General features: G+C 36.5%; 3 protein-coding genes and 3 long non-coding RNA genes across 7 annotated transcripts; 3 read left to right on the top strand and 3 right to left on the bottom strand.

The window, feature by feature from the left end:
• The first annotated feature begins 13,565 nt into the window (after positions 1-13,565).
• On the top strand, positions 13,566-16,042 carry LOC111025336 (uncharacterized). Its single transcript, XR_002603508.2, has 2 exons — positions 13,566-14,327; positions 15,635-16,042. It is a non-coding gene; the product is annotated as an uncharacterized LOC111025336 (long non-coding RNA).
• A 2,621-nt stretch (positions 16,043-18,663) lies between these two features.
• On the top strand, positions 18,664-23,874 carry CNX5 (co-factor for nitrate, reductase and xanthine dehydrogenase 5). The gene is made up of 12 exons (XM_022303182.2): positions 18,664-18,823; positions 18,944-19,267; positions 19,648-19,740; positions 19,912-19,967; positions 20,167-20,231; positions 20,337-20,411; positions 20,542-20,620; positions 20,814-20,852; positions 20,991-21,099; positions 21,311-21,429; positions 23,120-23,236; positions 23,345-23,874. Exons 2-12 carry the CDS (start codon positions 19,009-19,011, stop codon positions 23,729-23,731), a joined length of 1,398 nt encoding a protein of 465 aa, XP_022158874.1. The 5' UTR covers positions 18,664-18,823; positions 18,944-19,008; the 3' UTR covers positions 23,732-23,874.
• A 2,366-nt stretch (positions 23,875-26,240) lies between these two features.
• PYRB (PYRIMIDINE B) lies at positions 26,241-29,105 on the bottom strand. 2 transcript variants are annotated; one of them, XM_022303180.2, is made up of 5 exons: positions 28,170-29,105; positions 27,941-28,080; positions 27,158-27,331; positions 26,713-26,841; positions 26,241-26,626 (listed from the first exon to the last, which is right to left on the bottom strand). In XM_022303180.2, exons 1-5 carry the CDS (start codon positions 28,699-28,701, stop codon positions 26,519-26,521), a joined length of 1,083 nt encoding a protein of 360 aa, XP_022158872.1. In that variant the 5' UTR covers positions 28,702-29,105; the 3' UTR covers positions 26,241-26,518. The 2 variants fall into 2 exon arrangements, with proteins under 2 accessions (XP_022158872.1, XP_022158871.1); XM_022303179.2 differs by having other exon boundaries at positions 26,713-26,949; positions 28,170-29,099.
• Positions 29,106-44,912: 15,807 nt separating this feature from the next.
• Positions 44,913-46,882, bottom strand: LOC111025342 (uncharacterized). Its single transcript, XR_002603510.2, has 2 exons — positions 46,147-46,882; positions 44,913-45,161 (listed from the first exon to the last, which is right to left on the bottom strand). It is a non-coding gene; the product is annotated as an uncharacterized LOC111025342 (long non-coding RNA).
• A 2,228-nt stretch (positions 46,883-49,110) lies between these two features.
• Positions 49,111-58,621, top strand: LOC111025341 (uncharacterized). Its single transcript, XM_022303184.2, has 5 exons — positions 49,111-49,322; positions 55,104-55,260; positions 57,425-57,475; positions 57,730-57,822; positions 58,326-58,621. The coding sequence occupies exons 1-5, from the start codon at positions 49,198-49,200 to the stop codon at positions 58,383-58,385; spliced, it is 486 nt and encodes a 161-aa protein (XP_022158876.1). The 5' UTR covers positions 49,111-49,197; the 3' UTR covers positions 58,386-58,621.
• Positions 58,622-59,367: 746 nt separating this feature from the next.
• Positions 59,368-61,950, bottom strand: LOC111025339 (uncharacterized). Its single transcript, XR_002603509.2, has 4 exons — positions 61,810-61,950; positions 61,620-61,744; positions 61,431-61,533; positions 59,368-59,796 (listed from the first exon to the last, which is right to left on the bottom strand). It is a non-coding gene; the product is annotated as an uncharacterized LOC111025339 (long non-coding RNA).
• Between the last annotated feature and the right edge of the window lie 9,910 nt (positions 61,951-71,860).

A 71,860-nucleotide genomic window follows, 5' to 3' on the forward strand; every position in this document is an offset into this window, starting at 1 on the left:
GAAAATAAGGTGGACGGTTTTTCATCCATGCCTAAGGAGTGGAAGTATGCTTCATCCCATCCAAAGGATTTAATTCTTGGTGATCCCAAACAAGGTGTGAAAACTCGTTCTTCCCTTAATATGTTAATAACATGCTTTTATTTGCTCAAATTGAACCAAAAGGTTTTAAAGATGCCGAAAGTGATGAATTTTGGATTTTAGCTATGCAAGAAGAATTAAATCAATTTGAAAGAAACAAAGTTTGGGAATTAGTCCCTAGGCCTTCTAATGCTTCTATAATTGGGACTAAATGGGTCTTTAGAAATAAAATAGATGAAAATGGAAATATCATTAGAAATAAAGCTAGACTTGTAGCTCAAGGTTATTGTCAAGAAGAAGGAATAGATTATGAGGAAACTTTTGCACCCGTTGCTAGATTAGAAGTCATTAGAATGTTACTTGCTGTTGCTTCTTATAAGAATTTTATTTTGTACCAAATGGATGTGAAAAATGCTTTTTTAAATGGTTATATTATGGAAGAAGTTTATGTGGAACAACCTCCGGGATTTGAAAGTTTTGATTTTCCAAATCATGTTTTTAAGTTGAAAAAGGCTCTTTATGGTTTAAAACAAGCTCCAAGAGCTTGGTATGATAGACTTAGTAATTTTCTTATTGAGAATGGTTTTAAAATGGGTAAAATTGACACTACTCTCTTTATTAAGTCTAAAGAACATGATATGCTTCTAGTGCAAATATATGTGGATGATATTATTTTTGGTTCTACTAATCCTTCTATGTGTGAAGAATTTTCTAAATGCATGCATAATGAGTTTGAAATGAGTATGATGGGAGAACTTAGCTTCTTCCTTGGACTCCAAATCAAACAACTCAAGGATGGTATCTTCATAAGTCAAAAGAAATATACAAGGGATTTGCTCAAAAGGTTCAAATTCAATGAAGGTAAAATTGTCAAAACTCCTATGAGCACATCCACTAAGCTTGACAAGGATGAGAAAGGTAAATGTGTGGATGTAAAGACTTATTGAGGTATGATTGGCTCTTTACTTTATTTAACCGCTAGTAGACCCGATATTATGTTTAGTGTATGTGTTTGTGCTAGATTTCAATCTTGTCCTAAAGAATCTCATATGCATGCCGTTAAAAGAATTTTTAAATATTTGCTTGGAACTATTGATTTAGGCTTGTGGTATCCTAGAAATGTTGAATTTAATTTGGTAGGATATTCCGATGTGGATTTTGCGGGTAGTTTACTTGACCGAAAGAGTACTAATGGGACTTGTCAATTTCTTGGTAGTTCCTTAGTTTCTTGGTTTAGTAAAAAGCAAAATTCGGTTGCTTTATCAACTACCGAAGCGGAATATATTGCGGTTGCTAGTTGTTGTGCTCAAATTCTTTGGATGAAAAACAAACTCTTTGTGATTTTGGATTAAAGTTTGAAAATGTGCCTATATTTTGTGATAATACAAGTGTTATAAATTTGACTAAAAATCCTATAAATCATTCTAGGACTAAGCATATTGATATTAGGCATCACTTTATAAGAGAACATGTGCAAAACGGTCATATTACTCTTGAATTTGTAAGCTCAAATAATCAATTAACGGATATTTTTACCAAGTCTTTAAATGAAGAATGCTTTTGCAAAATTAGGCTTGAGCTTGGTATTATTCGTTGTGATGCATCTTGATTTTGTATTTGTTATTTTTTTTTAAATGCATATTGATAGGGAAAGCATTTATGCAAAATTGTGTTCATATTTGTAGGGGGAGTTTTTTATGTTATTAATTAATTATTTTTTTTTTGTTCTTTTTGATGATTCCAAAGGGGGAGAAGTTTAAGAAAAATTTGTACTAAAAATGTTTCATGATTTATTGGTTTATTAATCCATGGATGTATAAATTGAGGGGGAGAAATTAATCTTTGAATGGTTTTTAAGTATGATATTTTGGATTTACTATGATGTCTATGTATTTTTCTTTTGAAGTTTGTCATCATCAAAAAGGGGGAGATTGTTGGCTTTTTGGTCTTAATCTCAAATTAATTAATTTTAATTAATTAATTAATTAACGTTTTGATGATAACAAACGTAATTTTATTTATTGACATTTTTTTTTGTATTTTAAAGTGTCCACAGTATAGAGCTCGTTACAACGATTCCAACGAGAGCTCAAACGGAGAAGTTACGATCGAAACAAATTGGAAGGAAAAATACCCGAGAAGATGACGTGGACAGTTCGTAAGCTGACAAGTGACAAGCTTCTTTTTAAAATATATATATTGAAAAAGAAAAGAAAAAGATTAAAATAAAATAATAAAAAAACAAAGGTACCAACGTGACTTTGGGAAAAAAAAGAAAAAAAAAGGCACGGGCACACGAAAGCGGGGGCAGGGGGGGAAAAAAAAAAAGGGGAAACGGACCGGCGGAGCACAGAGAGAGAGAGAGGAGAGAGAGAGAGAGAGAGAGAGAGAGAGGAGGAGAAGAGAGAGAGGAGAGAGAGAGAGAGAGACAATAAAAAAAAATATATATCACATATCGCAATATATTTATTATATATTATTATAACTTCGTCATTTATATAGATAGATATATATTTATTTATCATTATTATAATGTATTAATTTTTTTTCTTAAATTATCTCAACCCTTCATTTTTAATGATTAAGATCTAATGGTTCAAAATTAAACTTGATTTTTTTACCATTTTCTTCCCTCTTTTTAAACTTAACTTCTCGTTCAAAATTAAACAACAATTCTCTTATTCTCAATCCTCCATAACTTCAAAATTCTTATTTTGCTAATCTCTCCAAGTTCTCAATTTTTCTTTCCGTTTTATTTGTGAGAGAAATTTTATTATTGTGAGGATTGAAATTTTTGTGAGCTCAAATTTGTATATTTACTCTATTTGAGAGCTTGTAAGTGTGTGTTTCAAAATCTTCAACTCATTGTAACGGTGTGATCCTCACCGTGGAGAGGATCGTTTTTGCTCTTGTGAAGAGCAGTGTACCAGTTTGACTCCTACCGTGGAAAGAGTCAGAATTTCAATTTACAACCCAAGAGAGGTGCTTGAGAAGTGGAGTAGGACAGTTGTGCCGAACCACTATAAAAATTCTCGGTGTCAAATTTCTCTAACCCTCTCTCTTATTTATTTTTGCAATTAATCTTAGAATTTTATTGTTTGCTTTAAATTTCTCTTGTTTGCCTTAGAATTTATTTTATCTTACTTTGTTAAAATTGCATATCTCAAAAAGTGTATTATTTTTTTTTAAATTGGGCCTATTTATGAAAAGTTTATATTCTGTTAATTAAACCCTATTCACCCCCCTCTAGATATGCTTGAATGTTCAGATCGTCGTGGTTCTCTCCCGAGATACCCAAACATGCTTTAACCCAACTCCTGTTGTAATAAAAGCAGGCAATAAAATCAGTCTATAAGCACAATAAGGTGAGCCTTATCCCTGAGTACTCACTATCCTACTTCAAAGAGAGGAATTTAAAGCAAATAGAAGCAAACACGCAACACAAAGACTTTCCCAAGCCTCAAGTGAGCATAGCAAACTAATAATGTTGGTCAAACAAAATCAGTAAATTGCAAGAATAAAAACACCTCTATTAAATCATCATAAATATGAGTTACTAAAACATAAATAGATGAGAGAGCTACAACGAGTTCATCTCCCCCCCCCCCCGCCCCGAAGGTGGGGTTTAGTTCATGCTAGAAGAAAATAAAAGAGTGGTTAGAGAAGAAATGTAGCCCATCGGAGAAGAAGAGAGCAGAGAATGGAAGCTTTCTCAGCAGCAAAACCGTGACGCCAAGGAGAATCCATCAACATCCTTCAACTCCTTCTTCGATGAGAAAAGATAGGGAATGTTCCCCAAATTCGATGACCAAATGTTTTTTCTATTTTGGGGCTCCTTTTGGCGGCTGGGCCTCATTCTGCTATTTTATATCGGGTCCTTAAAATTAGGGCAACATGGGGAGGCTGTACGGACGCGGTAAAACTGGTGCAATTAAGTTACTACATAGTCACCCGCTCTAAAGCATCCGAAACGGCTTCAAGCTGCAGCATAAATGCATCTTCCTACCATGCTCTAGCAACACTTTCACAGCTTTAGAAGCACTTGGCTTGCCCTCAACAAATTCTCCAATTCCTAAACAAAACATCCATAATTAAGCATAATTCATTCAAAATGAGGGAATTGAGAATTCTAAAAGCTCAGCGACCTAACTAAGTGATTTCTTCTAATTTCCATGGTCTTTTGATAAGGACTCTCACATTTACACACCAAAATTGCCCAAATTATACCACAAAACACTCTCTTATGGAGAGTTATCATGGATGAATCTCAAAATCGAACAAAAAGTGCTCGTAGTAGGGAGCAATGACATGCTCTGTACTCGGGTGACGAGCAAGACATGTGCCCAATCAAGTCGGGGTAGATTGATAGGAAGCCTATCACAGTCGGAAGACTGATAAGAAGAGTGGGATATCTTTGTTCGAGGGGAGGAGATTGAGGGTGTTTCCACGAGGTCGTTCGTGTAGCAAGTGCTCTATTTGGATGCTAGATAGAAGGGGGCTCTCGTTGCAAGTCGGGAGTAGATGAGTGCATGACTATTCGAGGCAAGATATGAGTGGCACTTTGTTCGAGGTGAGGATTGTTGGGTTTGTAAAGAGTGCAAACAAAGTTTTGCATTGGCTAGGAAAGATAATGATCATGGGTATATAAGAGAGGACAATTATCTCCATTGGTATGAGGCATTTTGGTTGAAACCAAAAGCATAGTCGTGAGAGTTATGCCCAAAGCGGACAATATCATATCATTGTGTTGATACGTGGGGTACTCGGGGTACCGTTATCCTTAACAAAGTGGTATCAGAGCCTAGTTAAAAATTAATTAGGCCTTGTGTTGAACAATGGAAACTAGCACAAGTAGAATGGTGACCTTGAATGCTCAAATTATCAAGTTTGGAAACGGAAGATGGAAGATGTTTTATATGTGCAGGATTTGTATCTTCCTGTTTTTTTCACTTGAGAAGCCTGAAGATAAAACGGATTTAGAATGGGAAATATGTCATAGAAAAGTGTGTGGCTTTACTAGACATTGGGTAGAAGAAAATATTCTAAATCATATTGGAGAAGAAACACATGCGCGAACTATGTGGAACAAGCTTGAGTCGTTATATGCCCCGAAAACTAGTAATAATAAAATGTTTCTGATAAAGCAAATGATGGCTTTGAAGTATCAAGATGGAACATCTATGTCAGATCACTTGAATACATTCCAAGGTATCATTAATCAGCTTGCTGGAATGAAAATCAAGTTTGAGGATGAGATACAAGGGTTATGGCTGCTTGGTACATTGCCAGACTCATGGGAGGCTTTCAGAACTTCGTTATCGAACTCAGCCCCAAATGAAGTAAGAAGTATGGACATGGTGAAAAACAGTGTTTTAAATGAAGAGATGAGAGGAAAATCACAAGGCTCTACATCACAGTCGAAGGTTCTTGTTACTTAAAGACGGGGAGGAGTAAGAGTAAAGGCTTGAGGGATAGAGATAGAAGCAAAAGTAAGAGTAGCCGGTTTTTCAATATTGAGTGTTATCATTGTGGCATGAAAGGGCATATAAAGAAATATTGTCGACAACTGAAGAGAGAAAATAAAAATGATAAAGGTAAGGAAAAGAAGAACGATAATAATGACGCAGATAGAGTTGCTGCAGCTACCGAGGATTTCCTTATCTTATTTGATAGTGATGTTATCAATCTAGCTACACAGTAGAGCAATTGGGTGATTGATAGTGGCGCGTCAATTCATGCTACATCTAGGAGGGATTTCTTTGCATCCTACACATCTGGTGATTTCGGCAGTGTTAGGATGGATAATGATGGATCAGCAAAAGCCGTTGGTATTGGTGATGTGCACTTGGAGACCAAGAATGGTACTAGTTGGTTTTGAAGAATATGAAACATATCCCTGATATTCGCATGAATTTAATTTCCACAGGTAAGCTTGACGACGAAGGTTTCTGCCATACCTTCTACAATGGCAATTAGAAGCTTACTAGAGGCTCAATGATTGTAGCTAAGAGGGAGAAGTGTTCCTCATTCTATTTGATGCAAGCAATGGTTATTGATTCTGCAATAAATACAATGGATGATGAAAAGAGTGTTGAATTATGGCATAAGAGACTCGGTCATATTAGTGAGAAGGGATTGATGATTTTGGCCAAGAGGAATCATTTTTCTGGTATAAAAAATGCGCCTTTGAAGAGATGTGCTCATTGCTTAGCTGGGAAACAAACTAGAGTTTCCATTAAAGCAACTCAACACTCAAAGAAACCAAATATACTTGACTTAGTATATTCTGATGTATGTGGTCTTGTGAAGACAAAAACACTTGGAGGTTCCTTATATTTTGTGACATTTATACACGATCATTCGAGGAAAACTTGGGTCTATATGTTGAAGATTAAAAATCAAGTATTGCAAGTGTTTAAATAGTTTCATGCTCTTGTTGAGAGGGAAACTGGCAAGAAGTTGAAGTGCATGAGGACCGACAATGGAGGTGAGTATTGTAGACCTTTTGATGAGTATTGTAGAAGTCATGGTATTCGACATCACAAGACACCTTCGAAGACTCATCAGTTGAATGGGCTAGTGAGAGAATGAACAGAACACTAGTTGAGCGGGTGAGATGTTTGCTTTCACAGTCACAGTTGCCAAGACCGTTTTGGGGTGAAGCACTAAGCACAGTTGTGCATGTTTTGAATCTCACGCCATGTGTTCCTTTGAATTTTAAAGTCCTGGATAGAATTTGGTCAGATAAAGAGATATCCTCTAATCACCTGCGTGTCTTTGAGTATAAATCTTTCGTACATGTTCTTAAAGATGAGAGATCGAAGCTTGATGCAAAGACAAGACCATGTGTGTTCCTTGGCTATGGCCAAGTGTTTAGGATTTTGGATTCAAAATAAATGAGAGCGCAAGTGTACACCCGTCACAAGTAGTAAAAACGGAACGAGTATTCCGAGTATCGATCCTCAGGGATAAATGAAGTCTTTTTATAGGAAATATTAATGATCGGAGACTTTGTAATTGAATTTGGGGTGACAAGTAATAAGGATAATGTTGGTTTTGACATTTAAAAACTCAATGCAATAAACCCAGCCCAGTTACTTCAAATTAGCTAAGATTATGCAAACTTTTTCCAACTAGGTGCCAGACGCCTCTCATAAATTTTCTTCGGTTTTACTTCGCCATCTTCTTATGTCTAAGTGATTTTAAAGGTTTAAGTCCATTCCTAATATGTCTATTAGAAAAAAGAACTTAATTTAGTAAAAACCAACCGTAACCTTAGGTCGAGGTCCTATGTCTAGGCTACCCGAGTGAAATCTTTATGTCTAAAGTATTTCTCTCTAAAGTTAAATCAGTAAAGTTGTGAAAACGTATCAACCCTTTCAGTATTGATGCTTGGTTAAAACATTAATTGGCCAAATCAAGTTTCAACTTATGGAAACAACTTTAAGTGATAAAAGAGGAGAAAAATGCCTTTTGCCTTGTTGAATTTTAAAAACTTTAACTAACTATCTATAACCGGGCTTTGGAAAAATAAATTTAGCTCATGATGATAAAGGAAAAACAGAATTTAATGTTGATGGAAGTAGACAACATGATTAAAAGATGAGTAGAATTAAAACAAGCTGAAATTTATGGAGTTGTAACCTGAATGACCCTAACCCGTTCTCTTTCAAGATTGGGGAGCAATACTCGGTCGATTCCTCAAGGTTGAGTGATTATAACTTCGTAATGAGAAAGAGAGAGAGATAAGAGTAACAAAGAACTTGCTGGAATTTTAATTAAACAAGATTAAACTTACAATTCAAGACTAACAAGCTAAAAATAAAAGGTGAACTAGAAATAAACAAGGTTTAAAACAATAACAACTCAAAGACTAAAAGAGAAAACGTAAATAAGCTGAGAAGGAACGTCTAAAGCTAAAATGATCACTCCGGGATGATGAATGAAGAGAATGAGCTGCTGAATTTATAGGGACTTCAAGGTGATTAGGAGGTTGAGAGCTTTGTGGAGAGCCATCCATTTCAAACACCTTTAAATTAGTTTGTTGTTGAATTTGTAATCTTCAATGCATGGAAGACACGTGGCAGAGCTTGGGGAGGCTTCAAATCACACCAAAACGTGTGTTTTACATTAAGGGCAATCTCGGGATTGGGGAAGGCACCAGGCACCTAGCTCGGAATTTTTCTACACAAAAGTGTAATTTTTGTTAGAAATCAACTCTAAATGATGTAAAAACATCCTATGTGCATGTATAACCTAAGATAACTTAAAATAAAAGGTTCTGGACACTAAACCAAGCTTAAATCACGATTTTCGAGTTTAAAAAGTTAGAAAACAGCACCCATTTAGCTTCTTTTTACCCTTATGAACAAAGGAAATCACCAAGATGAGTTCGGTTATAAACTGTATGATCCAGTACAGAAGAAGCTCATAAGAAGTCGGGATGTTGTATTTGTTGAAGATCATACCATAGAAGATATTAAGAAGACAGATAAAACAGAGTTTTAGCACAGTGATGGTTTGATTGACTTGGATTCAGTTCCTTTAACACAACCTTCTATGCAAACTGAGAATGAGGTTGAGAATGATCAGTTTGATGGTACAGTAGAGAGTCCAGAACAGGTTGAGGTAGAAGATGATGTTCATGAACAGTTGTCGGAAATAGAAGTTCCTGCAGAGGTTTCACTTAAAATATCTACCACAAATCGACATTCCTCCACATGGTATCCAGTTGATGAGTATATGTTACTAACTGATGGGGGAGAGCCTTAGAGTTATGAGGAGGTCATGGAAGATGAACACAAAATAGAGTGGATTGATGCAATGAAAGATGAAATGAAGTCATTGTATGAAAACCACACTTTTAACCTTGTCAAGTTGCCTAAAGGAAAAACTACACTGAAAAATAAGTAGGTTTATCGAGTGAAACAAGAAGAACATACATCACGGTCGCGTTACAAAGCAAGACTAGTTGTCAAATGGTTCAGTCAAAAGAAAGGTGTTGACTTTGATGAAATTTTTGCTGCTTCTGTTGTGAAGATGTCTTCTATACGTGTAGTTATGGGTTTGACAGCGAGTCTTGACTTGGAGGTTGAGCAAATGGATGTCAAGACTGCATTTTTGCATGGTGATTTAGATAAAGAAATTTATATGGAACAGCTAGAGGGATTTGAGGAGAAAGGCAAGGAGAAACTTGTGTGCAGATTGAATAAAAGTCTTTATGGGTTGAAACAGGCACCGAGGCAGTGGTACAAGAAGTTTGAGTCAGTTATGGGGGAGCAAGGCTTCAAAAAGACTACTTTCGATCATTGCGTATTTGTGAAGAAATTTTCTAATAATGACTTTATTATACTGTTGCTTTATGTTGATGATATCTTGATTATTGGCAGGAATATTTCAAGAATTGACACGTTGAAGAAACAGTTGGGCAAATCCTTTGCCATGAAGGATTTGGGGCCAGCAAAGAAGATTCTTGGAATTCGTATAGCACGAGACAGAGCATCCAAGAAACTGTATATGTCTCAAGAACATTACATAAGAAGCTGCTTGAGAGATTCAACATGAGCAAGGCTAAAGCTGTAAGTTCTCCTCTATCCAATCATTTTAACTGAGTAGCAAGCAGAGTCCTTGTAACGCCCCGCGTTACTTAGGTTAGTTTACCTCGAGTCTCTGGGCCTCTTTTTCTTAGAAATTTTTTTATTTAATTTCATTGTTCATTTCATTTTATTTCGAGCTGCTGTGGTAATTGTTATGAGTGTTGAAGTGTACTTACGTATCTAATTATTGTGTAACGAGGAAATTGTTTTCTCTATAATTGTTCTGGTCCGTTGGGCCCAAATTAAGTATCTAAGTAAGTGGGCTTTTCTTGTTTTAAAACAAGAGGGAAAAAGAAAAGAACCTAGCCCAAGTGGGTCCCTTCTTGTAAAAACAAAAGGAAGGCAAGGAGAAAACCCTAGCCCCCAAAAACCCCTCCCATTCGTGAACCTCTTCTTTTCCCCCCCGTTTTAGTTTTCGTTTTCTTTCTTCTACTGGTGCCTCAACCCTCCCCGAAACACTCGACGGACGGCGACCACCGGCGGTTTTGACAGCAACAGCAACAGGCGACGGCGCGGCAGGCAACGGCGGCGGGCGAATCCGGGTAGCGGCGGTGTGCGGCGTCGGGCAGCAGCGAGTGCACGATCTTCCGGTAGCAGCAGGTGTGTGCGGGTGACGGGCAGCAGCAGTTCGCGGGCGTCGGCAGCAGCGGTGGTGCGCGGATTCCAGTAGCAGCGAGTCGCGGGTCCTCGCTGCACACGGCATCGTGGGCATCGTTTTGATGAGTTTTTACTACTAAAATAGTCCGGACAGCAGCAGTTTCCGATCCCGGCACCTACCCATAAACATTAGAGGCTCAATTTATGCAACCCACATTTATTCGAGTTAGGCCTGAGTTACTCGCACCTAGACGAAGTCGATTTTTTCGGTAATCGACATTGCAATATCTCTTAGAATGAATTTAGACGGCTGGAAATTTTGTATTAATTATTTCGTTGTCTATTGTTGTTTAGGTGGTGAGTTGACGCAAGATATAGGAGCATAGCAGTGAGTAAGTAGCACCAGGGGGCGAGTGCGTGCGTTATTTAGTGTTAACGGAATGGTTTTGGTGCTGATTTTTAATTAGAATAATTTATTTCGTGCATTAGAAAGTTGTTAGCCTTGGTTTGTGAACTCTTAGTGATTATCGTTGTATTGCGTGTTACTGTTTTCATTGCTAGACATTATGAGAATGCATGATTTCTTGTTGTTGGATGTGATTGGTCAGTTCTGATTATTGTAGTTGGAAGTAGTTAATCCATGACGTTTGTAAATCTGTCGGAGACGAAATGCATGTGTTGATAGCCTGTTATATAGTTTTATATTGTTTTGTTGGAAACTGCTGAGTTAGTGTATTGTTTCGTACGAAGAAAAGCATGCTGGTAAAATTGAGCTGTGAATTGAAATGTGGAAGACTTACTTATAGGTTGTCTTTGGAGGATTAGTGGGAATTGTCACGAGTGACGGGTCGGGTTAGTGGTTCGTTCACCTGTGGGGTGTCTGAATTGAAAATGCATACTAGTCGCATGGTTATTCAAAGCTTTGAGTGGGTGTCTTGGGAATAAATGGCAAGGCCGAACATCAGATTTCTATGGAGAAGTATTGGGGTCTTGGGAATAAATGTCAAGAACCAATACGTCGGGTAGTCATCGGTACCTTGGGGATAAATGTCAAGGGCTGGTGCACAGTTCAAGGCCTTGGGGATAAATGGCAAGGTCGAACTTCAAGCTTCTGTAGAGAGGTATTGGGGCCTTGTGAATAAATGTCAAGGGCCAATACGACTCGAAGAGTTGGACTCGGAGGACTAACGTGAAGTGGTGCTTATGAGCAACAATTCAAGACCTTGGGGATAAATGGCAAGGTCGAACACCAAGCGTTGTAGAGGGAGGTCGGTATCTTGGGAATAAATGTCAAGGGCCGTTACGCTTCAAAAAGTTAGACTTGGAATACTAACATAGGGTGTGAGTAAGCGTTAGTTCAAGTAGGGACAAAGGCTAGTGGGTCGTGTGGTTGGAGTCCCGGAAGTCTAGGCGTTGGGTTGCTTGTATGGAAATGTTAATCTATTATTATTATCCCGTGCTGCCTATCTGTTTGTTCTGTTATTGTTCTCATTTGATGTGGTTGTGATTCGAGCGTGTTGTGTTGTTTAGTTAGGGTGGGCTACTTACGGAGTATTTTATGTACTCACCCCCTCTACCTTAATTGTTTCAGGTGCGAACCGGGCCGACCGTGGTGATGACGTGGAGGAGGTCTGACTGAGGAGGGATCACTAGCTGTGTTAGTTAGGCTAGGGAATAATGTTGTGCAATGCAGACACCGTTAAAATCTTATTGCTATGAAATAAAATGGGAATTAGACATTGGGTTAACTCAAAGGACACTTTCTCTTATTGCTTTATGGGTATTTTTACTATTCGAATTACTGATGTATTTGGGATTACGAGACAAAACGATTATTTTCTTTTTATTGGATTCCTGACCACTGAGGCGGGTGTTATCTCATGAATATTCCATTATTGTGTACCTCCATTTTGTATGTTGCATTAGGAGAACATTACATTTTTGATACCTTAAATAGGAGGGTCCAGTAAGCGTTATAGGACCGTTACTTCGTTAATCGTATCAGAAATTTGGGTTTTTACAGTCCTTCTACAGATAAAGAGAAGGAAGAGATGAGCATTGTACACCATGGTGTGTACTAGACCGGATATTGCCTATGCTGTTGGTGTTGTTAGTCGGTTTATGTCCGATCCGGAAAAACAGCATTGGGAGGTAGTAAAATGGATTATGAGATATTTGCGGGGTACTTCTAGTTTGAAGCTCACTTTTGGAAGTGGAAAGTTAGTGCTTGCCGGTTACACTGATTCAGATATGGCAGGAGATTTAGATAACCGAAAGTCTACTTCCAGCTATTTGATGATATTTATAGGTGGTGCAGTGTCATGGCAGTCAAGATTATAGAAGTGTGTTGCACTTTCTACGACTAAGGCCGAATATATTGCAGCAGCAAAGGCATGCAAGGAGATGTTGTGGATGAAGCGATTTATACAGGAGCTCGACTTCAAGCAAGAACAGTATGTGATATTCTGCGATAATCAAAGTGCTATTCATCTTTGTAAGAATTCAACGTTTCATTCGAGAACGAAACATATTGATGTGAGGTATCACTGGATGAGAGATGCTCTCAATGATGGACTATTTAAACTTGAGAAGATACATACTGATTGTAATGGATCCGATATGTTGACAAAGAATCTATCAAGAGAAAAGCTTGAGTTTTGTCGTTCCGTTACCGGGATGACAATGTCCTTCACACAGTGAAAAAGGGGGAGATTGGTTGGGTATTTTTCACTTGTTGTGAAGCCCAACTAGAAGAATGCCCATTTGGCCTTTTAGGGTTTTTTTTTAATTAATATTTTGTTTATTTGTCTGTTTGTTTCCTATATAAAAACAAACATGTGCAACCATTTATGTCATCAAGAGAGAGGGAAAAGTTTTTGCGATCGAGGAGAGAAAACAAAAAAGAAATGATAAAACAAACTCATTCCGTACAGTAGTTGTAACACCCCGCGTTCTCGAGTTAGTTTTATTTTAAGATTTAATTTGTGCATTTGGATTCCTCCAGTTTTCTTTAAGTGAAATTCTTGGAACTTCTTATTTTGGAGTTTTAAGTTTTGGTAAATAAGAATCAAGTTTATTTTCGTTGGATTTAGGTAAATTAAGTTTTATAAATTTTGGAAAGATATTTTTATTTAGATCTTAATTCAAAGTTTTGGAAATTTAATTTTCCCTTTTTATTTTATTTTTGGATCTCAAGTATAAATTAATTTCCTAAATCCTTTAAAAAGAAAAAAAAAAAAGAAAGGAAGTCGTAGGTTTCCATCATCTCTCCTTCCCCCCCCCCCCCCCCCCCCCCCCCCAAGATTTCTCCTTCAGCCGCCACACCTCTTGTCCTCCTTCGATGATAACAGACAGCAGCAGCGTCCCATGGTGGCACGACTTGTTCCAGTGGCGGCAAAGCACGAATCTCCGGTGCGAGGCAATCAATGCAGCGGCGTCCTCGTGCGATTTCTGCACAATACAACAACATCCCATGATGGCGTATTGTTGACTAATAGCTCAGATCCGACGATGCCATAGACGCCGGCACCTCCATCAGTAGCAGCGACGTGAGTCGTGTCGTGCGATGTCAACCAAGTATTCTGGCGTCTCCCACGATGTAGACTTGCACGCGGCACCCTCTGCTGATTTTCCCCTTTAACGAACAGAACCGACAGTGGCATTGCGGGCTGTTTAAGACGCAGACCTCGGCGAGCCTTTAAGCACCCGAATGGCCGGCGACAAAACCCGACACCCCGTGCAGTGCCTCTACCTGCAGCACCCCTCCCCGACACCGACAGAAGTGACCAGCTCGTGTTTGGCCCAGATTTACGATGTTTTCTTCCTCCGGGCAAGTTTCGGTGTTGACCCACACCTAAATAAAGTCCGATTCGTGATACCCACTCTTATTTGAAGCTCAGTTCGTGACATCCACCCTTGTACGAAGCCGATTTGCGATACTCATCCTCTTCGACATCTGTTCGGCACTTACCCACACCTTGTCTGCATTAGATTTACAAGTCCCAACGCGTTCACCATCGTTCAACGAGGTTCTGTGGGTTTCGAATTGACGCAAAGGTTAGGAGCTTGTAGGCCGGTGTAAGTAGTACTAGGGGCGGGTGTGTGAGTGATTATGTGTTGATGTTATCGAATAAGTCTTTGCGTTGTTGTTTTTCGTTACTCTAAACTTGTATGTCTACTTTTATTAATCGTTGCAGGCTTTGTATCTTGTTGTTCTTGACTTTAAAAATGATTCTATTATATTTGTCAATGTTGGACTTGGTGTTCTTAATTGTTGACTGTTGTTCCTGAGCTAGATTAGTTATGGTTAGCTAGAATGTTGTGAGGTATCCGTTGGATCTTATGTTTTCTGTGTGTGACTGTTGTCGATTTTCTTGGATATGTTGGATGATCCTTTATGACTATTCCTAGTTTGATAATATGTACTGGCTTGTTGTGAGTTAATGTTATGGAATGATCTCTGGACATTATGCATGTATTATACTTGTCGGTTAAAATATGTTGGGTTTGCTTCATCTTTTAGCATGATGGAAAGTGGTGTGTTGTTGCTAAACATGTGAATGGAATGCCTAATATTATGGAAAGACTGATTGTGGTTACGTTTGACTTGATATAAACATGTTAGATTTCCTTGCTGTGACTAGCATGATGTGATGACTTATGCTAGGATCATTATTGACAACTATGAATGGGATGTAAGTGTTGGTTTGCTACGAAAAGGATATTGGATGAGTGTTAGGGCCCCAAGTGAAAAAGGTCGGGGGCAGATACGTCATTATTGGGTGTCGAGGCTCCGGGTGCAAAAGGTTAGGGGTCGATACACCAGTCTTGGTAGAGATGAGTGTCGAGTCTCTGGATACAAAAGGTCGGGGGTCGGCATGATGAGTCTATTTGATGATGAGTATTGGGTCTTGACGTGGTGGCGGTTAAGGACCAATACGCTGAGTAGTCGTCGAGGCTTTGGGTACAAAAGGTCAAGGGTTGATGCACAGTTCGAGACCTCGAGTATAAAGGTCAAAGTCGAACACCAAGCTTCTGTAGAGGAGTGTCGGGGCCTTGGGTACAAAAGGTCAAGGGCCAATACGATTCAAAGAGTTAGACTTGGAGGACTAACATAGTGTGATGGGTTAGAAGTAGCTTGGAGGAGCTAGAGATCAGCGGACCGTGTGGTCGAAGTTACTGAGTCTTGATACCTTGTATGCTTGCGTGTGTGTATTGATAACCGTTATGACCTATTGTTGCATGATTACTAGCTATTGTATTTTGATCATAGTTGCTATTACGAGCACGTTATTTGTGTGTAGTTAGAGAGGGCTACTTACGGAGTATTTTATATACTTACCCCCCTACAATTATTGTTTCAGGTGAGGATACGAGTTACGATCATGGTGATGGTGCGGAGGAGACTCAAGGAGAAATACCATGGCTAGTTCCTGTTTAGCTTTATTAGGTTTATGATAGGTCATTATGAGTTTATTTGTTTCAGTTATGTACTCTGTTAGGACCCTGACTGTGCAAAGTTCATGCGGTCAGCAAAAGCTTTAGCTTGTCTTGTTATTGAGTTTGGTTTCTCTTTAGAAGTTGGGTCATTAGACCCTTTAAAAGTATGTTAAGTTTATCTATTTTAAAATTTTTTAACTTTAGAAGTTGGAGCTTGGATACACTCTTTAGTTGTTAAGTTGTTGTGAATGTTGTTATTTAGAGTAGCGCAGCAGAAGCGTGATGGATTAGACGTTTAGTTGGTTGCTATAACATTTTTTTTGCTTGGTTAAGTTACTGTCGTATAGGTTGTTGGATTGTTGCCATTTACTCAAGTTTATTTAGCTTTAACTCAAGTAGATGAGAATTGTGTCACTTGTCTACGGAGGACAGGTTGTTTTGTTTGTCTGTCAGGTGTGATATTCACAAGTTTAAGCCGAGCAATTAAAATGGTTGAATTGTGCTTAGTCTGAGTGGTTAGTAGTTTTACCCTCTTGTATAAGTAGAACTTTTTAGGTTGTTTTCGTAACTGTCCCTGATCTTGGATAATGGAAATCCTAGGGCGTTACTAGCGTTTGTTGCACAATCAGAGGTCGATCCGTGGTCCGATCGAGGTGAAATTTTGACAATGTGTTCACAACACGAGGGTCTTCAATTTGGACAGTGAGATATCTTTTAGAGCTGCCTACAGTCAGATACAGAGATCTTTCTATTTTTCTTCCCCGATGTATTCCCTTGTTTGCCGAAATTTATTGTCTCGAGATATTATTATTGTATGCCTCTAGTTGTTGCTAGGGAGAACTTGGTGAGAACTTGGTGTAGCCCATTATTGATTATAGTGGAGATTTTGACTTCGGTCTGTGGTATTTTACTCCTCACATTGAGGGGGTTTTTCCACGTTAAATTTGCTTGTGTCATGTGCTTGTTTGAATTATTTTTACTTGCTATTTTCTATTAGGTTCATACAAGAGGGGATAATTGGTCCATAAAATTAAGTGTTTATCCCAACAAGATTATGCGTGCATATGTATTTTCAATATGAATAATGTAGTTTTTTCTTTCTTTTTTTGTCCTTCCTTATTTTCCAAATTAGGAGAAAATATTTCATGATGGGGTCTGTGAGTAACTTGGGTATAGGTAAGAATCATGCTATTTTTTATGTAACAATAATGTATCGATACTACTTTTTAGCCAATTGTGCTATTTTCTTATGGGTTTTCTTCTTATACCAAACTTTTTTTTGTTAGGGATTGTATAATCGTGTTGTTTATGATGAGTGTTGGCGCTTATAAAGATGTTTGGATAATCGTGCTATTTCGATGGGTAATCATTTGGAAATGTTATGTTGCTTTTTTGTAAATGCTCAGCAGTAATCGACATATATCTCAAACCAAAAGGTTTTTAGTACAAAATGTTGGAGGGAGGATTGAATTCACAACCTCTTGGTTGGAGATATATGTCAATTACCATTGAGCTATGCTCGCTTTGATAGATTTTAGTGTAAATTATTCCAATCTTGATGACAGTAGTTACTCAAAAGATTATATATATATATATATATATATATATATATATATATTAGATTTCAAAATAAAATTTGGTACTAACATACCGACTTAAATGATGTGATGTAGAAAGTTTTAGTTTGGATGAAATGATGTGGGCAGAATGTGTCAAAGAACTCTACCAGCATCCAAGACTTGCCCAAGTCTTACCTGCACAAGAAAGAAATTAGAAAAACAAAAAACAAAAATGAACTTATCGGTAGAAAACATTCCCAACTTTTACAAGATCAAAGAAGACATGTTGGGTCAAAACAAAACCATAGCTCTCCACATACATAGCTTCAAATTGATACAAGTTATTTGCACTAATTGGTGAAGCAAAATTAAGAAGATTGAGTAACCTAAATCTTGATCTCGATCCACCGATAGCAAAATCACTAAAGATATCTGAATTTTAACATTAATTAATAGGAACTCAAATTTTAGCAATTGCAGAATATATTGAGTACTCTCTAAAGGTATTCGAAATAAAATAATAAAACGAGATTAAAATTCAATGCATAAATTTCAAGAACCTCTAATCTCGATCAGCAAAATCGTAGTTCATTCCTTCGTAAGAGGAATTCATCCGAAATTATTTTTTAAAAAATACATGTTTCAAATTTTTCTCAAACAAAATTAGTTCAACTTGAACGACAATAATTAATTCTACGAGTGTTTCTTTTATACTAAAAACAGAGGTTTCGTCTACTTCCTCATATGAACCTCAAGTGAACATACAATAAAATTTCAACAACCTTCCATCTCCATTTTTACTATAATATCAAGTGATTTAACAATAAAATTGAGAAAGAAAAGATCAAAACCCGACCGTATTCAAAATTCTATAGCTAAAATTATGAAAAGGGAGAAAACATAAGAAGATGGTACTCGATCTATATTGCTTACCATCGAACACTCCCAAGCCAAACATATTAAGATCGAAACTGGAATCTAAGTAGTGATTTTGTTTAGAATCGATTCTTCTTTTGGAAATTTTGAAAACTCTTCGTTTCCGCCCTCCCTCCACATAAGAACTTTCTTACTTGTGCTTCCATTAACTTAATGGAGGGTTTTATTTTGTTTTTCTTTTTATTTTCTAAACCAGAATTTGTTTTTTTGAAGGAGAAGTTAATCCCAAGATTAACCTAATTGATTTAACTATTATTTAAATTGGAGGGTTAAATTTTTACGATCAAGAGTGGATGGGTGTAATTGCAACAACTATTACAGTTCAGACGTGGGTTTTGCAATTTATCAAAAAATAATGAAACATACTCGTATCTTTTTATCAACCACGTTCAAATCTCTAGGGCGAAAGAAACCGACTCGACCCGAACCCAACAGACGGTTCGGTTTTAGGGTTTTAACCGAAAAAAACACACCCTCCGCAAAACCTTATGCGCCCTCTCTCCATCGGCGACGGTTTCCTTTTCCTCACCAGTCTCTCGCTCTCTCGCTCTCCCTCCGGCGACGGCGGCGATCACCGGCGAACCCAACGGCAGACTGCAACCAGTAGCGGCGGTTGGGGTGCGTTCTTTCCAGCCGATTTAATGCTTACTTTGATACCTTCCCGAGTCAACTCGAAGGTGGCGTCTTTCGACTGATTTTCAACTCTCGTTCGCTTATTTTCTGCTTCCATGTTCTTAGGGTTATACGGTTCCTGTGTTCCACCATTTCTCCCACTCCCTTTGTGAACTTCGCAACCTATCGGCATGGGCTTGACAAGTACGGAATCTTCTCGTATTCTTCAAGATATCGAGACTTTGAAATCTGCCAAGTCTGACTTAGAACGTCGGATTTCGGCTCTCGAATCCCAGCTCCGCGACCTGAATCATCACCAGAACGATGGCGTTTCTAACGGCTCTTGCACTTCACTATCCACTGTCGAGTCCGGATTTCCTCATGGATTGTCCCCCGATATGATTTACAGATACAGTCGGCACCTTCTTCTTCCTTCCTTCGGAGTACAAGGTCCGCTTTCAGTATGAATTCGTTCTTTTCTGATTCAAATACTCTAAAATATGGAAGTAATGATTTCGTGCGGCTTCTGAGTTTGTGTTTAAATTTGCACATTTATTTATTTAAATTGAATTTACTAAATTCTTTCAACAATGGATTGCCTTAATTACGCAAGTCATTTATCTCTCTCTCTCTCTCTCTCTCTCTCTCTCTCTCTCTCTCTCTCGACACTTAAAGTGAATTGACTGCTTTATTAATTAACTTGAAGTTAAAATGAGGTTCTGCACAATGACATTGGCGAGAACCTCAAGGACGTAAGAGATACACATATAAAAGAAAATTCTTAATGGATTGTTTGTCGACGTTTTAATAACTGATTATGTTGATTTTAGGACAATCGAGGCTTTTGAAGTCTTCAATTTTAGTAGTTGGAGCGGGAGGGTTGGGCTCGCCAGCTTTACTGTATCTTGCAGCTTGTGGTGTTGGTAAGATGATTTTGATTAGAAGTGGTGATGGAATGTAATAGCGGTAGATGTTTGTGTATTATATTATTTTTTGATTAATTCCTTTTAATTTCCATCTACAAGAAAGGTGGTGATTTGAGATTTTCCTTTATGTTTTCTAACTCGTATATTCATTTGGAATTATAATTCTAGGTCGTCTGGGAATTGTTGACCACGATGTAGTTGAACTAAATAACATGCATCGGCAGGTACACTTTTTTCTGTTTGTTTTTTGTGATAATGGTTGAACATTGTTCTGGTAAAGTCTTTAACTTGATGTCAGTTGCTCAGATTTAAGTACTTTGATATTTTTGGTTCTATAAACTATTAGACCACTGTTTCAGGAAATATGATTCTCTTACAAAATTATAAATGTACTAACTTCTGCAAATACACTTTATATCTCAGATTATCCACACTGAGGCATATATTGGTCGGTCAAAAGTAGAATCTGCTGCTGCTACTTGTCACTCGTATGTTTTACCACCTGACATTTCGCCGCATTGTTTGAATTTCTTTTCCTGCCTTATTTTATAAATTAACCATGGTTTGGTAGTACTAACGTGCATTTATCCTAGGATCAACTCTACTGCTCAGATTATTGAACACAAGGAAGCTCTTCGCACGTCAAATGCTTTAGAAATTTTTAGCAAGTATCCTTTTTGCAATGGCCTTAGTATTTGATATTTCTACTCTTACCCTATCTTTAAATTACCTGCTGCTGTAGTTTACAGTTTGCTGTTATGAACCGTTACTATTTTCTTAACTGCAAAAACTTCTTAGATATGATATTATAGTAGATGCAACAGATAATGCTCCTAGCCGGTACATGATTAGTGATTGTTGTGTGGTGCTGGGAAAGGTAAATGATGCATTCTATACTTCTTAGTAAGTAAATGTGAGGCAGAAAATTATGGATTTTGTTTTTTTTTCCTTCTCTTTCATATAAATATAGAACTGTAAGTTCTATTGGTTTAACTGGCTATGACATAATTAAAGAGCTGAGTTTGCACCCTTCCTTGACAAATACTAATAATGCTATAATTTTCTTACAGCCTCTTGTGTCTGGTGCAGCACTAGGTTTGGAAGGGCAGGTACTCTAAGCAGTTGAATTCACTGTATTATTCCAGAATCTAATAAATTCATCTTGTAGAACAATGAAAAATTAGCTTATGATGTCTGATACAGAACCAATTCTTTAATCAATCTTATTATTGTTCCTTTTGGTGTAGCTCACAGTTTACAATTACAATGGTGGTCCATGCTACCGATGCCTATTCCCAACTCCCCCGCCAACAACTGCATGCCAAAGGTGTGCTGACAGTGGTGTTCTAGGAGTAGGTAGGTTGATGAATTGTCTCAATTTCCATGAGGCCCAGTAATTCTTTCACTCAGACTCCTGATGATTTGAATGCTCTCACTATTTTCTTTACTGCAGAAACAAGAAATGAAAAGTAGTGCAATATAAAGTGTGTTCTAGTTCCTGTGTAATATGATTTTGATGTTCAAGCTTTCCTCAAAAATCACATTTTTTGTTCGGTTTATTATTCAGTTCCTGGGATCATTGGTTGTCTTCAAGCGCTGGAAGCTATAAAAATAGCAAGTGCAGTTGGTGAGCCGCTTTCTGGACGGATGCTTCTATTTGATGCCTTAGCAGCAAGGATCCGAATTGTATGTTTCACATTTATATATATTTTCCTATGAACAATTAATTATTCTGCTATTAACTGTTAACACCATGGATATCTTCTTACTAATCACATTTCACCCTGTTGGGAAGATGACCTTGTTAGGCTCATTCTAACTACTGATTATTTTAAAAATATAAATCTGACTGGATATGGAAGGAATTAATTTGAACAGTGGAAGTTCTCTGCCATAGAGCTTTTCATGGGATAGAAAACTTCTCTCCTCATTCCAACATGAATGAGACAACCTAGAAAATACCATTACCCTGTGAAGTAAGAAGGGGGTTTGCTTGCTTAGCCACTAACTATCCCCATATCTCCTTCCCTTTTGCTTGGTCCCCAAAGAAGTGATATGATATAGATATGCACTCATGCTTAGGTTTCACTAACTTAGCATTGGTTCACAACACTTTTGGTGAAGTCTTGTTAAAACAAACTAACAGTTGGTTGAACCTTAGGGACGGGTGTTAGATGTATCTTCTCGAGATTCCTTACAAAATTCAGGGTAAATTGATGTGAACCAAGGAAGCACCATTGTCATGCCTCAAGGACCCATAACGAGATCAAGAGCCAAGAGGCTACAACAAGCTTTACTTTCTCATGTTCAATACTTGGTGAGCTCGGCTAGGGATGATCAAGAGAGAGATGGAACTTTTCAAGTCAATATCTTCCAAGTAGAGCTTAAGGGAGGCGTTGCATTAAATGAACTCTAAGTTCATTTAAAGGAGCTGAAGTTGAAGTGGAGTTTAACTCAAGTTGCATTCAATAAAGCCAAGTTCAATTCAAGGAACTCAAGTTGCATTAAATGAACTTAAGTGCATCTCAAGCTTCATTTATTGCAAGTTATCCATCAATTAATGGAACTACACTTCAAACTACTTCAAGTGAAGCTTCATTTATAATTGGGAGGTTACAAAGACTTTGAAGGGTGACCAAGACTTCAATTCTCGGATTTAAACATCTTTTTATTATATTTTCAGTTTTAAACATTTCATTTATGTGTTTTAAGTTACATTTTAGCTAGTGGATGTTATGGCCATCATGTAATTGGGAATTACAACCTTTCAAATGCCTTTAGGTTACTTTTAGGGTTGTTTTGGAGGCTATAAATAGCCTAGCTTGTTTCCTTTGAAAGACAGATTTAGATTTTGATGATTGAATGAAGTTGCTATTTTGTTTCAAAAAGCCTAGAGCTTGTTTTTCTTTGCAATTCTTGAGTGTTAGATTTGCATGCTAGAATCATTCAAGTAGTCTTGATCAAGCTATTTGTGGAGTGGTTCGAATCTTGAGTTTAGAAACAAGTTTTCTCTACTCTTGATATTGATCATCAAGGTAAATCCGTTCTAACTTCTTCCTTGGGTTGACATCATCTCGATTTGGGGGTTTTAGCATTTGTGATCTAGGGGTTTGCATAACCATAAGGGTTCTTAGATCCAATTGGCTATTGTTTTCTTATCATAAATTAAAATGACCTTTCTTCATTTGCAAAAAGAAAATAGAAAATGGAACGATCTTAGTGGTTTTCTTCTGCAATTTTGCATTCCCAGTTAATCTCTACTTATTCTCCACTTGAATGACTTTTGAGCTGATTTGAGTGATCAACCATTTTGTGTTGGATTGCCGTTTCTTGCTTCCCTTCTCAAAGTCATGCTAAGATTTGTAGTTAAATTCAGGTCAAGATTCGTGGAAGGTCATTGCAGTGTGAAATTTGTGGAGAGAATGCTAAATTCAATGCGGAGCAATTTCGAGAATTCGACTATGAAAAGTTCACCCAGTCCCCATTATCTACGGTACTATTTGAAACACATATGGAAATACTTTTCATTTATTCATATCACGTGTCATGCATTGGTCGGTTGGATGCACCAAACCTTTTATTCCCCTCTGTTGATATGCAGTCTCCCCTGAGATTAAAACTACTGGAGCCACACTCGAGAATAGGCGCCAAGGAGTACAGGGATCGACTTGGTAATGGTGAAGCACATGTGCTAGTGGACGTTCGTCCGGAGCACCATTTCAAGATTGTTTCTCTTCCCAACTCCCTGAACGTGCCGCTGGGGAGTTTGGAGGGTAGGCTGGATGAAATCGCTTCAGCTTTGAAGGAACATTCAGACTCCTCCAGCTCCAGTGATGGTGTTCAGTTATACGTTGTTTGTAGAAGAGGCAATGATTCTCAAAGAGCTGTAAAGTATCTCCAGGAGCAAGGATTCGATTCAGCTAAGGATATCATTGGCGGATTGGAGGGTTGGGCCCACGAGGTGGACCCCACTTTCCCCACCTATTAATTTGCTTGCCCCTTCAAACTTCCCATATGGTTGACTTGTTTGTCGTTCACTTAGATTTTTTATTTCAGGTATCTAATTGTTATAATATGGCAACTTCATTGTACCCATCATACTGAATGCATATAATCAATTTCTCCTCTGTAGCTTGCTGTGAGTTTTGGCCACTTATAGCAATATAGTGGAGAGATTGAAGTTGGCCATCACATAACTCTCACGACCACCCTATAGATTGCAATGGCTTAATGATAGTAGGGAGTCCAAAAGCAAGCCCAAATCCTAAAGTAAGCTCTAGTCCTTTATTCGATGGGTAACAAGGATGAAGTTATTGTACTTGTGCATGCTAGTGACTTTTTGCTTGGAAAATTTGGGTGGGTAGCTTAAATTGCATGTTGAGAAGCGGTCATCAAGTTGTGAAGTGTTTTTGAGTATAATGAATCTTTTGTCTACTTTTGGTATTTGACCTTAAAGGTAAACTTTGATTAAAGCAATTGGCGCAGGGGGGCTAGTGCTTTGAGATTTATGAGATCACTTGTCTAAAAGTTCCCTTGTCCATATGGTAGAGTTGTCTAGGGGCAAAAGCACACTGCCCCTGACCTAGTGACCATTGCTCAAGCTACGAACCATGCCTTTAACCTCCCAAAGAGATGGTCAAAGCCCATGGAGAGCCTCACAAGTTCATGCCTAGCCCACCAACAACCTAGCCTCAGTTACCATCGCTTCCACCTTTTAGCCTCTCTTGAATCGGTACCACAATCTTAGAAGGGATGAATACAGTTTAATAAAATTTTAATAAATTTTTTAACAAGATGGGTCAAATTAATCAAATTAACACACTTCTACAAACTAATAAATTTTCACTATCAGAAAAAAAAATTATATATCACAAATTAAACGATAAATTAGAAATGCAAACATTCATTATTAACTTTATGAAAATGTCACTGAAAATTAATTTCATAGTGGTTCGACAAAATTGGTCTATTCCATCCCCCGAACTCCTCTTGGTATTCGATTGAAGAACCTAACTCTTTTCACGATACGAGTCAAACCGGTACAACACGTTTTTCCAGGAACAAGAATAAACTCAATCGTATTCATATTTCTTACAATATTTGAAAATAAAAGAATAACCTCAACCCTCTCAAAAGAGTGGGTTTTACAAATTTAATCTCTCAAAATTTGTAAAAAAAATTCTTACAAATTAAATCTCTCACAGGGCTAAAAGAAATAAAGTTGAAAGCACAAAAATGTCTCACAAGAACAAAAATAGAAGCTTTAGAAATATGAACAATTAAGAGAGAAAATTATTGTGTAATTTTAGAAGAGGAAGATTTTTTTAAATAAGAAGAAATCGAGTTTGAAATAGGTTTGAAATTAAATTAATTTTGGGTCCTTAGATTTTGGTAAATAATGAAGGGTATAGATTCAATTGGGTAAAAAGACAAAATGATAAAATAATAAAAAAAGAAGCTTGAAGCTCCACGGTCAAAAATAGAAGACCACATGAGCGATTAAAAGAAAATAGGGCAAATTGCACCTACCACCCCTGAAATACGGTAGTTGTTACAATTACACCATAAAATTGTAAAAATTAAACTCTCAAACTTAATAAGTGAAGAAATTAGACCCTCAACTTCAATAGTCAAAAATTAAATCCTTAAACTTTCACAATAATAAAATTGCACCCTCAAAATTTATAATTGTAAAAATTAAACTTTAATTTCAAAAAATTGGATCTATTTGATAAATTAGCACCCATCCAATTAAATCCCTGGCTTAAACCCTGAAACCTGAGCAGTCTGTTCGATTTCAGAAGAAGAATCAGTAAAATCGGCAAGTTTTTAATCTTCTTGTTCGATTCTTCGGAAAAAAAAAAAATCTTCTTGTTCGAGAGGACTAACATGAATGGAGGCAACGTGGTTCCATCTGGTACAATAAGTTTCGTTCCTTTTTTTTTTAATTTGTGGTTTTAATTTTTCCATTGAAAATTTAAACCTAAGGTTGCAATTTTATCAAAGTTTAAGGATTTAATTTTTAATATTGAAAGTTTAGGACTCAATTTTTAATATTGAAAGTTTAGGACTCAAATTTGCACGTGAAAAGGCTATTAGTCAGCTCAACATTAACCTTTCTTTTCCCTTTTCCCTTTTTGTTTTTTCCCTTTAATTTGAAAAAGAGAAGGAAAAAACAAAAAACTGCACCTTATTTTAACTTCCTTTCTTTTTGTAGGCATTACGAAGTTTAGAATAGGTTTTCTATTTAGTATTAGGCATTGGTTAAATTGTTAAACTCTATTTCGATGAATTGGCAAAAAATATTAACTTAATAATTTTGAAGATTAAAATTAATTAGAGTGGCATTTACGAAGTAAGTCTAGATGAAAGCAGGAGGATTCTTATCAAATTTGGAGAGATTATTTGATGGAAAAATAATAATAGAGATGAAATTCCTAAAGAAGAGTTTAAGATAAAAGAATCTTATAGGAATAGGTCGTGAACTGTGGAGCGACTAAAACCAAATAAAACAGCTTGTTCTAAGCCAAGGAGATTGGTAAAAAGATGCCATCACACATGAGGTTCAAGTCTAAATAGAAACACAGACTTGAAATTAGAAATTATTAAGTCATCATGACTTTCCACAAAGGAATGATGAATTGGACCCCCTAAACACAGAAATGGCAATGTTAAATGCCTATTCTTAAACCGAAAAAAGAAAAAAAAAAGACTCATTTTCCTAGCAAAAGGGGGTTACAGCTATAGTAATGAAAATTTAGAGAGATGGCATTCTTCACCAACCAAGTAGCAAGAGTTTCACGAGGGCCATCCGAATATAGAGACCATTCTTTGCTTGTCGGAAGTAGGCAGCCCTCGGATCGGTATCTACATCAACAGTGATCTGCAAAACAATGTAAAGTTGTTGACACAAGATGGACTGTGCTGTGCTAAAGATGTTAGAAAATGCTTGTGATTCATCTCTGTTACCTCATCAAGCCTTGGCAGAGGGTGCATGACCACAGCCTTTTTCTGCATCACTTTTAACACATTCGTATCCACAATGTACTTCCCTCTAGCTTGTTCATAAAGATCGATCCTCTCTCCAAATCTTTCCTGCTGAATACGAGTTTGATATACCACATCACACTCCGACGCAACTTCCATCAAGTTGTCACATTCTTCCCATTTCACTCCTTGTGATGTCAAATAGTCTTTTATATCATCCTAGATGAACGAACAAGTCTAATGATTCAAGGATTCAAAATTATAGGTTACTTTTTACGGTTTTCACTTCCTCGGTTTACTTTTGAAATAGTAATAAGTAAATCCTACCCAGCTTATCCTGTATTCGTTTCTCAAACATTGCTTCCCAATAGCATGGCACAACAAAGAGTGTCAGCAGATAATATTAGATTTTAACTTCAGAAGTTACCTTCATTTTTACAACATCTGGAGAGACAAAGTATATTTTCACATCTTGATACTTGGCGAGCAGATATGCAAGTGACCGTACAGTTCTCCCATTAGCAAGATCTCCTACAAGCCCAACTTTAATTCCATCCAGTTTTCCTATCTCTCTCTGAATGGTATAAACATCTAAAAGAGCCTGCAAGAAGAAACCACAGGGTTTCAGAGGAAATGAAGATATCCATCATAAGCAGAAGATTACTGACGGCGTTAATTCCAAATTCTCGCAAAGCTTAGCAAAAGAAGCTCTGAAGCCATACTTCTAGTGGGTTTTGTATCACTTTTTAAAGGGTATACAAAAGTGGTTTGAAAGTTTCACTAAAAGAACAATCAAAAGTGCTTTTAGGAGAATCAAACAATTAGTTTTTCTTTCAAAAGTGCCTTCAAAATAGGTGTTTTCATTTAAAATAAGTCAGCTCAAACTCACCCTTTATTTTCTGATGTGTCTTTTTAATATGACCCTAAAATTAAGTCAATACTTGTTCAGTTTATTCTTTCATATTGATAATCAAGGGTTCTAATCGGAATCAATCGCGCTGAAAGACCAGCATTCATATTTCTTCCTTGAAGTTTTGCATGAAATTCAGCAGCAAAGCAAGCAAATGTAGATGCTGCCAAAACTGAACCAACTGTTTTCAAATTTCAACCATTCATGGTAACCGTTAATCATATGCTCTAACACTTTCTAACTATTTGCATGTTACATATCCATACAAACATCATAAGAAGGAAAAAGGTGCTAACAAACCTGAGTTGGATGTTGTCCAGGACCATCACCAGCATTAATAATAGGAATGCTAGCGGTTGCTGCAGCCTTCCTAGCAGCGCCACTTTCAAAATGTCGCATCACAATTATATCCGAGTAGCCCTCAACAGTTCTGATAGTATCTGCAATCAAGTGCATGCAAATGAAGATTAATTTGCTATAGGAAGAGGAACAAAAAGGAGGTCAAAAAATGCAATCAATCTTGAATCACCTTCAAGGGTCTCTCCTTTAGCTGCTGAAGAAAACTCCCGTGCATTTTCAGTAGTCAACACCTCCCCACCTAACCTTTTCATGGCAGATTCAAAAGAAAGCCTGGTTCTAGTAGAGGGCTCATAGAAAAGAGTAGCCATCAGATATCCCTTCAGCATTTGGCTTTTAGATGAACCCTTTTCAATCTTCTCCATGTCAAGTGCAACATCAAATATATAATTGAGAGTCTCTCTATCGAATTGTTGAGCTTCAATCACATCATCAAGCTCAAACTTTTTGCTTACTAGTACAGGAGAAATTGAATTCTCAATTTCCAAGGCTCGGCACAGGATTTCATTCCTTACTGAAGACTTGTCAAAATTTTCCAATTTTGAAGAATTCCGATTATGTAAGAACTTGGGATTTGTCAGGTACTTGGAGTTGGTGGATGAGTATAAGTTACCATACATAAATCCTTCACGGAATTTTATTGTGTTTGGAGTGGACACATGACCTTGCAATGAGTATGTCAGAAGGGATGATGAAGCAGCCATCAGTAATATACAAATATCCTCAAAAGACTCGATTCCTAATAAACAGGGCACCTTATTACATCAGCTTTGACATAATCTAGCATGCAAAATTATTAAATAGTAAATAAAACACCACACAGCTCTGATCGAACGGAGTTGATGGATTTGCTAGAAGGGAATCGTCGGCCGCAGTGCTTGAAGCGCCGCCGTGAATCGCTGTTGCAGAGAAGTTCGCACAGGGGCCGAGGGTCTGTCGCCGCCGCGGGAGGACACGTCGAGGTGGCCGTTCGTCGGCGGAGATGGACAGAGTGAAAAAGAAAAGGGTGGTGTGGTGGCTGAATTTAGAGAGAGAAGGTGAACAAGAAGACGAAGCTAGGGTTTTGGGTAGTCAAAATTCGTATGTTTTTCTAAAAACATTTTGTAAAAAGAGAATATCATTAAGAAAAACTATGCTACAGTAGAATGAATACATAGACTTGAACATACTAAAACAAGAAATTGAAAGATTCCATTGAAACTGTTCATTTGAAAATTTTTCGAAAACCTAATCATAAGTTCTTTTCTCGATCGGAATGATATGGTCATTATGATCATTACTAAACTTGTCGAATAATTGAAATATAATCAAGGTATTTTTTTTTATCGGAGGTTAAATCCATCATCAATATTTACACGAAGATAAATTATATTCGATGCAATAAGTGAATTTTGTACTATTTGATTATTATTATTTTTAAAACTCATATTTGATGCGATGTCAAAAAAATTAGAAAAAAAAATTACACCTGTAAAAATTTGGAGATAAAATGAAATGTTAAAATGTTTAGATGTTACTCTGTTTCTCCCTTTCTCTTTATTTTTGTTGGTGACTCCTTAAGCCGATCCATCCACTATTGTTGCGACAAAAAGTTAATAGAGAAGCTGTTTTGAAGGAAATAAAAAGGTAGAGGTGCTCTCGTCTCCAATTTGCGGACATGGAAATCAAAAGTTATTAAAAATGAATTCTCCATTTTTAAAGCCTCGAAAAAGGTACTTTCTGACGTGGAAAGATGGTTAAAATTAACTTGGTTGCTCCACTCTTCAACCAAAAGGAACTATCAAAGGCAAACCGTGGGTGGATATAACGAATTTCAGTTCGACCTTCTTTAATCTCATTATTTTCAAGGCGAGAGAAGTGATCAAAATATCATATTTTGGAAGGGTCCGGTCCTTTGACTGGGATTCCCTATTTCTTTGGAGGTCTTATATTGGAAGCTTTTTAGTATAACAATTAAAAAGGATGCCTACATTGTTGAGTATTGGAAGGAGTATCTTTGCACCTGGGGGTTGGGTTTCAAAAGAGGAATTCTTGATAGAGAGTGGGACAACTGCTGGGTGGCCTTAGGGGTGTACATAAGTGCACGCAAAACTGACCCAATAGACCGAAGCCGAGGTTGGTCAGTCGATTTTAGCGATGGGGCAGTTGGTTGGTTGGCTGTTAGGGTTGACTTTTTACTACATAAACATGTGTCGGGAGGCCTGACCACGTTTTTGACATCTTTCCCATGATTATTTGCCAAAAAGACCCACATATTCTTAAGGTAAAACATGCATAGATTATTTCTGTATAAAAATCAAACTATGGTACTTTAGGGAAAATATGAGAAAAATGCGGTCAAAGTTGAAAATAACAGAAATCTGTTTTTGCATAATTGCGCCCGACGCATTTTTGGAGGATAAAATGGCAAAACGCACGTTTTGATTAATGAATGGCAAGGAGGACATTTCCCATATGTTCAAACACATCACAAACCGTGAGTCCAAGTCCAAGTAAGGTGGTTAGGTGAATCTCAACTCATTTCCACCTAAAATGGTGGGGAGTTTCAACCAACCTATGGTGCTATAAAAGGAAGTCATCCCTCCAACAGAAATCCATCCCTTCCTAGCTTCATTTCATCTTCTTTTAGTTGCTTTCTAGTTGTAGAACACGTTTTTAGAGTTTATGTTTATGTTCTAGTTGTTCATTTCTTTGTTTTTCACGCTTTTACCTTTTGTATTGCTTTTAATTCAAGTTCTTACTTTCGTTCTTTGTTTATTCTGTTCTTTTAAAATTCTTTAGCGTGTTTCAGCTCCCCTCACACTCGAGAGAGAAGAGGGTCAAGCTAGAACTCATTGTACGACTTATTTATTCATTTAAATTCAATGAAAAATACTTTCTTTATGTTTTTGTGCATTTACTTACCTTTAATTATGTTCTAAATTAGTTATCAACCTCTTTGTGGAATACCTTAGTCAAAATAATTTGTTTTCGACACGCTCGGGATTTTGGCCAGATTGTGCCTGATACTTTTTTGGGTTAGTTTCTAAAAACTTCTCTTTACATCTTTTTTTCATTCAGCCGGTGGGAACTTGATTTATACACCAAAGCCCTACACCAAAGTCCAACCTTGGAAAAAGTGACTTAGATAAAATAATAGGAAACCAATCTAGGATGTGACTTAGGCATAAGCGCATAAAACATGGTCCTAGACATAGGCCCTTTGACCCATAATGCAAGTAAGTTGGTAAATATTCTCTAGGATTGTAATCACACATAGGCATATGATTGTAGGTTACCCTAGCCTCTGCAGCAACCAAAAGCGGTAGTGAAAGAGTAGAACTCGAATCCCTCGCTAGTTAGTTTACACCGGGACCCAATCTCACCCATCGCTGCCGCTCGGATTTGGCACCTCCTAGTTGGCACTAAACCTCCATTTTCAAGCTAGACTCGAGTTCAGAGAAGTAAGTTGTCTAAATTGATTCTTATTCGATTGAACAAATTAAGTTCTTCGAGTGATTCTTGGTGGTGTTCTTCTATTTTTGTAGAAGGGATTAATTGAAAAGGAAATAAGAATCGATCATATTCCATGATGGATGTGGATCGGATTTGGATCAGATCACTTAAACATAGACATTGGACTTGTTGTTTATACTCTTCTTTCCTTATTAATTCTTTTAATTGCGGATTTGTTCTTTTCTTGTATTTTTAGCCTTTTCTTTCAACAAAAAAAGAGAGAGAGCATTGAAAACTAAAAAATCTATATGTTTATATATACTAGTATATCATCACGTGCTATGATAATATACTAGTATATTAACATAGTAAAAGATTAAAAAAATACTATTTATTAAAAAAAAAATGGTGAAAAGAAAACACTTCTATACATTAATAGAATATTAATGTAACTTGAAGTTCAGTGGTGAAATAATGGTGGAAGATGTTATGGGATTGGATCCGGCCAAAGAAATGGGCCTCACAGACCAGAGAGGCCCAAACCCAGCGACAGACCGAGCGAGCCAGGGCTCGGTCCCGACCCTCTGCTCGGTCCGTTGGCCGAGGCCACTTTCTCTCATCTCCCATTGGTTGAGGTGTCTTGATTATGAATCCCTCTGATCCAGTGACATCGTATAGATGGGTTCAACGAGAAGGTTCTAAAAGGCAAGACTCCTATAAATTATAGAACCACTGGCTGAACCCTAGAGGTAAGCAAATAAACCCTAAGTACTTCACTTGGTAATTCTCCCATCGCTGACTTAAGCATCGGAGCTAGTGTGACTGGAGTCACACCGAGTTAGGGTTGTTCGGTTTTGCAGGTATTTGGTCTCGTGATTATTGAGCTTGGTGCACATTTGGCGAGAACCAAGGAGGCCAAATTTTCAGCATCAACAATTAGCGTCGTCTGTGGGAATGATACAAACCATACGACCGAGCAACATGAATCTGGAGGAAAGTCCACGATGCTCTAATGAGAATTGCCCTTCGAGGAGGAAGCTGAATGGATAACCCCCTACTAGGAGGAGTTGAAGGCGACACAAGCCGGCAGATTGTCGAACAAACTCCTAGAGATAATGATCGACAAGTTCTATAACGTATAGGGGAGCCGGTTGAGATCCCTATGGTTGAAGTTCTTGGGCAGGTCGAGGGCAAGTTCGCAGCTCTAGAAGAGAAGGTTGAGGGAACGTATCAACACATGTCCCGACTACTCCAGCAATTGGAACATCGAGAAGTGAACCCGCCGCCCCTCGTAGGGATCCTTGAAAGGGTAAAGCCCTGGAGTTGAGTGAGGTAGAGGAATCGATTGCAAACGCCCAAAGCAAGTTGAAAATTGGAAGGAATGATGAGCAGAGTAGCTGAATTTTTGACCTGCCAGAGCAACAGCTGTTGGATCGGTATGACAACCCTAGAGGGGGGTGAATAGGGTTTAATAAAACTTTTTAAACCTTTTACTACGATGTGCCCAAATTAAACAAATAAGTAAACTTTTTAGGAACAATTAATTTGATCACAAATTAAACAATAAATTAGAAATACAAAGACCCTAATTAATTTCACCATCCAAATATTGCACATAAATATGAATAACAAATTATAGCAATTAATTTCATGCAATTTCTAATAAAGAAAATTAATTGCAAAAATTAAATAGAGCACGGTTAGAGAAAATGACACCGAAAATTTTATAGTGGTTCGGCAACACCGACCTACTCCACTTCCCATGCTCCTTTTTGGTGTTCCACTAAGAAACTTGACTCTTTCCACGGTAGGAGTCAAACCGGTACAAAGTCTTCTTTTTCTGGGAGCAAGAAGAAACTCGATCCTTTCCACGGTTCAAGATCAAACCGTTACAAATGCTCTTTTTCGGGCTCAAGAGCAACCCTTACAAATAATATGAAAATTTAAGAACAAACTTACAAACTCTCTCAAAGAGTGGGTATACAAATTTTTGCTCAAAAATTTGTAAGAAAAATTCTTACAAATAAAAGCCTTCAATTTGACTAAAAGAAATAAAATTGGAAGCTCAAATATCTCTCAAATAAAAAAATCTATCTCAAAATAAATTATAAGAACATTGAAATTTTGGAGGGAAAAACATGAAGAGATTGGAGAGAAAATTGGGGAGGAAAATTGTTGTTAAAATGTTGACGGAAGTGAGGTTTAGATAGAGGAGGAAAAATTGAAAGAAAAATCAAAACAGATATAAATTTCGACCATTGGATTTGAAATGATTAAAAATCAAAGGTTCTTATTTAATTGAATAAAATAATAATAATAATAATAATAATAATAATAATATAAATCAACCTCCCAACGGCTCTTTCGTTTCTTTCCTCCTCTGTTTTTTTTCCAATGCGGCTACCTACGCCGCTGACACCTTCTTCTTTTTTTTCTTTCTTTTTTTTTAAAAACCCAACGGTAAGATTTTTTTTTAAATTTCTTTCTTCCTTTTTTTATTTCTTTTTTATTTTATTTTTTTCTCTTTTCTTTTTCTTTCTCATTTATTTTATAAACTAAAAAATTCAGCTCGCCACATGTCCTTTTCTATTCGTCAATGTAGGATTCAACTGTCACGTCATCCACCTCGGGAATTTATCATTTCAACTTCATTAGACTATAACTTCTTCGTTTGAGCTCCAATATGGATGATCTAATAGTCATTGAAATCGTTGTAACGAGTTCTACACTGTAGTTACTTCAAAACACTAAAATTGTCAAATAACAAAATTAAGTTTGTTATCATCAAAACATTAATTAATTAATTAATTTGAGATTAAGGGCCAAAAAGCCAACAATCTCCCCCTTTTTATGATGACAAACTAGAACGAAAATGCATAGACAATAAATAATAACAACATTATGTCCAACATATCACCATAAAAATCATAATTGAAATTCATTCAAAACTTAATTTCCCACAAATTAATTCATTTTTCTCATTACCTCTCCCCTTTTTGGAATCAATCAAAAAGGAATAAGTAAGAAAAATAAACAAAGAAACATGGAAGCTCCCTCTTTTTGAAACAATTTAGCACTCCCTCCTAAAAGGGACAAAAATACATTTAGCATAAGTTTTATAAAAACTCCCCCTATCAAGATGGCTTGTAACAAACTTAACAAGAAAATCAAGAGGCATCAATTGTAAGAAATTATAAAGATAATTACTGCAAAGATAAATACTTTCCCTAAAAAGATAAACAGTATGCATAATAGGAGTACAAATTCGATCATACCTCTACCTTTTTCATCTTTATCAAGTTTAAGTTGAGGTATTCAAAAGAGTTTTTGCAATTTAGCTTTATTAAAGTTAAACAATTTGAGTAGTTCTCCCAACATACTCAATTTCAAATTCACTATACATATTCTTGAAAAAAAATCATATAAACAATAGAAAGCAATATGTAGAAACAATTTCATCAAATTCACAAATGAAGTATTATAACTCCCCCTAAAGATATGCATTCTCTTCTTAAAAAGATATATCAATAAATATGAAGGAGATAAAGAGATACAAGCAAAAATTATCTCAACAATTTGCACAAGATAGATATATATAAAAAATCATGGTAGATTAATCTTTGTCCATCAAATTATCAAAATATTACACAAAATTTTCATTCAAGAAAATATGACATAAGACAATAAAAATTTCAAGAAAGCAATTTTAATTCTCATGGTTATGCACAAAAACAAAATTTCAAACCAAATGATAGTCTAAGCAAATTAATCTCAAGGAATAAACTTATCAAATCCATGCAAGATATAAAACACCATCATGATTTCAAATATAAATGTTAGAGAATAAATACCAATTGATAAAGAAAAACCAAAATTGATATCAATTTGTCAAAATAACAATAACATCATTTATGCCACCAAAACAAATTTAAAACAGACAGGCAAATAACATCATAAAAATATTAATCAAACAACACTGATACCAATTGTTTTTGATCATAGGTCCACTATGTCACCACAAAAGATTTTAATCAAATATAGACAAAGAAAATCACAAAAATTAATTAGACATACTTTAACAAACGTTTTAGAAAAACATATTTCATAAATACTCTCCCTTTGAAAATTAATTCAACAACTCTTTTCAAACAAAATTTCAAAACAAACAATTTTCAATAATGAGCAAAATTTTGAAATTAATTTTCATAGAGAACACATAGTTTATGACCAAAAAGCATTTAAACAAATTCTTCAGAGAGAGTAAACAATAACTTCAATAATAATATTTCCCAAAACTCACTATCCTTGAATTTTTTCAAGAAAGCACAAGGATATAATAAGCATCTAATTGACCAAAAAAAAATTTTAATTCATTTAAGAATCAAGAAATTTAGATAAATTTACAAATCAATCAATTAGATAAACATCAACATTAAAAACCAATAATCCAATATTCAAGCAGCAAGCAATAAGCAATAAGGATTATGGATAAATCTAAAAAAAAATTCTACAATGTTTTTAAGAGAGATAATCCACTAATCCATAAATAATGAAGCAATAAAGATTAATGCAAAAAATATTATAATTTACTCAAAGACACTTAATCTAATAAACAATAAAATTCAGTAAACTAATCTCAACTTCTCTAACCCATCAAAGATAAATTTTCTATAAAGTATATCAATAGCATAATAATAATCTCAACAAAAAAAAAAGTTAAAGATACGAAAAATGATTTCTCCTTCGATGTATTCAAGCAAGCTATAATTGTTGACCAATTTGAATTAGTTTCTCAATTTGGAGTCCAAGCAACTATTTGCTTCTTGAAACATACCAACAAAAATAAAGCTCAACCAAAAGATATTGGTACCCATTTCTTGGGTCCTTCATTGTTACGAAACATAGATCTTGGAACCCATTTCAAATTAGTTCCAATATTATTTATATTTAATTTTGGCAAATAACATGTATGAAATTTATGACCAATTTTGCCACAAGAATAATAAATAACATTAGACAAGAATTTCTTTTTAACAAAATGATTTGGCACAATAGTTTTCTTATAGAAATACTTCCTTGGAGCCTTTTTTAATTTAAAACAATTAGGCCTAGTATGACCTTTAACTCCACAAAAATGACAAGTAGGTACAAATTGAACATTATGCATACAATTTGATTTTCCATGAACATGCTTAGTCACAAATTTAGCAATAGAAAATAATTACTTATAGCATGAGCATGTTTAGGCACAAAATTCAATTTTGCATGCATATTTCTACCATTTCCTTGTTTAGGCATAAATTTAATATTTGCATTGACATTTAAAGCATTGGATTTAGACAAGTAACAAGAATAAACTTTATGTCCATACTTGCCACATGAGAAACAATTACGCACCGTACTTTTCTTTGGAAAATGTTCTTTTGAAGCATTGTGAGACTTTGCTCTTTTAAAAAATTTTCTTCTTGAAGAAGTAGTAAGAGCATATTTCAACTTAAAGCACTTAGGTCTAATATGACCTTCAATACCACAATGATGACAAATAGGTATAAAACTACATTTAGCATTCTTAGACACAACTTTAGGCATATTAAGTTTAGGTACAATAGGAGATGATTTAACAAAGATAGTTTTAGAACTTGAAGGAGTAGAACACTCATCAATATAACCTAAACTTCTCTTATCACCAAAAGGTTTACCTACTTCAATTATTTTATCTAATCTTTGAGTATATATTGTCAACTTTTTAATAGAATCTTTTGAAATTTCAAGCTCCTTATTAGCAAGCGATTCTTTTTCTTTAAACACGTGCAAAAGATCATTTTCTCACAATTATCACATTCAAGAAATTTAATTTTGTCAATAAAAGAAATTTTCTCTTTATCCGAAGATGTATTGCTAGATTTCAAAATATCAATTTCACTTTTCAAACTAGCAATTTTATCTTTTAATTCCAATGAAAAAGATTCAATTTTCTCATTTTTATTTGTCAAATCATTCAAATCAATTTTCAATTCAAATGCTAATGATTTGAGATCTTCATTCTCATTCTCAAGAAATTTAATCCTATCATTCAAATCATTTTTCTCACCACAACCAAAGACATGTTTTTAACAAGAAATATTTATTTCATCATTTTGTACAGTAGCATGCTCATTTTCTTTAAATAAGTGCAATCTCATCAAGCAATGACTTATTTTCACTAGTTAAGACATGATATTTCTTTCTAACCACAACATATTTGGAACCAAGTTTTTCTAAGTCATTTTGCATATTTTCAAATGCTTCAAACAATTCATCATAAGTATGAGGTTTATGATTTACCTCGTCCTCATCACTTTCGAGATCGGTTCCGTCATTCGAATGAGCCATCAAACACATGGAGGATCCATAACATTTTTCTTTTTCCACTTCATGGAATTTTTCTTGATTTTGAGAATTATAATTCTCCTTCACATCAAATAAATTATTAGTAGTACAAGGAGAATTTTCAACACTATACATATTATCAAGAAAATTCCAAATATCATATGCAGATGTAAAATGTGAAATTTTATCATATATTTTTCTATCTGAAGCACAACATATGATATTTATAGCTTGAGCATTAAAAGAAACCATTTCATCACTTAATTTGGATTTTGATAAATCATTCTCACAAACATACAAAATATCAAAATTAATAGATAATAAAAAAAGTTTTCATTCTATATCTCCAAACATCATATTTTATATCATCAAAGAATGGGGGTCTATCAATGGAATGACTTTCAAGAAAATCTAAAGTTGTCAAAACTAACTCTAGCAATTAAGTTTTTCAAATAATTTTTCAAAAATTAACAAGATACTTAGTATGGAGATAAAATTTGAAAAATAATTTTTGTAGAAGAGCGAAACCTCGCTCTGATACCAATTGTTGAAATCAGTATGACAACCTTAGAGGGGGTTGAATAGGGTTTAATAAAACTTTTTACTACGATGGGCCCAAATCAAACAAATAAGTAAACTTTTTAGGAACAATTAATTTTATCACAAATTAAACAATACATTAGAAATACAAAGACCCTAATTAATTTCACCATCCAAATATTGCACATAAATATGAATAACAAATTATAGCAATTAATTTCATGCAATTTCTAATAAAGAAAATTAATTGCAAAAATTAAATAGAGTAGGGTTAGAGAAAATGACACCGAAAATTTTATAGTGGTTCGGCAACACCGGCCTACTCCACTTCCCAAGCTCCTTTTGGGTGTTCCACTAGGAAACTTGACTCTTTCCACGGTAGGAGTCAAACCGGTATAAAGTCTTCTTTTTCTGGGAGCAAGAAGAAACCCGATTCTTTCCACGGTTCAGGATCAAACCATTACAAATGCTCTTTTTTGGGCTCAAGAGCAACCCTTACAAAGAATATGAAAATTTAAGAACAAATTTACAAACTCTCTCAAAGAGTGGGTATTCAAATTTTTGCTCACAAATTTGTAAGAAAAATTGTTACAAATAAAAGCCCTCAATTTGACTAAGAGAAATAAAATTGGAAGCTCAAATATCTCTCAAATAAAAAAAATCTTTCTCAAAAGAAATTATAAGAACATTGAAATTTTGGAGAGAAAAACATGAAGAGATTAGAGAGAAAATTGGGGAGGAAAATTGTTGTTAAAATGTTGACGGAAGTGAGGTTTAAATAGAGGATGAAGAATTGAAAGAAAAATGAAATCATATCTAAATTTGAACCATTAGATTTGAAATGGTTAAAAATCAAAGGTTCTTATTTAATTGAATAAAATAATATATATATATATAAATCAACCTTTCAACAGCTCTTTCCTTTCTTTTTATCTTTTTTTTTTCAATTCAGCCACCTAAGCCGCGGACACCTTCTTCTTTTTTTTCTTCCTTCTTTCTAAAAGAAAACCCAACGGTAAGAATTTTATTTATTTATTTTCTTTTGATTTTTTTTTCTCTTTTCTCTTTTCTTTCTCATTTATTTTGTAAACTAAAAATTTCAGCTCGCTACATGTCATCTTCTATTCGTCAATGTAGGATTCAACTGCCACATCATCCACCTCGAGAATTTATCATTTCAACTTCATTTGACTATAACTTCTTCGTTTGAGCTCCGATATAGATGATCCAATAATCGTTGAAATCATTGTAACGAGCACTACAGTATAGTTACTTCAAAACACAAAAATTGTCAAATAACAAAATTAAGTTTGTTATCATCAAAACATTAATTAATTAAAATTAATTAATTTGAGATTAAGGGCCAAAAAGCCAACAACAGCAAGTCACGAAGCAACCGAAGTCCCCGATACCCCCGGGAGGCAATGAACCCCAAGCTGACCGAGGATACCTTAGTCTTATCGACATCGACAAGGAAAGGCCGTAGAATCGACCCGAGCCGTCAGAGAAGCTGTTAAGCCAGAAGAAGAACATATTCGACCTCGAAGAATTGATAGACCAGGCCGACTCTCCGTTCACGGAGGAAATAATGGGAGAAAATGTCCCTCCAAAATTTAAGCTCCCAGCCATAAAGCAATTCGACGGGTCGACCGATCCGATAGACCACCTCAATGCCTACCGAGATGGATGGACATCTACCGGGTGACTGAGGCCATTAGATGCTGAGTGTTTTCTTTTACCCTAATTGGCTCAGCCAGGGTCTGGTTTCGACAGTTGAAACGAGGGTCAATTTCAAGTTTTAAAGACCTAGCTAGGGCGTTCATGACCCAGTTCGTGGGAGGGTGAAATCAAAGTCGAGCAGTAGCTTCTCCTGACCATAAAGCAGAGAGCAATAGAGAGCCCCAAAGGCTACGTGGCTAGGTTGAATGAGGAAAAGCAACAAGTTGAACGACTAACTGACGCGGTGTCGCTGCTAGCTTTCATGTCTAGCATAAAAGATGAGCACATGTCGTTCTCGTTCGGAAAGAAAACTCCGAGCACCTTTTCAGAAGCGCTGAACCGAGCCTAAAAATATATGAGTGCTGGGGAATTCTTTCACTAAAAAAGAACTCCCGAGGGAAAATGGGTAGAGCAGAAAAGAGAAAGATCAGGGGAAAAGCAACATGGGTCGAGATGGGACAGAATAGGGGCTAGGCGAGATCGGACTAACCAAATGGATCAATCCCGAAAGTTTGAGAAGTACACCCCGACTACGGTCCCACTCGAACAAGTGCTGATGGAGATTAAAGTCCAAAGTCTGCTCAAATGGTCGGAGAGAATGAAAGCACCGTCAAACAAAAGGAGCAAGGGGCGATATTGCCTTTTTCATCGAAATCACGACCATACGACACATGATTGCTTCGACCTGAAGGAAGAACTTGAGGGTCTCATCCGGAGAGGATACCTCAAGGAGTATGTAGATGATCCTAAGGTGACCCCGAGCGACAAACGCGACAGCAAATCCCCTACCAGGGAGATCTTTGGCCGTTCAGCGAATGCTCGTTCTGTTGTCATACAGAATCAGAAGCCCTTCTCTATCTACAAGGCTAATCCGAAGTCGCATTGATTGAATCGGTTCTGGTCTTTTCGGATAATCAGCCATACTGGGACTGAGACATGGCTCGAACTCCCACAGGGGACAGCAGTAGGGAGACGGACAATACTGGGAGGTCTAATGGAGAGAGAGTCTGGTAGGAAGAGAAAGGCGAGTGTGCGAGAGGCTAAGGCAAGCATGAGGTAGTACGACATTTATCATACATTCTTTTTAGGTTAGGTCTCCAAGATCGAGTTCTCAGAGGATGAGGTAACCCACCTCTTCCACCCTGGTCATTACTCTTAAAATAGCCAACGCAAAGGTACATCAGGTCCTGGTAGATGGGGACAGCTCGGCTGACATCATATCACTAACAGCCTACAAAGCTACGAATTTGGGTGGTAGAATTCTGAAGAGCAACTTGGTCCCGCTGGTAGGGTTCAGAGGAGAACAGGTCATTCCAGAAAGGAAGATAAAGCTATTGGTGACGTTTGGAAGTGGGGCGAAAAGCGTCACTAAGATGGTGGAATTCTTATTTGTTGACTACTCTTCCTCTTATAACGCGATATTGGGGAGACCGACCATACATATACTAAAGGCGATACCCTCAACCTACCACCAATCCATGAAGTTCCCAACGCTAGAGGGTGTGGGTGAAGTTAAAGGGGAGCAACGGGTATCGCGCGAGTGTTACTACACTTCATTAAGAGGCAACAAGAGTAAAACCTCTACCTCAAAATTACCATTGCTACTTGGAGTTGATTGACCAATGAGTACAATTTTAGGATAATGCATCTTTTTGGATTTTATGTCTTTTGCTCTTTTTTTTTTCGAAAGAGACCTAAATTATGTTCAACAAATTATTTGATTCCGTATTTTTTGGTTCAATAAAATTCTTATTATCTACATACTTGAGCAGTAAATCTTATTCCGTATATTCCTTAAGTAGGGGGAACAGATGGTCAACAAAGGCTGAAAAACGGTTAAAGAGCTCAATCAAGGCCAAACCACAAGCGGGCTACCCAGCCTAACAAGTTAAAACGCAAGGTAGAGCAAAAAAGCCAAGGTCAAAAGAAAACAACTAAACCAAAAGGTGTAAAATCGTTGGTCACGGCCAATTTGTTAGAAACCTATGGAAATTGGGGGTATGCAAATCTGCTCCGCCAAAGTTAGAGCCTTAGGCTAATAAAACTAATGGTGAAAGCAAATCAATAGTAATGCCAAAAGATATTTAATTGAAAATTCTAGCAAAGGTAACTACTAACGGAACGACGAACAACTTTTCAAACTGTAACAACAACAGCAACAATGACGAACAACTTTTCAAAACATGGAAAGGAAAGAGAAGCCATGTGGTAGATCGACTTGTTATTTTCCTACTGGTCATCATCATCATCGTACATATCATTAGGCACATCACACTCAGCTCTAAAGCGCTCTTGGAGGAAGGAGTAGTCGATGTTGGGATGTTCATTGGAGACCTGACGAAGGGACCATGAGACACCACACTTCATGGTAGCATTTTACAAGTCAACATACTCCAAGGTCTTCTTGAACTCTTCAGCCAAAAATTCAGTGTTGGAGAGCTGAGCCTTGACCTCATCTAGCTTTCTCTGCAAGTTGGCCAAATCAGCTCGAGACCTCATCCTCTCTGTCTTCAAGTCACGTTGGGTGTTCTTTAGCAAGCTGTTAGCCTGGTTCAAAGAAGAAAGAGCGTAATCCAACTAACCCGAAGAGCATAAGAGTGACGGAGATGATTAATCTCGTTGACAACCCTACCCGAAAACACAACCAGGCGGTTAAAAATCTGCCAAGGTCAAAGGCAAGCATTAGAACACATGCTACTTCAAATGCACATGGATAACTACAGTAGCTGACGTGGTGCTACTTCAAATGCACATGGATAACTACAGTAGCTGACCTCACCGCTCAGTGTCTAAAAGCTGGATGACAGTATTGTAGAAGTCCAACACTGCAGCGGTGAGCTCACAATTACAGGAGCTGTCAACAAAAGAAAAACGACTTCAGAAAACGACATGGAATGAAGTCCTGATAGAGCTCGGGAATCTACTCACCTAGTTCCCTACACTCTGTGGGGATAGGGAACTGCAATCTATTGTCATCACAAGCCAGCCAGTCACCACCGACAAAGAACCATTCATCTTTCCAGTTCTTTACAGAAGAAGGACCCATAATTAAGACCTGGTTTCGGGAGCTAACATAGAAATGTAAATTGTCATCGAGGCTGTGTTTAAGATAATAAAGCGACATGAAATTGGAAGCGGTCATAGGCTGGTCGCCCCTAAGGTAAGACCACAAGATGAAGCAACTGATTAGTGTGGACTACCCATTCGGAACAATTTGGGAAGAAGCCACTTGGTTGAAAGCTAGGAAGTTTTGGAGAAATAAGGAGAGAGGTAGACGGACGCCGAATTTGAACATGGCCACATAAAATACGACCTCGCCAGGAGAAGACCTATCAATGCTTTCGTTGGGACCTGAGATCCATAGACTAACAGAGTCCGAGATACGATACTTCAAACAAAGGCACGCAATTCCCTTGAAGTGAGGGTGGAATGATCTAGACCCAAAAAAAGGGTTGGAAGATGACTCATATGAGGTACTCCATTCAAAATTTAGATCATTACTGGACGCCATAGGAAAAAGGAGAAAAGGAAAGTTATCTCAAGCGATGGGAGTGTGCAACATCCGAAGGGAGGCAGTGGGTTTATATAGCTCCAAATATGAGAGAGTTGGACTCGGACCGATGGTCTTTGAACAATAGGTCGAAGCCTGCTTGGTCACGAAGGAATCCAAGCCCGTCTTAGTCACGAATCTAACCGTGATGTGACAGGTCACGGCCCGACACGCAGCTCATTCACGGGTCCAAACCATGAACGACTCGGTAGCCAAGGAATGAGGACATCTCAATCACGGGTCTGACCAAGATGTAACAGCTTGACCACTAATGAGACCCATCACCCACAGGTCTGTTCTAACACTACTAAAATCAGGAATCAGTAATGACAACTTCTCCATGACATATCTACAATGGTAGTTTTGGCAAAGCCAACCCCAGAAAGAAAGATAATCTTAATATACGAATAAATCAATATATAAATACATAAAGATAGATAATAATACGTATAAGTTAATTTATGGGAAATTCATTATTCAAATTAAAAAGTTGAGATTTTTTAGGGAATAAACTATAAAAATTATGAAGAAAAATTTGCTTTTTTATTTAAAAAAATAATGAAGATGTTTTGGTAATTTTACAAAATCAAAAAATTAAAATAAGTGAAAAAATAGAAAGGAAAAATCGGGAAGGAATAAGAGATTTTACAGAGAATGTATAAAGTACAAATTCAATTAAGAAAATTGACAAAAACCCAATTTCCCATTACATGAGGGGCGGGGTGCATCCAGATCCAGAACAGGAAATTGATTGGAAATGATCTTGAGACGAGTCTATTTGTTTTATTTTTACGTCGGTTTCATCAATTTGAATATGCAAAATTCTACAATACAAAAAGAAACTTTTTAACCAGGTTTCTTTTTCGGTGAAGAATAAAATCAATGGAAGACTTGGAACACGCTGCTTCCCCAAACAGGTACGAGTCTGAATTTGTCAAGTTTAGATGATTGAATAAATCTCTACATTAGTTTGTTTTCTTCGGAAATTATAAATATTTGCCAAGAAAATTATCATCTTCCAATAAGAATAGCCTACTTTTTATCAAGGTAATAGACACATGTAAAATATACATAAGAGTGAGATAATGAAAAATAATGGAGAGACTTGTGAAACTTGGCAATTTTATTTCTCAAACAGGTAAAAATCATAATATACATAAAATAAGAATTAAAATAGACACAGTCTAAGCCAAAGAAATTTCATTATGATACCTTTAGCTTGTTTTGAACTACTGGTTTTTACTTTTTTCAAACAAATTATCGTCTTAAATCCATATCCAGGACCCATCTTCGATAATAAAGTGTCAGTATCCAATGTAAACTATAATAAATTTCACGTCAAACATTATTAACAGTGTAAGTATCATCCTTACTGAATATTGATAGTGTTGGAATGACTGAGTTATTGACAGTAGGTGGGGGCATAGTACACACAAAAACAAACAGATTTGTTGTAGTGCATCAGGAGTAGCGCATAAATCATTATCAACATTTTTTCTGTGTCCTCAACTTCAGCCTTCAACCAATCAATTTCTTGTTAAGCTTTTGTACCTATAGTCCAAGAAGAAATGAAATGACAGTTTTTTAGTTAATCACAGTTCGTCAACATGTACAAAAGTAACATAACCCAGGATCAAGCAACCAAAGATACTGGACAACAACGAAGACCAATTAATGGAAGAAACACTGAACCGTTGAGTGCAAGTCAAAGGAAACTAATAACAAATACTTACGGTACAACTCCACCAGTGAGAAAGTCCATCAATTTAAATGGACAAATTGACACTTATTGAACTAACCCAAAACCACACCAAAATACATCAAACCAATGATTCATATTATCGTGGTTTTATTGTTTTAGAGAAGACAACACCCATTGTTAACCAAATTATAGATAATTCTAAAGCATTCCACAACAAATCGAGTTTCTTAACAATTAGTGAAAGAAGCTGTCACTACTAAGAGTAAAATACATGGGAAATTTTTGTAAATATGATAGCTAAACAAAAGAGGGATAAATGTCTTTAGTTCTCATACTAATCGGACAAAAATGCACAAATATTTTACAATAGAGAATGTATGTTTTGTTGACTCCAAACAAGATGAATGTCTTTTCTTTTGTTTGTTTTAAAAAATAATAAGACAATAAGAACTTCAAATGAACTTTAAAATAGAGTGTTCATAAACTTTCTTCCGGATAACATTACTTGGAGGGAAATTTTGAAAAGAAATAAAAAAGAAATATCATTTTATTTGAGACAATATACTAGCTTTTTTTTTAATAACTAGCCCGACTAATATCTCTATGATGGATTTGTCCACCCAGTACAGTTTCAAGAGACAATAATGATTTAGAGTTATTAAGTTTCTAAAGTTAAAGACTTGAACATGGTTTGGGTCTTTTCGACCCCTATCTCTTATCACCTAAGCATTCATTGGGGCAAAAAGATATGGTAAATTAATAAGGTGACATTAAGAATGAGACCTAACACATCAAGAACATATAATTACAGTAAAACCCATAAAAAAAATCTACCTCATTAACATATGGCCATATCTTGGTAAGATGTTGATTTAGCCAAGTCAAATGCAAAATGGGGCAAAATCCTCCAGGAACAGGAAAAATATGTTGCTCCTTCATCCATAAGCGAAACTTAAAAGAGGAAAAAGTGAGAAGAAAACTCAACTTTTGGCTCTAGGAGAATACGACCCAAGAGGGATACTACTGAGGAGGCAATATCTTTCTCGAATCTTCCACTATCATTCTAGCAAGAGCAACGATCGTAGCAGCAAGATCCGATGGGCTCGAACTTCACCAAAATCAAGGAATAATCGCAAACAACGAAGAGTGAATAAACAAAACGAGTAAATCAACAGACCTACAAAATAAAACCATCATTAAATGCTTGGAGAGATGAAGGTCGCTGCCGTTTAAAGAGATGAATGTCTTCGTCGATCGAAGAGATGAAGGTCATCGTCGGAGTTCTTCGTCTCTCTCACCGCCAGATCGTCACCGCTCGCTCACCCTTCCCATGACAATGGAGCTATTTCGCGAGACAATAGATTTGGGAGGCAAAAATTTTTTGGAGTGAAAATATGAGGTGAAAATTAAAGTTAGGTTTAAACATTGGGTAACCTTTTTGTTTTTTCTAAATTTAGAGCCTTTTTAATTTCTCTGTCATTGTTTCCTCCGTATCTTTTTTGTCCTACATTAAACCCTGATTTGTTGTAGTGCCTTCTTTGCCGTTCTTCCTCACATTTTTTGCCACGGATCTTGCACGCCTAACCCATGCTATTTGGCTCAACCTTCCTTCTTTAGGAACCAAGTACGTCTACGAGAAATCCATAGAAAAGGCTTTGGACAATTTTCAATTTTTGTAAGAATTATAAATGATTTAATGCTCATAAAAGTCTTTTGGCTTATTATGTTAGGGCTGATCATCGTTCGGTCGGAGTCGGTTTTTGACCAAAATCGACCTAGCCAGTTTCAATTTAAAAAACTGACTTCTCTTTAAATCTCTCTTGCCCCGATCGAGACGACCTCGATTCGGTCGGTCGATTAAGTCGGTTTCCACCGACAAGTTGTTCGAAGGAGGGGGCAGCTACAGCGTTGCACTTCTCCATGGATGAGAAACGAGGGATAGCGGCACTCCGAACAGAAGAGTGATGAGATGCGATGATCTTCGTTCATGAATTTTAGAAGAACAAAACTCATAATGCAAAATGTGAAATATAGGGGAAAATGTTTTCCCTTACCTTTGAAAAACTCTTCTTCAACGATTCAATCTCCCGAACACCACCAAATGATCTTCCGTGATATCCTTTGGGTACGAGATCGTGCTTATGGGAGCTTTTGTTTGGAACAAGTAGGAGAATTGAGAGACAACTTGAGATAGATATACTGGGAATTCTTCTTTTCGGTACTAAGCAGAACCTTTCTGCAAAACAAAACCAACCTGGGAGTACTCCCCACTCCTCTACTAAAATGGAGGGGAGTTAAATATTAAATATTAATTAATTAATAATTAAAATATAATAATTACAAAATTCTGAGCTACGTTTCCATTCAGATCTACTCTAACGAGTGCACGTCCGAGTTGGATGTTGTGTTAACCTTGGAAAACAACTGAAGTACATACGATTTAGCACTATGGTCGTGTCGAAATTGATTTCAAGGGAGTGATTCTTCCACGACACAATAATCGTTTCCATCTAATTCCTCTTTTAATTTCCAACAATAATTCGAAACAATAAAAAACGAAATATACAACATATTCGTTGTCACTTTAACTCTTTGTTTAAGAGCATTTAGTTATTCTGGATTGAGTTCTTTGGTATATTATATATACAGGTATAAAATTTATGAACCTCTTTATAGTATATAAGAGTATAAATTTTATGAACCTGTTTAGTGTTTGTTGCACACGATTCCTTAATCGGAACGTGTTATAATTCGAAACAATAAAAAACGAAATATGCAACATATATGTTATTGTCAATTTAACTCTTTGTTTTTCTTCCCTTACTTTTGATCTAATGAGATATACATGTATAAATTAAATATCTAGAAATACAATAACATGTGAAGATGTCAATATTTGATACATGGTTTCATTATGTACAAAATGTGTATATTTAGTAACTACCCGAGGGATAATAATGATTTTTTTAATTGTGTTCAGATATAACATTTTGTTGTAACGTGATATATTGTATAAACTAGTATACGTAATTGAATGTATTCTATATTTACATAATATATAAACATAACGTAATAATAAAGTATATTAAATAAAGTACACGGGATATGTTATATAACCTAGTATACGTAACTGAATGTATAATATATTTACATTAGTTGAATAAGAATACTGTGTTATAACCTAAAATTGAATATTACATAACCTAAGATAAATAGCGACGAAATTTACAGAATTGATTAAGAAATGCAAAAAAAAAAAAAAAAAGAACTAATATTTACCAAAGTCTCCCCAGCCACCGCTCTTTTCGAAGACAACATAACCAAGCTACGACAAAACTGTGCGGTGCGACCAACGAAATCAACGATCTGAATAATTCGGCTGTGGAAATCTTATGCTTATGAAGAATGAAAAGTAAAATAACAGCGAGACAGAATTCAAATGATTTGAATTACGAAAAGAAAAATTTGGAACTTAACTCTAATAGGAGAAAATACTAGGATTTATTAGGTTGGGAGACTCCGAGAGAGATTTTGAAAAGTTTGAATATATTGTATTAAATAAACTGAATTCAAATATGGAAAGAGTATAATAAAAATCAAATCTAATTATTTAAACAAAATAACAAACAAAATTAAATATAAAGAAAATAATAAATAAGGACGACAATCTTGGGATCGAAACCCCAACTCTGCCATGTAGTGTGGAGAAACGGACTGGACTGAATCGAGGAGTGTAAATAATGTCGGCCCATTTGAAGGCCCAACAACTCCAACTCCACCGAATGAAGATCGACGATCCTTTCTTCTCCGCAGCGCAGCGTTCCCATTTCTTCTCTTGTCAAGTAATTAATTAATTCCGCGTTGGGGTTCGGCTTCCCGATTCCCATGGACGAAGTCCTCGTAGCAGCTGACGTTTCATCCAAGCCCTCACTTCTCCCTGCAAATCTCCCTCTCCTATCCGCCTTCCTTTCCTTTGCGCTCGCTCAATTTCTCAAGCTTTTCACTACCAGGTACTCTCATACCATCATTTCCTTTCTCCTACTTCCATCTTTGCTTGTTAATCTGCTTCAGATTCTGGTTTTAGCCTTCAAATTCATTTCCTATCGAATTTAGGGTAGTTTCCTATCAACAGTTGGATGGACTTATTTTGGGCATTAGGTAGTTTACAATCACTTCCGATCATTGGCCTACTAGGGTGTGTTGTAGAGTGGCGGTAGAAGGAGTAATTTTGAAAAAAAAAAACGATTTAAGTATAAAATCACCATTTAAGTGATTTCTTAAAATTCAATTTTTTAATTTGCTCAATGTAAAGGAAAGTGATTTTGATAATGGCAAAAGTGATTTTGGCAAACACACCTAGTGTGGGGCTCTTCGAGCCTTGCGGCCCTTGCCCTTCAGTTTGATGACATGTGGCTGCAATATCCATCTCTTGAACCGTAAGAGAATGGTGGCAGAGGAAGTGGAAGGAAGATAGGAAGGGTTCAGATTCATAATGAGACTCTAGGCCGTCAAACCCTAGTTGAAAGAGTGGAATTGGAGTGTGCTTGGGACCTTAGAATGAATAAGCAGGGAATTATTTCCAGCATCAAAGCACTAGATGGAAAAGAGTCTCTTGGTTCTTTAAGCAAGGAAGAGTGGGAGGAGAGAAATAGTCTTAAGGGGGATTTTGAGGTTCTCGCTTAGGAGAGAGAGACAAAATGGAGGCAGAAGACTAAGGTAAAATTGGTCAAAGAAGGAGATTGCAACACCTCCTACTTTCATCAAATAGGCAATGCAAAAAGTAAAATACATAAGAACTATATTTTTTTTCTCTATGTTGAAGGATGGGAGTATAGTGTCCGAAGATAGAGTCATCAAAGAAAATATTTTGGAATTATCCTGCCTTGTATGCGCCTAATGCTACTCCCTACTTATCTATTGATGGTATAGATTGGCACCCCATTAGCGATGTTGCATGGGATATCCTCGAGCTTCCAATTTTACTAGAAGAAATTAAGGCCGGAATGTTTATTGCAAGTTAAGGCTCTTGGCCCAAATGGTTTCTCTGTGGCTTTTCTTCAAGAGACTTGGGATTTAATAAAAACTGATTTGTTTTGGCCTTTTGGGTTTTCAATGACTTCTATGATGGAGGTGTTGTGTCGTGGATGCAACCATGAACAAGACTTTTAATTCCAAAGAAGTCGAATGCTAGGAAAGTCAAGGTTTTTAGGCATTTTAGCTTCATTTCTAGCCATTACAGGATCATATTAATACTTACTGCGAAAAGAATGAAAAAGGTCATCCTCCTTAGCACCATTTCCCATCCTAAGCGGTCTATGTGAGCGGGAGACAAATCCTTGACCAGGCTCTAAAGTTAGTGAGGCATGAGAAGATTGTCGAGTCAAGGGGGGTATTACTATTATCTTTAAGATTGACTTTGAAAGAGCCTAAATCGTGTGAGTTGGGAATTTATGAATAAAATTTTATGTAAAAAGGCTTTGGTGACAGGTGGAGAACCCGACTGGGAAATTGTCTGAGGTCTACCAATTTCTCCATATTAATTAACGGTAAGCCTAGGAAATTTGTTTTTGCTACTAGGGGTATCAGGCATCAGGTATTAAGGGACAATGGACAAGAGAGTTATTAAGGGGTTCAAAATCAGTGAGGATTGTGTTCAAGTTTTCAATTACAATGTACTGATGACACTATTTTCTTTTGCTCAAGAAGCGAGGCATGTCGAAAATTTGCCTTGTATTTCATTTTTTCGAGCTTTTGTCGGGCCTTCAGGTTAAATAGAGAGAATTTCTCTTTATAGGGTAATGGGGTCAATTGTGATAAAAGTAAACTTGGGGATTGCGGATTGGGTTTGGTCCTTTAGATGTGAGGGCATCTCTTTTCTTACGTAGTTATGTCTTATTTAGGTCTTCCTTTGAGCAATAATCCTAGAGCCTCTTATTTTGGGACTCGATGGTTGATAAAATCCAAAAGAGACTTTCTTCTCAAGTAAATCTTTTTTCTTACTTTTCAGTTTTCGCTTCAGCCAATGTTGAGTGGAATAACATTATATGATCTCTCTTTGTAAAAAAAGTTCTTTCGAGGATGTATGGAATTTGGTCTTTTCCAACCCTTCTCTTTAGGCTCTCAATGCTATTGTATTTTGTAACTATTCTTTATTTTTTTTTATTACTTAGTTGGAAGCTGTTTTTGTAATTTTTTTGCAGGGTTTTCCCTTTCCTTTGATTGGACCAATCTTTTAGTGAGTCTTTCCTTGTATTTTGTTCTTTCATGAGATGAAAATTAGTTTCTATATATAAAAAAAACATATACTTGAGTGGATATCATGTGATTCAAAGAAGGAAAATATCCCTATGGTGCTTCTAGTATTTGTAATTCCATCTCTTGTGTTGCCCTTGCGTTTCCCAATCCTCTTTATTCTCCTTGTATGGAAGGTAAAAGCCTTCAAAAAGGTCAAATTCTTTGCGTGACAAGTTATGTAGGAGAGTGGTAATACCGTGATCTAGATCATGAGGCCTTTCTTATAAATGCATTCTTTGTAGGGGTGCATCAGAGGGCTTGGATCAGTGCCTGATTTGGAATTGTTTTCTGGAGTCTTTTTGCATCCTTTTGGCTCGGAATAGTTGTTTCTTTACAATGGAGGAGGTTCTCTTCAACCCTCCTTTTTGGGATAAGGGTTGTGTTCTTTAGCACTTTGCTTTTTTTGCCATCTTATAGGAGATTTGGTTAGAGATGGCCTAGTGGTCAATAAGGGCCAATGTAAATAGCAAAGAGCTTAGAGGGAATGTTTCAAACCATGGTAGTCACCTACTTAGGATTTAATATCCTACGAGTTACCTTGTCAATCATAGTACGGTCAGGCGGTTGGTCCGTGATTAGTCAAGGTGCGTGCAAGCTGGCCCGGACACACATATATATATAAAAAAAAAAAAGAATATCCTCTTGGGGTTGGTTTTTTTGTAGGCCCCGTTGGTTTCTTTTGTTTCTCTTTTCATTCTTCTCAATGAAAGTATCGTTTCTTATAAAAAAAAAAGAGATTTGGCTGGAGAGAAATTGGGGTAGGGGGATTTTTCAATTGTGTAATTCCATAAGGATATAAGTTTTGGAATTTCAAAAATTTTAGGACAAAATATTCTATATCACAACACAATAGTCATCTTATTTTTATTACTATTTTCTTCAATGTATTCTAAAAGATTAGTTTAAGCCGTCTTTTTTAATCATTGTTCTGGTCTGATTTTTTTAATTAATTAAATTGAGATGAGGCAAAATTGCTCCTTCCAATCTTTTCATCGTTGAGAGTTTTATTTATTTATTTTAATAAAGAGATAGGGAAAAATGTCTTTTGATAATGCTGTTGGACTACATATGTGTTTGAAAACTTGTTGGGTATGTTGTGAACATTAATTTATGATCAGTGACCATTCTGTTAATACAATGGCGGTATGAGGGTTTTAATTGCAAATTTCAATTGTACATGTCAACCTTTCTGTTTTGGATAGGTAAACAAAACACAATGCTGACATATTTCATTTTTTCTTACTAGTTTTTTTTTTTTTTTTTAGAACAAGAAACAACTTTTCATTGATGTATGAAAACGAAAAATGTTCAAGATACAAACCCCAAAGGGGTGAAAAAAGAAGAGAGAATAGAAAAATAACAAAGAAATAACATAACAAGAGAAAACAGTTTGTCGGCTCTAGAATTAGTTTGGTTTTCAAGCTCTGTACCAAACAGTTTTTCTGAGTTCTGTTCTAGAATGCTTTTATCTTTTTCGAGCTCGTATTGCCCTTGTTGCGCGATTTCTTCGTTATTTTTCTCTTCTTCTCTCTCTTCTTTTTTCACCCATTTGGGGTTTGTATCTTGAACATTTTTCCTTTTCATATATAAATGAAAAGTTGTTTCTTGCTTAAAAAAAAAAAAAACATAACAAGAGCAATACAAGCTTGCTTGTTTCTAGTGCTATACATATATGCTTGTTTCTAAACCAATTTTTAGGTTGTGTCTATGTAGCACTCTTCATTATCAGATTTAAAATCTTTTGTTGGTATTACTTATTCATCAGGCATACTGATTTGAACAAATATTAAAATCCATCACATCATTATCATTGTATGCTTTTTCTTGCTTTATTATTTACTCTATCCTTGTGAGCGGGAGACCTAGGGGAAAAATTATCGCCTCAAGAGGCCTTCGGCAATGTGACCATCTATCTCCTTTCCTTTTTATATTGGTCGTAGACATTATTAGCAGATTAATTTCCGTTGGAGTGGAGAAAGGGGCCTTGGAAGCCTTTGAAGTGGGAAAGGAGAATTTTCGCCTATCTCATCTCCAGTTTGCAGACGACACTATTTTCTTGAGGGGTCTTGAGGGGTGCGTGATCCCAAGAGTGGAGATAATTTTGGTCTTCCCTGGTTGGAGTGGAGAGAGGGGTCTTGAGGGGTATCCCGACTTATTATCTTTCCCTCTTCAAGATCTCATGATCCCAGTGGTTAAAAATCATGAGGGATTTTCTTTGGGAAGGAGTGGGAGAGGTGGTTAAAAATCATGAGGGATTTTCTTTGGGAAGGAGTGGGAGAGGGGGATGGCGCTCATCTGGTTAGTTGGAAAGAGGTTACTAAGCCTGTGGAAGTGGGAGGTTTGGGTATTGGGAACTTAAGGCTTAGGAACGAGGCCCTCTTGGTTAAATGGTTGTGGTGTTTCCTCCATGATTCTAACGTCCTGTGGTGACGGATTATTGTGAGCAAGTATGAGCCGCATCCGTTTGATTGGGTTCTGGCAAGTGGGTCTAAGGTGAGCAATTATAATCTGGGAGGATACCCAAGTAGGAGATAACCTTTTTGTATTGCTTTACCTCGGCTCTACCATCTTTCTGATAAGAGGCTTCATTCCGTGTTCGAGATTTTGAATCCCCAGGGGAGGTTCCTTCTATTTTTTTGGGCTCTACTCGTGGCTTAACGGACCGGGAAACCTTAGAGGTGTCCGCTTTGCTTGTTATGGTATCTGAGGTGTCTTTTTTCCCTGGGAGGGAGGATGTGAGGGTTTGGACCCCCAGCCTGTCAAAGGGTTTTTCTTGTAGTTCTTATTACCATATTTTGAGCTCCCCCTTCTTCTTCTTCTTCTTTCTTCTCACCCTCCGACCCCTTGGTTTACCTCTCTTTGGAAGATTAAAGTTCCTAAGAAGATCAAGTTCTTTGGGTGGCAAGTCCTTGGGAAAGTCAATACCTTGGATCGTATCTAGAGGATGTCTTCCTTTTGTTTGGATCCGGCAGTGGTGCGTTCTCTGTAAGAGTGCCTCGGAAGACCTTGATCAATTGTTGTGGACTTGTCAGTTTGCTCAGGGTCTTTGGCGTTGTTTCTTTATATGTTTTGGGATGTTCTCGGTTCGTGCTAGGGATTGTAGGGCTATGATGGAGGAGGTGCTTTTATACCCCCTTTTCGTGATAGGGGTCGTTTTTTGTGGCAGGCTTGCTTTCTAGCTACTTTATGGGGTATTTGGCTAGGAAGGAATCATAGATTGTTTAGGGGGTGGAAAAGTTTGTGGACTATGTTTGGGATATCGTTAGATTTAACATTTCGTTATGGGGCTCGGTTTCTAAGCCCTTTTGTAATTATACGCTAGGCCTTATTCTTTTGGATTGGAGTCCTTTTCTTTAGGGGGCATCCTCTTTCAAAGCTGTTTTTTTGTATGCCCTTTGTTGTTCTTGTATCTGATGAAAGTGTTGTTTCTTATAAAAAAAAAGTTAACTAAATCCTAGGTCTTTCTTGGTTAACTGACAAAATAGTGGATTGTGCAGGTTCAAAGAGAAGAAATGGGATTCCAAAAGGATGCTGGGGTCTGGTGGAATGCCCTCATCTCATTCGGCCACTGTAGCATCTCTAGCTGTAGCTATTGGCTTGCAAGAAGGAACTGGGGGACCAGCTTTTGCACTTGCTTTGGTTCTGGCATGCGTTGTACGTACTTAACTGCCAGGTCTTGTTCATTATTTTTTTGTGAATTTTATTACTTATCTAGAGTTAAACTTTTATAATGATGTCCTCTATTGCTGTTTTTTGTTTAATAATCTCAAACATTGTACTCAAAGAATGAATATCTACAATCATGAATCTCTTCGTGTTATGGAACTTATGTGAAACCTTTATATGTCCAAAATTTCATCAATTGTTTTCTGTCTCCTTCAAGAGCTTAAAACAGATAATTCAGAAGACGATGTCTCGTACATTTTATGAAATTCAAATTAAAAAATTGCCATGATACCCGGATTTAATCTTGGGAATTACATGGTATTTTATATCTGTCTGTGCATGGCAGCAATAATTATGTAGATTTAATATCTACAACATAACCTGGAAATTAAGATGAAGCACCTTCAATGAAGTTTTGAATCGGTGATTTTGATAGATATTAGTGGAAAATTGGAAATATCAACATGTTGATCGAAATTCTCGTTGCCATAAATTAATGAGCGGGTGATTTTGAATCTTTGATATTGCTTACTTAGAATCCCTTAAACTGTCAAAGCAAATAGAATCAATGACTGATATGGTATTGCTTGTCCATAATTGCCCTCTTTACCTTTATTTTATTTTCAATTCTGGAAGGAATCTTCATTAACAGAAGTTCAAGATATGTTTTCTCTTTATCAACTCGAAAATCCATCAACGCATTGTTGCTTCTTGTTTTTTTGTTTTTTGTTTTTTGTTTTGTTTTGTTTTATATATATATATATTTTTTTTGACGTGGTTGGCTCTTGTTTTTAATTCTTAGGGAAGCATCCTTCTGTACTTTTTTTTTCCAAACAATATGCAAACTTCTCATTGATGTGAAAAGACAAACCACCATAGTGAGTGAAAAGCAACCAAACCGAAAAAGAAAGGAACTGTCAAAAATACAAGAATCCAAATAAAACAAGTAAGAACAAAGAACCCCGTGGAGAAACAAACACAAAAATCCCATAAGCAAATCCACAACACCGAAGAGGCACCGAAGCTAGACGAAAGGAATGCATAATCAGCGCCCAAACCCCACTACCCACAGGACGAAAATTGGAAGAGAACCATAACAATCCAGCTAAAGAGGCTGCACGAACGTGAAAATATTGAAAACAAACCCCTACTCAGACAAGGAACCTGCTGCAAGTTCAGAAAAGCTAGAAAGGTCCTCAATAATATCTAACAGGTCCAATGATGCTTCCAAAATGCAGCAATGTAGAAAGAGGAATTTCCACTTGAAGAAAGATAACAAAAACTTATTTTACTTGGATCATTATAAAGGCAATCAAAATTCCTTTCGAAATCTGAATTGAAACTACTAATATGGAAGACCGGATCAGAAGCATCCTTCTGCACTAAGACCATTCCTCTAAGAATCATTCCAAAAACCAAAGTTCCAAGAAAGTTACCATGATCTATGTGGTATCCAGATCATAAAAATGTAAATACAAATGATCACATTTGGATAGCATTTTTTATTGCCTTCATCTTCAATTCTGCATCTTTTTTTTTAGGAACAAATGAGGATTTAGAGCACTAGTTCAATCAGTATTCTCATTTGGCGCACGTGGTTGGTTATTTCAGTGAGCACCTCCACCCTATTTGCATGATCCTCTATGAAAATTGCTTAGTGCAAGGAGGGAAAATAAGGCTTGGCATTGGTGGTTTAATGTCCATAGTAGAGGAATTTGGTTGAGAGGAACATTTTTTGTTTTTGAAGGTAACAGGTTTTTGAGAATAATATTGGACTAGATTTACCTCAATACCGTCATTGTTGCCTCACTATTCTGTAATTCATGGCATTCCTGTTTCAGAGTCTTAATGACAGTAGTTAGACCTTGCTACTGTATTGACAAAAATGAACTTTTGGACGGTAATCCTTCCTAATACGGATGAATTGTGCTATTAAATCCAAGTAAAACTGGATGTCTCGATATAAGAAGCGCCGGTCAATGTTATTATTCTACCTCATTTCCTGTTCTTAGTTCTTACTCCAACATTTCCAACACTGGTAACAAATAATCAGAAATGACAGGAGATGGCTCTTTCTAATTTTTACCTGACATATTCCAATTGTTTTTCTTCTGCTCCCTGTACTAATGATGAGCTATAACACTATTGACAGGTGATGTATGATGCTACTGGTGTTAGACTCCATGCTGGTCGCCAAGCTGAAGTACGATTACCGATTCATAAAACACTCTTATTTGTCAGTGATCTTTGAAACTAATGGTATATTGGAAAATTTCAAATCAGCATGTCTTTTACAAAGCAGTAATTGCCCCTTGCAATAATACGTTTTCCTGGTTTTTCAGTTTATGAAATCATGCCGTTTAGCACAGGCTTTAAAGAGACCCATCTCCTATTTGACTCATATCTGCTTATATCACTATTGTCCTAACTTGACAATATATGTTGCATATGTTTCAGCTATTAAATCAAATTGTTTGCGAACTTCCTCCCGAGCACCCTGTCTCGACTGTTAGACCTCTACGAGATTCGCTTGGCCATACCCCGCTCCAGGTTCTTTCGTGATGTCTTTTTAAAGCATCGTCTATTCTTTTTAGTATTTACAACATTTGATGATTTGAGTTTGAGTTTGATCTCATGCTATAAACTGTGTTCGCTCGGCGTGTTTATTTACTGATGTATTCTCGACTCTTTCCAAACTTCCATATATATTCTATAATGTCAGGTTTTACCACGACTTCATCCAAAATTTCAAGTTTACTTTCATGCTATTCTCAATGGGCAAGGGTATATTGAAAAGCTAAAACCCGGTCAGAAAACGATTTCATTTTGATTTTTCTGTTTTTAAAAAATCATGCTTGATTTCTTACCGTTTCTTTTAGTATATTTTTCATCTTAAATGAATTCTTGATTGAATTTCAAAAACAGAAACAAGTTTTTTTATAAACTGCTCATTTTTGTTTTCAAATGTTAGCTTTCAAATAGTAGATAACCAAAAAGGGAAATGCATTGGTCGAGGTAGTGTTTGTAAACTTAATGATATGATTCGGGTGCAGGTTGTTGCTGGTGCATTGTTGGGATGTATAGTTGCATATCTGATGAGAATTCGAGCGTAGCATTGCCATCCGTATCCGTAGAGGTGAGAATCAAAGGCATATCTTGAAAAATGCAAATTGTGGCTTTGTGTGTTCAGTTGAATGTTGTACAAAAGAATATTCATACATGTACTGAATTTAATTAACCTATCACCACTTTCTTCAACATCCTTAGCTTCCCACTTGGTGTATAAACAGTCTTATTGTTTCTCAAAAACAACAAAAATATGCAACTTTTGAATGGCTGCCCTTATCAATCTCTTTTTCTATTTCATATTACTCCAAACATGGATTCACAAGTTGCGTAATTTACCATTAGCAATCCAATGGAAGATAGTTTCTTCCCGGTTACTACATTGAGAAAATTTTGGAACTTTTAGTTTAGGGATGATTTTGAATAAATGTTGAGATATTATTATTATAATTATTAGGGGTTTTGTAATGGGTAGCATATAAGTTTTCAATATTTAACAAAATAACATGTCTTTTTGATATTTTCAGATATAGCAGTTTTTTGAAAATCCTGATTTTAAAATTTTCAATATTCCCAAATTACCCTCTTTAGTTATTGTTTCGTTATTATATATCAAACATATATCAGGTGTATATTTGACAACATTAGTATATCAGAAGTAAATTAATAGTATATCAAAAGTCAATCAGTTCTATATCAGTTGTATAATAGTAAATCACTATTTTACTTGCTTTAATCCTTTGTCTTGTATTTTTTTTGATCAATTATAAATTAGTAGGTATTGGCATGCATGAAAAATGAGAAAAAAAATTCGATATTTACTGAAAATGAGAAAGAAAACTTGAAAGGACGTAAATGTGAACGTCAATGGTGATTTTCGAAATTACTGTGAATGAGAAATCAATTAGAAATTAGAGGTAAATAGAAACTTAGGGTTTTTCTGTATATCAATAATATATCAGTGATATATCAAGTATATATTATACATATATCAATAGTACATTTAAGTTTTATTTAAAGTTTTAAAGATCAAAATAAAAGCAGCAACAATGTCATTCTTAAAAGGTTTAAATATCATTCTTGGTATCAACGTCAAATCAGCAGCAAACTCCTTCAACCAAAAATTTAAAAGTTTAAACATCAAAACGAACCAGTAGCATAAACCAAAAGTAGACTAACAATGTCATTCTTAAAATTCTATAAAAGAAGCATAAGTTCCAACAGTCTAGAAAAGCGTAAGTTTCATTCTTGTATAATCTTTAGGTAAAAGCTTGGGACATCAATCTTCGTTCTTGGTGATTGTCGTGTTTTCGGAGATACTATCTTTGAAGCTTTCCGTTTTTCCATAGACAACACTTTTGACGTTGGTTTATGTTGTCTTTTGGGACGAACCACATCAACATTTTCGACGATGTTTTTTTTTTATTTCATTTTTCGTGTTTTTACCATTGCTTTTATCTGAAAAAAAATTATTTCATATATTAGTAGCATGTCATAAAACATATATTAGAGGTAGTATGTTCGAAATAATTGGTAGATATCATAGTTATATAAGAAGTAAATCAATAGTATATAAGAAGTCAATCAGTTTTATATTACCTATAGTAGTAGATATCATAGTTATATCAGAAATAAATCAATTTCATATCATATGTATATCAAACATATATCACATATATATGAGGAGTATATTTGTCAATCATAGTTATATCATAAGTAAATCAACAGTATCAAAAGTCAATCAGTTCTATATCACCTATAGTAGTATATATCATAGTTATATCAGAAGTAAATCAATTTCATATCAAATATATATAAAACATATATCACACATATATTAGGAGTATATCTGTCAATCATAGTTATATCATAGTTATATCAGGAGTATATCTATCAATCATAGTTATATCATAAGTAAATCAATAGTATATCAGAAGTCAATCAATTCTATGTCACCTATAGTAGTAGATATCATAGTTATATCAGAAGTAAATCAATTTCATACCATATGTATATCAAACATATATCACATACATATCATGAGTATATCTGTCAATCATTAGTATATCAGAACTCAATCAGAAGTAATTTATTGTTGGTTCGGGCCTGCAGGGTATATTTGTAATTTAGAATGTGGGCCTCTGTTTTTTTGCCAAAAAAATGCTATATTTGAAAAATCCAAATCTTGTTGCTATTTTGCTTATTTTCCTAACTTTTTTTTGCCATATCTCAAGTTGCCCCTAATTATTATTTTCTAATTGTAATTAACTCTTTAAATTATGTTATTTTATATCAAGCATATTGTATTTTTTCTTTATTTAATAATAGATGGGCTAGATGATGAGCTCTAAATACATTTAGATTTATAATACATTTATAAAGTTGTTGAGACTTTGTTCAGATTTATAATACGTTTTTAAGTTAATTTTATTTTTTAATTGAGGACTGTTTTTTAGGCTCAACCTATTTATAAAGATAACGAGGGTACAAAGCCGTATCCAAATTCCTAAACCTATCTTTTAATATATCTTATATTTTAATTGCTTAAGCTCCACACAAATTTGCAAACTAATATAATAAAATATATAGTTTTTCTATTTTATTTAGGGGTCGCTTGCTGATATATAAAAAAAATTAGAGATCGCTACAAAAACCATCCATCCCTAAAGGCTTGTCTACATTGTCTAAGCATGTGAAAATTATTTAAGTAATTATATTTTTTATTTCTCATTTCTTAAAAACATTTTCAAAGTTGTACGGAACTTTTAGAAACAATAAAAATGCTTGTTTCTTGGATCTGGGTGGCCTAGTAATTCTAATCCTAGGAAAGAGAAATTGAAACGTTGCTAAACAGATCTTAAACTTACTCCAAAAGGTTTGACTTACACGGGAACCAAACTAGCTAGAATTTCACAATGCAATAGATACCGAAATTTATAAAGTAAATTTAGCTAGAAAGACAGATAGTCTATAACGATTCACAAAATACCTACCTATCTCTTAGAACAGGCGTATGAGCAAAGGAAGTGAGAGGAAGTAGACATAATTCTTCAAAACAGAAAACTAAAATGGAGAACATCATCAAACCAGACCTTAAACAACTTGATGCAGATGAGATCTTTGGTTGTTAACCGGCTGGGTTTGTACCAGCAAGTCTTCAGGAGTGTAAATTGGCTCTAACAAATCCTTAATAATCTACAACAGATTAAGAAAAAAACAATTATTGGTGCCCAGCTGGTAAAGTAGTAATGTTTATACCTCAAATGAATCCAAGAACCTACCACCCATAGTCTCTCAACATCAAAATTAACGTCTACATAAATAGTAGCAGCCAGATTCCACAATGTCATCAACAACTTTAGGAGCCCTAACGAATCCGCCATGCGGAATCAACGAACTCCCTAACCTAATTAAAATGAAAATCAGTCCGAAATCAAAAGGTAGAACTGGGATGTTGGGAAAATTGCTTACCAAGAACTTTTTCTCCTTCTACATTTTGTTAGTGAAAACACAATCCAACCACACAATAAGAGAAGTATAGGAAAAGTGCAGTAAATGACACAAGGTTTATATTGGTTCAGTTTTCCTACACGTCAGTTATGTTGGAAAAAGTGGAGACAAAAGAAAGAAAATTATTAAATGTTGTTGGGCCAAGCAAACTAAAATAAGGCCCAACTTCAGTTTTTCCTTCTCCGTTAAGTTTCCCTTTTCTTCTTTATATATATATGTGAGCGGTTGCTGAAGCAAAAAAAGGTGGTGAAAAATAGCAGTGGTGGCGGCCATTTTTGCCCGCAGAGGAAGAAAGAAAAACGAGATCTTGGCCTGTAAAGCATCGTCGGCAGTCCGTTCTCGCGATTCTTGTGAGGTTTTTCATTCTGTATCTCTAAATAGCTATTGTTGTAGTGCTTAGAAGGTAAGTGGCTATTGTTGTAGCATCTAGAGAGCGTTTTGGTGAAAGTGAGGCCCATTGTAATCTTCCCATTATAGTGGAACCTGCATATTGCAGAAGACTGGACGTAGCTCCAAGCTCGGAGTGAAACAGTATATTTTCTGGTGTTTGTTTTCTATCCCTATCTCGTATTTCCTTTATTACATTGATAAAACTGTGACTTGCTCATAACTGTGGAAGGGGAAAAATACTAGTTAGATCCTGTTGGATTGCTCTTGCTTGAGAACTAGAGATATTTTATTGTTACTGCATATATATATTTTTCCCAACAACTGGTATCAGAGCTTTTGGTTCAAAGTCATGGGAATTGGTGAGCAGTCAAGTTTCGAAGGAATTATGAGGTTCGATGGAGCCAACTTTGGGTATTGGAAAATGCAAATTAAGGATTACTTAACCTGCAAAAAGGTGCACAAAGCGTTGAAGGAACGACCAGCTGGAATGAAGCTTGAAGATTGGGAAGATATGGATGAACAGGCAGTTGCAATTATCAGGTTGTGTCTATCAATAATGTAGCGAGTCTCGTGGCAAATGAGACAACAGCGATAGGTCTGATGAATGCACTGACGAACAGGTATGAAAAACCATCTGCCAATAATAAGGTATATCTTGTTAGAAGATATTTTAACATTCGTATGGATGAGAATGCTTCTGTGAATTCCCATATAAATGAAGTCACTAATTTAATCAATCAGTTAGCGTCTCTGAAGATTACATTTAGTGATGAGGTGAATGCTATTTTATTGTTGACTTCTTTGCCTGAAAGTTGGGAAACAATGAAGACGGCTGTGTCTAATTCATTAGGAGATAAGAGTTTAAAATTTACAGAAATTTGTGATGCTGCAATTGCTAAGGAAATTCGCACGAAAGAGAGTGGAAAAGAATCCACTTCTAGTTCTGCATCTGGCTCAACATTGGCTGTTCAGAAAGGTAAAGAAAAGGTTGAGTATGATGACAGACAACATAGAAATAACAGGAGAAATGGGAATGGTGAGATCGAATGTTATTACTGCCACAAGAAGGGCCACTATAAGAGGCACTACAGAAAATTGAAAGAGGATATGAAAAAACTGGATGCAAATGCAAATGCAGTTGTGCATGATGCTCTTGTGTGTGTTGAGAGTAACACAATGTCGATGGATCAGTCATCAGAATGGGTAGTAGACAGTGCAGCTTCAGTACACATCTCTTCAGATAGGAGATTGTTCACATCTTTCACTGCAGGCAACTATGACATGGTGAGGATGGGAAATGGTAGGCTCTCCAAGACTAAAGGAATTGGAAATATCAGTCTGAAGACCGATAGTGGGACTGAGTTGGTTCTGCGAGATGTCAGGTATGTACCCAGCATCAGAATGAATTTAATATCTGCAGGGAAGTTGGATGACAATGGTTACAGAAGTGAGTTTGCTGGAAATATGTGGAAACTCACTAGAGGATCCGAGCTGGTGGTTGTTGGCCACAGGACATCTACAGTGTACACAGTGAGGTTTGATGTTGCCAAAGGATCATAGAGCTGCAAATGGTTTAGATGGAGACGGGATAAAACCAACAGCATTGACAACCAAGATAGATCCATCAGTTCATGTTCAACAATCGGGAGGCAAGGATAAGGAAAAGAAAAAGAGTTTAGTTGGTTGTCAAGTGATAGCCCCAGTTGTCAGACGGTTCAACGAATTGATGAAGTCGCATAGGCGAAAAGATGCATCGAAGAGGATGACTACAGTTGGTGCTGAGGTCGAGGTTTAAGTCTCTAGCTTGGTAACAGACTTAAGTGGGAGTGTCAAGTCATCGAAGAAGAATTCTTTCTTTGGGAGTCGGTGGTCACGATCGAAGAAGGAAGCGTTGAGAGGTACCACTTAATTCGAGTGGGAGCACGTGGTTGTGTCTTTTACGTCTGGGAGACAAGACCACGTAGGTTGCCCAGTCTAAGGGCAAGTACAAATGGAACCTTGGTTGTTTGCCAAGAAGATCAACATTGTTGTTGCAGTGGGAGGCGAGATTGATGTTTTGTCTCCAAATGGGAGATTGTTGGGAAAAGTGGAGACAAAAGAAAGAAAATTATTAAATGTTGTTGGGCCAAGCAAACTAAAATAAGGCCCAACTTCAGTTTTTCCTTCTCCGTTAAGTTTCCCTTTTCTTCTTTATATATATATGTGAGCGGTTGCTGAAGCAAAAAAAGGTGGTGAAAAATAGCAGTGGTGGCGGCCATTTTTGCCTGCAGAGGAAGAAAGAAAAACGAGATCTTGGCCTGTAAAGCATCGTCGGCAGTCCGTTCTCGCGATTCTTGTGAGGTTTTTCATTCTGTATCTCTAAGTAGCTATTGTTGTAGTGCTTAGAAGCTAAGTGGCTATTGTTGTAGCATCTAGAGAGCGTTTTGGTGAAAGTGAGGCCCATTGTAATCTTCCCATTATAGTGGAACCTGCATATTGCAGAAGACTGGACGTAGCTCCAAGCTCGGAGTGAACCAGTATATTTTCTGGTGTTTGTTTTCTATCCCTATCTCGTATTTCCTTTATTACATTGATAAAACTGTGACTTGCTCATAACTGTGGAAGGGGAAAAATACTAGTTAGATCCTGTTGGATTGCTCTTGCTTGAGAACTAGAGATATTTTATTGTTACTGCATATATATATATTTTCCCAACAAGTTATATTATAATTTTGGAATAAATACAATAAACATATAATATCTCTCAAATCTATAGTCCTCAACAAAAGCCACCAAACCTCACCAAATACCTCACGAGAACTGGTTGTCGGCGATGCACTACAACTCTTGATCTCGTCTCTACCTCTCTGTCAACACATTGCCTCAGCACCCACTAAAAACATGCACCTACACGTTCTGGCCGTCCCTCATGATTCATTCCGACATCGATTTGACTCCATAATCCCAACATAGAATTCATAAAATATGAAAACAAAAGAAGAGAGTCTGGAAGTTAAAGTGGAAACCTGATGATCGAGACAGGGGCGTTGTGCTTGACTTGAGGCACTGGTATGAGGCAGAGTAACAGAGGCCTCGATCTTTAGAGTTTGTATCAATATTCATAGGTTTCTTCTCAAAACCAATTGTCGACGAGAGAAGTAGCCTTTGTCTATTATAAACTTATGAAAGGTCTCTTTTCTTTTCCATGTGAGATCCTTAACATACCCCCTCAAGATTGTGACTCTTTTAGTCATTGATTTTGATCGGATCCCATTTTTAGACTAGATGTTCGTTTGAGTTTTTGGACTCTAACACCATCTTTCTTTTCTAGTAAGGTAGCTTTTGAACAAGAAATGTTGTTGATTTTTTCTTTATCCTTTTCTTCGTTCCAAAACATTTGTCACGCAATGCTCCCCTTTCGTCAATTGCGAAGATCCATTTCAAATAAATTTTGAATTAAGTATGTTACTTTTTCTTTGAAAATTTTGAATTAAAGAAATTTTTAAATATCTTATTTTTCCAACATTTATATTAGGGAAGAATACACTTTTTGTCTCCAAATTTGAGGATAAGTGTCTATTTGGTCCCTAAGTTCAAAAAAGTGACAATTTTGTCCCGATCTTTAACCTTCAAGTTATTTGAATGTTAATTGACTAATAATAAAAAAAAGACATGGCATAATTGACAATAATAAATAATTTTATATAATTTCTGTCTTATATGTATTTTTCTCTCTTCCCCTCTCTGTCATCCATTCATTTCCACTCTCTTCCATAGCCCCAGAAACCTCCTTCAATATCTTAGGGATGACTGAGCCAGAAACCTCCTTTAATTACTACTTTAATTATGTGCCAACCGGGAAATTACAGCAAGAAAAATGTTCCGCGACCGAAGATGACGTTCATCGGAGTGATGATTGGCACAGTAGGGCTGGAATGTAGGTTCAATGCTATGGAGAATTTATGGAATGCAGGTTGAAGCACAACTGAAATCGGTTTACAAAAGGGAATTGATGTGGATCAGCGTTTGGCGCCCCAACCTTATTGGTCAAAAATTCGTGGTCAGGTTCGACCAACAGGCACTCAAGCATTTACTTGATTAGAAGGCAGCCCCCAGAGTATCAGAGGTAGAACTTCAAGCTCCTCGGCTATGATTTTGAAATACAATACCGACCCGACTAGGAGAATAATGCAGCCGATGCTCTCCCTCGCATGCCACCCACCATAGACCCCGACCTGATCCCAATCTTACCGCCATTACAAGCAGATAGTGATAGTGGTGTCAAGATTTTCTCTTAAACAAGGGAAATTGCTCTACAAGGGTAGTTTCGTCCTCTCGAAGACCTCTGCATTTGGAGGTCACTTGGAGGTTGTTTGGTCCTCTCCAAGATTCTCTCTTACAAGCTGTTTTGCACACTTACCACAATTCAGTATTTGGAGGTCACTCGCGTTTGTTGTGAACATATAAGCAGATGGCTAGTGAATGGTATTGAAGAAATATGTGGAACAATGCTGCGTGTCAGCGTAATAAGACCCTTGCTACATCACCAGTCGGTCTGCTACAACCGCTCCCTGTCCCGGACCGAATTAGGGAGAATATCTCGATGGACTTGATTGAGGAGTTGCCCAAATCCGCCTGCCATGATACCATTTTTGTGGTGGTAGATCTATTGAGTAGATACGCGCGCCCATTTTCATTCCGGTGAGTCATCCCTTTTCGGCTAAGACTATCGCTGTCTTGTTTGTGAAAGAAGTGGCGTGCCTGCACAATTTATAACAACTCAAAATATAATAAAATAAATATTAAAGATGAGCACAACAAATATTTGCAATAGGAGATGCTTGAAAATTAAATTGCAATAAACAAAAAGTATAGGGATATAGAAAACGTCACGCAAGAGATTTATACTGGTTCGGCAAATCCTCGACCTACTTCACTCCTCGAGCACCTCTCCGAGATTTTTCACTAAGCATGATCTTTTTACGGGTTCAAGATCGGAAACCCGGTCCTTTTATGGGATTAAGACCAACAAATCGCTCTTTTTACGGGATCTAGATTTCTAAACCCAACCTTTTTCCCAGGACAAATATCAAAACCCACACTTCGTTTCTTTTACTGGGATCAAGAACGAAATCGAACTAAGTGTGGAAATAAGAATTTTTTAAAACTCTCCAATAGAATAGATTTACAAGTTTAAGCTTACAAATACATCAATTCTCACAACAAAAAAATCTGTCACCAAAATAAAAATGGGAGTAGAATTGAGAGTTGGAGAGAGCAACAATAGATTATAGAGGATTTGAAAATAAGAAAATTGATATTGTAAAATGGGGAGGAGAGGAGTTTAAATAGGAGAGGAAAGTTGTGAAAAAGTAATTTGAAATTAAAATCAAATTTGGACCCTTGGATGATAATGATGGAAGATGATGGATGAAGATTGATTACATTATATTATAATATTAATATATAATAATAATAATATATTATAACATTATATATATATATATATATTATATGTAACGGTTAGTTTAATTTTATTTTACTACGATAACTTTTTCTTTTTTTTTTAAAAAAAAGTTTTTGTTTTCCCTTTTTTTTCAATTTTCTCTTTTTTTTTTCTTTTGAATAATTCAACTCTCCAGGTGTGAGTATATGATTCATCCACGTCATCCTCTCGGGAATTTTTCGTTCGACTTGTTTCGATCATAATTTCTCCATTTAAACTCCGATTTGAGCCATTCAAATTGCGTTGGATTTGTCTTGTTATGCTCTACGTTATGGATGCTTTGAAATACTAAAATCATCAGTATATTAAGTTTGTTATCATCAAAACATATGATATAATTGAAGCTTGTAAAACCAACATAAACTGCATTATGGGTTACCACTCCCAAATCGACGGCTAGACGGAAATTGTTAACAAGTGCGTTGAGACGTACTTACGAGTTTTTGCTCGGAAAGACCGAAATAGTGGGGCCATTGGCTAGCTTGAGCGGAGTATTGGTATAACACCACCTATCATGTGTCCATCAACGCCACCCCATTCAACGTGGTCTACAGTCGACAACCACCACCGCCATTGATCTCATATGGCGAGCAACAAACTTCAAATGCCACCCTGGACCAACAGTTGGCCGAGCGAGACCATGCTCTTACGATCTTCAAGGCACACTTATCTAATGCCCAAAATCGAATGAAAAAATTTGATGTCTATCGCCACACCAATGTAGAGTTCAGGGAAGGGGATCAGGTGTACCTCAAAAGTCGTCCCTATTGACAACACTGTTGGGAAAAATCCCCTACTTCTATCGCAGGAATAAGCAGAAAATAACTGAGAAATTTAAAGACTGAGAAATTTAAAGAAAGCAATAAAATAAAGAAACACAAGAATTAACGTGGAAAAACTCCAAACCAGAGAAAAAACCATAGCCCACAAGGAAAAATCCACTATGTGAAAAATTATTACAATCACACAGATTTCTCTCCCCGACCCTAATTACACAAAACACTCTTTCAAAGCAAATATCGCTCAGTTAACTAGAGCTAGTATATCAGGCTTAAAGTATTTCAATTGGGATGATTAAAACCCAAGCCCATGAACTCCTTTTATAGTAGTTGGAACACATCTCCTCTTTGTACTTTTCCGATGTGGGACAACTTCTAGCACATGGAGATCATCCTTGTATTCTTCCAATGTGGGACAACTTCAATTCAAATATTTTGCCAAAACCCAACAAATTCCACCTTGGCAAGATATTGAAAAAATTTTACAGCTTCTACTGCACTCATTGTCTTCACCGACAATCATAATTCTCAATTCAGAGAACTATAGCCTACTTCACCATAAAAGTAGGTCACTTGGAATGTAGCCTTCCAAGATTTTTCTTCCTCGTCACATGTCGATAAATTCTGCTGAGATTTATGGTGCAACTTCCACCTACTTGGCTCACTTAGAAGTTCTTCAGCCATTAACATAACTTCCACCACACACACCTTGCATAACTGCCAAGTCAATGTCCATGTGTAAACTTGTGGAACCGGTAACATCACATCCTCTATCATGGTAAAACGGACATACCATGAGGATGAATTATCTCTCTCTTCAAAGGAACTGATCATCGTCTCCCCTGATGAGAGAAACATTGTCAGCATCCCGCCCAAAGCCTTTTGACGAACCGGCTCTGTTGGGACAATCTTTCTTCATGTGTCCAGACTGTCCGCATCCCAGCAACAAGCTTTCTTTTGTACTGAGTCTTTCTTCTTCTTCCAATTGCTAGCTACCAGTGCTGAATCTTCATGTGAAGTACGCCCTTCACTCTTCAACCTTTTTTCCTCTGACAAGAGTTTACTAGTAACCTCGGCAAAATTCAAAGTATTCTTCCCATACATCAAGATTGGCTTCATGTGTGTTCATAACAAGGTGGAAGTGATAAGATGAGCCTGAGTGCTTTATCTTCGTCATCTATCTTCACTTCGATCGCCTCCAGATTAAAGATGATGCTATTGAGATTACTCAGATGATCTGAAATTTTCGTACCTTCCTCCATTCGTAGTGTGTGAAACTGCTCCTTCAGGTACAGCCGATTTGAGATGCCCTTTGCCTGATACAACGCTTCGAGCTTCTCCCAAAGCTCTTTGGCTGTCGAAATTCCATGCACATTCGCAAGAATATTCTTAGCCAAACCTGTTCGTATCGCGCTTGCAGCTCTCAAATCCATTTCCTCCCAATCTTCATCACTCATGCTAGACTTCTTAGAACCTCTGCTGGAACCACCAGTGGACTCCATTGGACCACCATCACCGCTTAGCTTTTCAGAAGCACCTTCACTCGGTCTTCCCTTCAACGCATTGTGTAACCCAGATTGTATCAGCACATCCTTGACTTGCACTTGCCACAAGCCAAAGTTTATCCTTCCGTCAAATTTCTCCACGTCAATCTTCACTGGACTCATAAAGAATGACATATCTGCTTCACACTCCTAGCAAATCTGCAAACAGTGAACAAGCCACACTATTCACAGAACCGTAACTCGTTTCAAGAAATCTGCATACTCAGAAATTCTAGAAACTACAAACCTAAAGCTTTGATACCACTTGTAGGGGATTTGAAAAACTCCAAATCGGAGAAAAAACCACGGCCCACAAGGAAAAATCCACTATGTGAAAAATTATTACAATCACACAGATTTCTCTCCCCGACCCCAATTACACAAAACACTCTTTCAAAGCAGATACCGCTCAGTTAACTAGAGCTAGTACATCAGGCTTAAAGTATTTCAATTGGGATGATTAAAACCCAAGCCCATGAACTCCTTTTATAGTAGTTGGAACACATCTTCTCTTTGTACTTTTCCGATGTGGGACAACTTCTAGCACATGGAGACCATCCTTGTATTCTTCCAATGTGGGACAACTTCAATTCCAATATTTTGCCAAAACCCAACAAACACTCCCTTGCCAAACGCTGCTGTGAGAAACTGACCCCCAAATATTGTGGGCCATACACCATTTTGTCTCGGGTCGGACCGATTTCATACAAACTTGACCTACCCTTCGAGGCTACTCTCCACCCGGTATTTCATCTGTCCCAGTTAAAGAAAGCCGTGGGGCCCGACACTGAGGTCCAACCTGTCGACAACTTCGAATGGGTTGCAGAACCGCTGGATGTCATGGCTATTCGTAAAAGCCCTAATGGGGATGATTGGGAACTGCTAATTCAATGGAAGGACCTGCTCGAACATGAAGCTACATGGGAGACCATTGTCACTATTCGTCAACAATTCCCTCATTTCCACCTTGAAGGCACGCCATCTGTATGTCCGTGGGACGTATTTCTCGCGTTTGAATATCAATCAGTAAGGTGATACCTTACCGTTTCTTATCTTAAAAAGAGAAGGTGTAATTTAATATTGTTGGTTCTTGTTTCTAATTCTTGGAGAAGAGAGAACCATAACAAATCCACCTAAAGAGCTAGGCTGCCTCAACTCCCAAACGAATGAGAAATATGGAAGACAAAATTAAGGAAGCTGCTGAAAGTTCAGAAAAGCTAGAAAAGTGCTCGAATCATGCTTCCAAAATGTTGTGCTCAGCAATGTAGAAAGAGGAATAATTTGTAGTTGAAGAAAGATAATTAACAAAAACTTATTTCACTTGGATCATTAGAAAAGCAATCAAAATTCCTTTGGAAATCTGAAGACCGGATCAGAAGCATCCTTCTGCACTAAGACCTTTCCTTTAAAGGAAAGTTACCATGATCTGTGTGGTATCCGGATCATAAAAAAATAATTACATTCATCATCAATTCTAGACCTGTCTGGTGCTGGAATACTACTTGTCTATCCTCTTCCTTGTAATTCAGACCTTCCTATCCAAATTCCTAACCCTATGGTTCAATATACCTCATAATTTAATGTCTTAAAGCTACACTCAAATTTGTAATCTCATATAACAAAATATAAAAAATTTCTATTTCATTTGGGGTCGCTTTGCTGATATAATTAGGTATATCAAGAATCACTACAAATAACGTTTCTTGTTTACAATTTTATTAAAATATCTAATCATTTTATGTCTACTTATGTTTTTCATTTTTTATTTTTTAAAAACATTGTCAAAATTGTACAAAAATTTTGGAAAAGAAACG

Source organism: Momordica charantia (assembly GCF_013281855.1).
Source record: "Momordica charantia cultivar OHB3-1 chromosome 10 unlocalized genomic scaffold, Mcharantia_2.0 BLBB01000010.1, whole genome shotgun sequence".
Lineage (NCBI taxonomy): Eukaryota > Viridiplantae > Streptophyta > Magnoliopsida > Cucurbitales > Cucurbitaceae > Momordica > Momordica charantia.

Coding starts and splice junctions, on each gene's coding strand:
- PYRB (XM_022303179.2), bottom strand. CDS start 28,701: ATGGCTGCTTCATCATCCCTTCTGACATACTCATTGCAAGGTCATGTG. Junction 26,950..27,157: donor CAGATGTTGTAAAAATGAAG/GTAACTTCTGAA, acceptor TCGTTCATCTAG/GATGATATAAAAGACTATTT. Junction 26,627..26,712: donor CTCTGCCAAGGCTTGATGAG/GTAACAGAGATG, acceptor ATTGTTTTGCAG/ATCACTGTTGATGTAGATAC.
- LOC111025341 (XM_022303184.2), top strand. CDS start 49,198: ATGGACGAAGTCCTCGTAGCAGCTGACGTTTCATCCAAGCCCTCACTT. Junction 49,323..55,103: donor CTCAAGCTTTTCACTACCAG/GTACTCTCATAC, acceptor TGGATTGTGCAG/GTTCAAAGAGAAGAAATGGG. Junction 57,823..58,325: donor TTGGCCATACCCCGCTCCAG/GTTCTTTCGTGA, acceptor ATTCGGGTGCAG/GTTGTTGCTGGTGCATTGTT.
- CNX5 (XM_022303182.2), top strand. CDS start 19,009: ATGGGCTTGACAAGTACGGAATCTTCTCGTATTCTTCAAGATATCGAG. Junction 19,968..20,166: donor TAAATAACATGCATCGGCAG/GTACACTTTTTT, acceptor TTTATATCTCAG/ATTATCCACACTGAGGCATA. Junction 21,100..21,310: donor CAGTGGTGTTCTAGGAGTAG/GTAGGTTGATGA, acceptor TTTATTATTCAG/TTCCTGGGATCATTGGTTGT.